This window comes from Homo sapiens, chromosome 19 (genome assembly GCF_000001405.40).
Source record: "Homo sapiens chromosome 19, GRCh38.p14 Primary Assembly".
Taxonomy (NCBI): Eukaryota; Metazoa; Chordata; class Mammalia; order Primates; family Hominidae; genus Homo; species Homo sapiens.
In genome coordinates, this window is record NC_000019.10 from 27,651,499 (window position 1) to 27,723,587 (window position 72,089).

Here is a 72,089-nt window from a genome sequence, read left to right on the forward strand (position 1 = left end):
CTCCATAATTAGACTGCCAGGGATTGGTTAGGAGTCTCTCCCATTAGAATGCCTGTGGTCGCCCAGGTGTCTGTATACTTTGACTGCCTGCTGTTGTCCAGGAGTCTCTCATTAGAATGCTTGAGGTCGTCCCCGAGTTCCTCCCATTAGAATGCCTGGGGTCACCCAGGTGCCTCTACCATTAGACCACCTGGGTTCCATCGGATATCTCTCCCATTACAACTCCTGAAGTTGCCCAAGTGTCTTTATTATTATACTGCCAGGGTTTGGCCAGAAGTCTCCTTCATTAGAATGCCTGGGGATGCCCAGGAGCCTCTAACCTTAAATTGCCAGGGGTTGGCCTAAATCCCTCCCAAGAGAATGCTTGGGGTCGGCCAAAAACCTCTTCAATTAGAATGCTGTTTGTTGCCCAGGTGGCCCATCATTAGAAAGCCTGTGTTCAGCTGAGAGTCTCGCCCATTAGAATGCCTGGGGTAATTTAGATGTCTGTATAATTAGACTGCCTGGAGTCAGCCAGGAATAATACCTGCATTTGACTGGGAGTCTTTCCCATTAGAATGCCTATGGTTGCTCATGTTTCTCTATCATTAGAATGTCTGGGTTCGGCCAGGAGACTCTCCCATTAGAATGTCTGTAGCCACCCAGGTGTCTCTATCATTTAACTGCCTGGCATCAACTGGGAGTCTCTACATTAGAATGCCTTGGGTCGACCAGGTGTCTCTATTGTTTGACTGCCTGGTGTCAGCCAAAAGCCTCTCCATTAGAATGCATGGGTCTGGCCAAGAATCCCTACCATTAGAATTACTGGGATTGTCCGGGTGTCTGTATCATTAGACTGTCTGGGGTCGGCTGGGAATCTCTCCCATTAAAATGCCTAGGGTAGCCCAGGTGTCTCTATCATTGGAATGTCTGGGGCTGGCCGGGTGTATTTCCCATTAGAATGACTGGGATTCTCCAGGTGTCTCTATCATTAGACTGCCTGAGGTCGGCCGGGAGTCTCTCCAATTAGAATGACTGGAGTCGCCCAGGGGTCTCTATCACTGGGCTGCCTGGGGTCGGCCAGGAGTTTCTCCCATTAGAATGCTTTGGGCTGACTGGGAGTCTCTCCCATTAGAACATGTAGGGTTGCCCAGGTGCCTCTAACATTAGACTGCCTGGAGTCGGCTAGGAATCTCTCTCATTAGAATACCTGGGGTCGCCTAGGTGTCTCTTTAATTATTCTACCAGGAATCCACCAGGAGTCTCTCGCATGAGAATCCCTGTTGTTGCCCATTTGCCTCCATCATTGGACAGCCTGGGGTCAGCTGAGAGTCTCTCTCATTAAAATGCCTGGGGTTGCCTAGGTGTCTCTAACATTAGACTGCCTGTGTTCATCCAAAACTTCTCCCGTTAGAATGCCTGAAGATGCCAATGTGTGTCTATAATTACAATACCTTGGGTCTGCCAGGAGCTTCTCCCATTAGAATGCCAGAGGTCGCCCAGGTGTCTATTCTTAGACAGCCTGCATTCAGCCAGGAGTCTCTCATTAGAATGCCTGGTGTTGGCAGAAATTATCTTTCATTAGAATGCCTGGGGTCACCCAGGTGTCTCTATTATTAGGCTGTCTGAGTTTGGCAGTGAGTCTCTTTCATTACAATGCCTGAGGTCGCCCAGGTGTCTCTATCATTAGACTGCTTAGGGTTGGCCAGGAATCTCTCCCATTCGAATTCCTAGTGTTGCCCAGGTGTCTGTAATTAGACTTCCTGGGTTCAACCAGGAGACTCTCCCATTACAATGCCTGGGGTTGCTCAGGTGTGTCTATCATTAGACTGCTTAGGGTTGGCTAGCAATTCTCTCCCATTCGAATTCCTAGTGTTGCCTAGATGTCTCTATAATTAGACTCCCTGGGTTCAACCAGGTGTCTCTCCCATTAGAATGCCTAGGGTCGCTCAGGTGTCTCTATCTTTAAACTGCCTAGGGTCAGCCAGGAGTCTCCCATTAGAATACCTGGGGTCGCCAAGGTGTCTCTATTATTAGAATGACTGGAGTCAGTGGGGACTTTCACCTCCATTAGAATGCCTAAGGTCATCTAGATGTCTCTATAATTAGACTTTCTGTGGTCAGCCAAACCTCTCTTCCAAAAGAATGCCTGCATTCTTCCAGAAGTCTCTCCCATTAGAATGCCTGAAGCTGCTCATGTCTGTCTGTAAGTAGACTGCCTGGGTCAGTCAGGAGTCTCTCCCATTAGAATGCCTGAGGACCCCAAGCTGTCACTATCATGAGACTGCATGGTGTAGCCCAGGTGTCTTTATCATTAAACTTCCTGGGGCCAGCCAGGAGTCTATTTCATTAGAATGCCTGCAGTAGCCCAGGTGTCTCTATTGTGAGACTTCCTAGGGTAGGAAGGGAGTCTCTCCCATTAAAATGCCTGGCGTCTCCCAGGTGTCTCTACAATTAGTCTGCCTGGGGTCAGCCAGTATCCTCTACCATTAGAATGCCTGGTGTCTCCCAGGTGTCTCTATAATTATATTGTCTGAGTAAGCTAAGATTCTCTCCCATTTAAATTCATGGGGTCACCCAGGTTTAATTATTCTTAGACTGCCCAGTGTCAGCCAAGAGTCTCTGGTATTAGGATGACTGATGTCGCCCTGGTGTCTCTATAATTACCTGGGTTTGGCCAAGAGTCTCTCTCATTAAAATGCCTAAAATCGACCAGGTGTTTTTATCATTAGACTGCCTGCGGTCGGCCAGGGGTCTCTCCCATTAGAATGCCTGGCGTCGGCCAGGAGTCTTTTGGATTAGAATTACTGGGGTGGCCCAGGTGTCTTTATTATAATGCCTAGGGTCTTCTGGGAGTCTCTCCCATTAGAATGCATGCTGTCGCCCATGCGTCTCTATCATTAGACTCACTGGGGTCGGCTGGGAGTCTCTTTTATTAGAATGCTTGGAGTGGGCTGGAAGTCTTTCCCATTAGAATTCCTGTGGTTGGCAGGGAGTCTTTCCCATTAGAATTCCTGTGGTTGGCAGGGAGTCTTTCCCATTATAATTCCTGGGATCAACCAGTTGTCTTTATCATTAGAATGCCTGGGATAGGCCAGGAGTCTCTCCCAGTAGAACTCCTACTGTCACCCAGGTGTCTCTACCATTAGAATGCCTAGGGTCAGCCAGGAGTCTTTCCAATTAGAATTACTAAAATCGCCCAGGGGTCTTTATTATTAGACAGCCTGGGTTCGGCTGGGAGTCTCTCCCATTAGAATGACTGGCATTGCCCAAGTGTTTCTATCATTAGACTGTCTAGGTTTGGCCAGGAGTCATTCACATTAGAATACCTGTGGTCGCCCAGTTGTCTCTACAATTAGAATGCCTAGGTTCTTCCAGGAGTCTCTCCCATTTGAATGCCTTGGGTCACCCAAGTGTTTCTATCATTAGACTGCCTTAGTTCTGCCAGAAATCTCTTATTTTAGAATGCCTGTGGTCGACCTCGAGTCTCTCCCATTAGAATGACTTGGGTTGCCTAGGGGTCTCTATCATTGAACTGCCTAGCATCTCCTGTGTGCCTCTTCTATTAGAATGCCTGTGTCACCCTGTTGTTCCTATCTTTAGACTGCCTGGGGTCAGACGGGAATCTCTCCCATTAGAAAGCCAGGAGTTGCCCAGTTGTCTCTATCATTAGACTGCCTTGTGTTATCCAGGAGTCTCTCCTACTAAAATGCCTGGTGTCACCCAGGTGTCTTCATTATTAGACTACAGGGTGTTGGCCAAGAGTTGCTACCATTAGAATGCCTGGGGTGGGCCAGGAGTTTCTCCCATTTGAATGCCTGAGGTCGTTTAGCTGTCTCTGTTATTAGACTGCCTGGAATCGACGGGAATATCTTCTATCAGAATGCCTGGAGATGCCCAGGTGTCTCTCTTGTTAGACTGCCTGTGGTCAGCCAGGTGTCTCTCCCATGAGAATGCCAGGAATCGCCAAGTTGTCTCTATCATTAGACTGCTTGGAGTCAGCCAGGAGTCTCTCCCATTAGAATGCCTTGTGTCACCCAGGTGTCTATCTTTAGAATGCCTGAGGTCAGCCAGGAGTCTCTCCCATTAGAATGCCTGGGGTCACCCAGGTGTTTCCATCATTAGACTGCCTGTGGTTGGCTGTAAATCTCTATCATTAGAATGCCTGGGGTCACCCAGGTGGTTCTATTATACTGCTCTGGGTCCACCAGGAGTCTCTTCCATTATAATGCCTGGGCTTTTTCAGGTGTACCTATAATTAGGCTTCCTGGGCTTGACCAGAAGTCTCTCCATAGAATGCCTGGGGTCGCCCAGTTGTCTCTATCATTAGCCTGCCTGTATTCGGCTGGGAGCCTTTCTAATTAGAATGCCTGGGGTCGCCCAGGTTTCTCTATTATTAGAATGACTGTAATAACCCCGTGTGTCTATAATTAGACCCTCAGGGGTCGGCCAGGAGTCTCTCCCATTAGAATGCCTGTGGCCACTCAGGTGTCTTTATCCTAACATTGTCTGTGGTCAGCCACAAGTCTCCCATTAAAATGCCTGGGGTTCACCGGGAGTCTCTCCGATTAGAATGCCTGGGGTGGATATTGTGTCTCTATCATTAGACTGCCTGGGTTCAACTGGGTGGGTCTCTCTTTAATTTGCCTGAGGTCCTTAAAGTGTCTCTATCATTAGATTGCCTGGGGTCACCTGGGAGTCTCTCCCATTAGAATGCCTGTGGTCGACCAGGTGTCTTTATTCTTAGACGGCCTGGGGTCGACCACGAGTCTTTCCCATTAGAATGACTGGAGTCATCCAGAATTCTCTCCCATTAGAATGACTGTAATCGCCTGGTGTCTCTATAATTAAACTGCCTGGCATTGGCCAGGATTGTCTTCCTTTAAAATGCCTGGTTGTGACCAGGTGTCTCTATCATTAGACTGCTTGGGCTTAACCAGGAGTCTCTCCTATTAGAATGTCTTACATCACCCAGGTGTTTCTATAATTAATTGCCTGGGGTTGGCCAAGTATTTCCTTCATTAGAATGCCTGCTGTCACCCAGATGTCTCTGTCAATTGGCCCTGTGGGGTCAGCCGAGAGTCTTTTTCAGTATAATGCTTTGGGTCACACAGGTGCCTCTCTCATTAGACTGCCTGGGGTTGTCCAGGTGTCTCTCAAATTAGAATGTCTGGGATCTCCCAGGTGTCTCTATCATTAGACTTCCTGAAGTCTGCTGGAAATCTCTACCATTAAAATGACTTGGGTCACCCAGGTGTCTCTATCATTAAGCTGCCTGGATTTGGCAGTGAATCCCTGCCATTAGAATACCCGGGGTCTCCCGGGTGTCTCTATCAATCGACTGCCAGGGTCAGCTAGAAGTCTCTCCCATTGTAATGACTTGGGTACCTCAGAGTCTCTCCCACTAAAATGCTTGGGGTGGTCCAGGTATCTTTAGCATAGAATGCCTGTGGCTGGCTGGGAGTTTCTCTTATTGGAATGCCAAAAGTCGACCAGATGTCTCTATCATTAGGCAGCCTGCGGTCGGCCAGGAGTTTCTTTCATTAGAATGCCTGGGCTCTGCCGTTAGATTGCCTGGCATTGCAAAGGTATCTTTACCATTAGAATGCCTGGTGTCAACCTACAGTCTCTTTCCTTGGAATGCCTGAAGTGGCTCAGTTGTCTCTATCATTAGACAGCCTGTGGTCAGATGGGAATCTCTCCAATTAGAATGCCTGAGGTCGTTCGGGTGTATCTATAATTAGACTGCCTGGAATCAGCCAAAAGTGGGTCCCAAGAAAATGGGGTAGGCTGGGAGTCTCTCCAATCAAAGTGCCTGGGGTGCCTCAGGTGCCTGTATCATTAAAATACTTGGGTTAGTTCGGGAATCTCTCCTATTAGAATGCCTAGGATCACCCAGTTGTCTCTATCATTAGACTGCCTGTGGTCGGCCGGCTGTCTCTCCCACTCAAATGTCTGGGGTCACCCAGTTGTCTCTATCAATAGACTGCCTGTGGTCGGCCGGCTGTTTCTCCCACTCAAATGTCTGGGGTCACCCAGTTGTCTCTATCATTAGACTGCCTGTGGTCGGCTGGCTGTCTCTCCCATTCAAATGTCTGGGCTCACCCAGGTGTCTCTATCATTAGACGGCCTGGGGTCAGCTTGGAGTCTCTTAAATTAGAATGCCTGTGGTAGCCTTGGTGTCTTATAAGGACTTATCATTAGACTGCCTGGGCTCTGTCAGGAGTCTTTCTTGTTAGAATGAATGAGGTTGTCCAGGTGTCTTTATTATTAGACTGGCTGGCGTTGACCAGGAGTCTCTCCCTTTAGAATGCCTGGGATCCCGCAAGTGTATGTAACATTAGACTGCCTGTGGTCAGCTGGGAGTCTCTCCCATTAGAATGCCTGAGATCTCCAAGATGCCTCTATCATTAGACTGTATGCGGCCTTTCAGGAATCTCCCATTACAATGCCTGGGGTCAGCCAGGAGCTCTCCCATTAGAATGACTAGGGTTGTTCAGGTGTCTGTATCATTAGACTGCCTGGGCTTGGCCAGGAGTTTCTCCCATTAGAATGCCTGGGGTTGCCCAATTGTGTCTATTATTAGAGTGTCCAGGGTCAACCAGAAGTTTCTCCCATTACAATGCCTTGGCTTGCCCTGGTTTCTGTTTCATTAGAATGCCTGGGGTCAGCCAGAAGTCTCTCTCTTTAGAATGCCTGACGTGGCCCAGGTGTCTCTATCATTAGTCAGCTTGGTCAGGGCTAGGAGTCTTTCTCATTAGAATGCCTGGGGTCTCACAGGTTTTGCTAATATTAGACTGCATGGTGTCAGGCAAGAATCTTTTCCATTAGAATGCCTGGGGCTGGCCAATAGACTTTCACATTAGAATGCCTGGAGGCACTCAGGTGTCTCTATCATTAGATTGCCTGAGGTTGGATGCAAGTTTCTCCAATTAAAATGCCTGGATTCGCCCAGGTGTCTCTATAATTGGACTGTCTGGGTTTGGCCAGAATTCTTTCCCATTAGAATACCTGGGGTGGGCTGGGCACGGTGGCTCACACCTGTAATCCCAGAACTTTGGGAGGCCAAGAGGGGTGGATCATGAGTTCAGGAGATGGAGACCCTCCTGGCTAACACAGTGAAACTCCGTCTCTACTAAAAACACAGAAACATTAGCTGGGCATGGTGGCAAGCACCTGTAGTCCCAGTTACTCAGGAGGCTGAGGCAGGAGAATGGAGTGAACCCAGGAAGCAGGGCCTGTAGTGAGCCAAGATCACACCACTGCCCTCCAGCCTGGGGAACAGAACGAAACTCAAAAGAAAAAGAAAAAAAGAAAAAGTAAAAGAAAAAGAACACCTGGTGTCACCTAGGTGTCTGTATCCTTAAACTGCCTGGAATAGGCCAGGAGTCTTTCCCATTAAAATGCCTAGGTTCGGCCAGGAGTTTCTCCAATTAAAATGCCTGGAATCAATAATGTATCTCTATCATTAGACTGCCTGAGGTCGGCCAGGAGTTTCTCCTATTAGAATGCCTAGTGTCAGCTGGCAGTCTCTTCCATGACTGGGATAGCCAAGGTGTCTCTATCATTAGAACGTCTGAGTTGGCTCAGCTGTCTCTATCATTAGAATGCCTGAGGTCAGCCTAAGGTCTCTCCCATTATAGTCTCTGGGGTCGCCCATGTGACTGTATCATTAGATTGCCTGCAGTCAGCCAGTGGTCTCTCCCATTAGAATGTCTGGGGTTGCACTTGGGTTCAGCCAGGTGTCTCTACTTTTAGACTGCCTGGGATAGGCCAGGATTTGTTCCCATTAGAATGCTTGAGTATGCCCAAATGTCTCTATCATTAGAATGCCTGGGTGTTAGAAATGCTCATTCCTTTGTGCTGAAAAGAAGAACTAGTGCTCAAAGAATGTTCTCAGCAAAGCAATTTTACTTTCTGCAGAAAGGGTGCTGTCCATCAGCAATCCTGCCACGAGAGCACAATGAACAAAGAAGGACAAGAATATGTATCCCTTATGCATTGGGTCCTTACTACTGTGTCCTATCTCCATTGGTGGGAGCTGGACCTCACAGTCTAAACTAAACCCGATTGACTAACAACTTAAACTTTCCTAAATAGGTAAAGGTAATGGAGAACAAAAGGAAAAGAGGAAGTTGCTTGCAAAAGAACTTAGAAAAGTAATATTTCCAAATAAGGAAGGGGCATAAGCTGTGAGATGGAACATGCTTGAGCGTGTCTAGAACAAATATCTTGGTTAAAGTACGAAGACATAGAATGTACTTATTCCCTCATGTCCAACAGCTACATAGGATAGGGTTTAATAAAGAGTTCTTAGTATTAAAGCAAGGAGGCTTGAAGGAAGTTAGTTTTTAAAAGAAACTATTATTTCTAACATTTGTTATTTAACAAGAAGGGAAACTTTGAAGAGGAACTTTCCACTTTCCACACTGGGGTTGGTGGAAAGTCTCTTCCATTGGAATGCATGGGGTTTCCCAGGTGTATCTATCATTAGACTGCCTTTGGTCTGCCTTGAGTCTCATCTGTTTGAATGCTTGGGGTCACCGAGGTGTCTCCATCATTAGAGTGCCTGGCCTTGGTCAGGAGTCTCTCCCATTAGAACGCCTGGTGTCAGCTGTGAGTCTCCTATTATGATGCCTGCAATTTCCCAGTGTCTCTATCATTAGACTGCCCAGGGTCAAGCAGAAGTTCCTTCCATTAGAATGCCTGGGTTCTCCCAGGTGTCTCTGTCATTAGGCCACTTGGGGTTGGCTAGGAGTCTCTCCTATGAATATGCCTGAAGCTGCCCATGTGTCTCTATCATTAGTCTGCCTGCGGTCAGACAGGAGTCTCCATATTAGAATTACTGGAGTCAGCCATGTGTCTGTATCATTAGAGTGCCTGCATTCGGCAAGAAATCTTTCTATTTAGAATGCCTGGGGTCAGCCTATTTAGAAATCTTTCTATTTAGAATGCCTGGTCTCTGCCATAATGATGCCTTGGGTCACCCAGGTGTCTCTATCATTAAAATGCCTGTGATCAGCTGGGAGTCTCTCCCGTTAGAATGCCTGGGGTTCCCAGGAAGCAGAGCTTGCAGTGAGCCAAGATCACACCACTGCACTCCAGTCTGGGTGACAGAGCAAGGCTCCATCTCAAAAAAAAAAAAAAAAAAAAAAAAAAAAAAAGAATGCCTGGAGTTGCCAAGGCATTTCTATTCTTAGACTGCCCAGGGTCTGCCAGGAGTCTCTTTAATTAGAATGCCTGAAGTCAGCCAGGAGTATTTTCACAGATAGCTTGTTTCTAGTTTTTATTGTTTGATATTCTGTTTTTCACTATAGGCCTCAATTGGCTCACAAATATCCCTTTGTAGATTCTACAAAAAAAGTGTTTTCAACCTGGTGAATTGAAAAATAGGTTACATTCTTTGATATGAATCCATAACTTAGCATTTTCACAGATAACTTTTTCTAGTTACTATCATGAAATATTCGGTTTTTCACTGTAGTCCTCAATGGGAAAGAAATGTTGATTAACAGATTCTTAAAAAAGGGTGTTTCCAACCTGTTGAATCAAAACAAAAGTTGAAGTCTGTGAGATGACTCCACATATCTTCAAAACATCATGACAGATAGCCTGTTTTTCATTCTTATCTCTAGATATGACTCCACACATCACAAAACATCCTCACAGATAGCCTGTTTTTCTTTCTTATCACTAGATATTTTGTCTTTCACCATAGGCCTCAATAACCTCGGAAATGTCCCATTGTAGATTCTACAAAAGATTGTTTGAAACCTGGTGAATCAAAACACAGATGTAATACCATGAGCTGTATCCACATATCACAAACCATTTTCACAGATAGTTTGTTTCTACATTTTACCACAGAATATTCGATTTTTCTCTATAGACCTCATTAGGCTAAGAAATGTCTCCTCATAGATTGTGCAAAAACAGCATTTACAAGCTGAAGAATCAAAACAAAGATTGAACTCTGTGAGATAAATCCACACATCCCAAAGTATTTTCAAAGATAGTTTGTTTTAAATTTTTATTGCAGGATATCTGGTTTTTCACTATAGGCCTCAGTGGGCTCAAAACTGTCCCTTTGCAAATTCTACAAAAAGAGTGTTACCAACCTGGTGAATCAAAACACCGGTTGTTTCAGTGAGATGAATCCACAAATCATTAAGGATTTTCACACATAGCTTGTTTCTAGTTTTTACCTTGGGATATTTGGCTTTTTACTATAGGATTTGCTGGGCTCAGAAATGTACCTTCATAGATTCTACAAAACGATTGTTTCCAACTCGTGAATCAAAACACAGGTTCTGTTCATGAGATAAATTCACAGATCATAAAGCATTTTCACAGATATCTTGTTTCAAATTTTTATGGTGAAATGTTTGTTTATTCACTATAGGACTCAATGGGCTCAGAAATGTTTCCTCGTTGAGTCTACAAAAAGATTGTCTTCAACCTGTTGAATCAAAGCAAAGGTTTAACACTTTGAGATGAATCTGCATGTCAAAAGCTTTTTCAAAGATAGATTTTTTTATAGTTTTTATCCCAGGATATTTGGTTTTCCACAATGGGTCTCAATGGGCTCAGAAATGTCCCTTTGCAGATTCTACAAAAAGAGTGTTTCCAAAGTGGCCAATCAAAACATAGGTTTAAATAAGTTAGATAAATCTATATATCACAAAGCATTCTCATAGATAGCTTGTTTATACTTTTATCATGAAATATTTCTTTTTTTACTGTAGGGCTCAATGGGCTGTTTAACAACAGGTCTCTAAGGCCTCAAAAATTTCCCTTAGTAGATTTCACTAAAATCTACTCCCAGCTGTCCCTTAGTAGATTTTACTAAAAAAGCATTTTCAACCTTTTGAATTATAACAAAGGTTTAATCCTGTGAAATGAATCCACACATCGAAAAGCATTTTCACAGATAGCTAGTTCCTAGTTTCATTGTGGGATAGGTAGTTCCTAGTTTCATTTGTCTTTCAGTATAGGCCTCAATGGGTTCAGAAATTTGCCTTCATAGATTCCACAAAAAGAATGTTTTTAACTTGGTGAATTAAAACACAGGTTATAATTGGTGAGATGAATCCACACATGACTAAGGATTTTTGAAGATGGCTTGTTTCTGGTTTCTACCTTGGGATATTTGGTTTTTCAATATCAGCCTCACCGGGCTCAAAAATATCCATTAATAGATCAAAAAAAAAAAAAGAAATTTCCCTTCGTAGATTCCACAAAAAGAGTGTTTTAACCTGGTGAATTAAAACACATGTTCTAATTTGTAAGATGAATCCACACATGACTAAGGATTTTTGCAGATAGCTTGATAGCTTGTTTGTGGTTTCTACCTTGGGATATTTGATTTTTCAATATCAGCCTCACTGGGCTCAAAGATATACATTCGTAGATCAAAAAAAAAAAAAAAAAAAAAAGAGTGTTTCCAACCTGGTGCCTCAAAACAAAGCTTTATCTTTGTGAGATAAATACACATATCAAAAACATTTTCACAGACAGCTTGCTTCAAGTATTTGTTGCGGGATATATGGTTTTTCAATATAGGCCTCAGTGGGCTCAGAAATGTACCTTTCTAGATTCTACAATAAGAGTATTTAAAACCTGTTGAATCAAAACACAGGTTTAAATTTGTTAGGCAAATGCCCATATTAAAAAGCACTTTCACAGACAGCTTGCTTTAAGTTTTTATCACATGATATTTGGTTTTTTATTATTGGCTTCAATATGCTCAAAAATATTCCTTCATAGATTGTACAAAAAAAGTGTTTCCAACCAGGTGTATCAAAACAGAGGTTCCATTGGGTGATATGAATCCACACTTTGCAAAGTGTTTTTCCTGATAGCTTGTTTCCATGTTCCTTCATAGTTTCCACAAAAAGAGTGATTACAAACTTTTGAATCAAAACAAAGTTTTAGCCCTGTGACATGAATCCACACATGGCAAAGCATTTTCAAAGATAGTTTCTTTCAAATTTTTATTGCAAAATATTCGGTTCTTCACTATTTGACTCAATGGACTGAGAAATGTCCCTTCATAGATTCTACAAAGAGAATGTTTCCAACCTTTTGAATCAAAACAAAAGTTTAACTGTGTGAGATGAATCCACATATTGAAAAGCATTTTCACAGCATGTTTCTAGCTTTTATCACAAAATATTCGTGTTTTTACTATAGGCCTCAATGGGCTCAGAAATCTCCCTTCGTATAGTAAAAAAAAAGTTTTTCCAACCTGGTGATTCAAACACATGTTTCCTTGGGTGAGATGAATCCACACATCACAAAGCACTTTCACAGATAGCTTGTTTCTAGTATTTCTCAGAGTGTATTCAGTTTTACACCACAGACCTCAATAGGCTCAGAAATACCCCTTCAGAGATTCTACAAAAAGAGGGTTTCCAACCTGCTGAATTCAAAGAAAGGTTTCACTCTGTGAGATGAATCCACACATCACAAAGCAGTTTCACAGATAGCTTCTTTCTAGTTTTTAATCACAGGATATTTGGTTTTTCACTATAGGCCTCAATGGGCTCTGAAATGTCCGTTCATAGTTTCTACAAAAACAGTGTTTCAAACCTGTAGAATCAAAACAAAGTTTTGATGATGTGAGATGAATCCACACATCACAAAGCCTTTTCACAGATAGCTTGTTTCTATTTTTTATCACCAGATATTCCCTCTAGGCCTTAATCAGCTCAGAAAGGTTTTCTCAGAGATTCTATAAAAGGAGTGTTTCCTACCTGTTGAATTAAAACAAAGTTTTAACTATGTGAGATAAATCCACATATTGTAAAGCATTATTACAGATAGCTTGTTTCTAGCTTTTATCTCAGGATATTTGGTTTTTCACAATAAGCCTCAGTGGGCTCATAAATCTTCCTTTGTAGATTCTACAAAAAACAGTTTCCAACCTAGTGAACTAAAACAAAGGTTTAACTTTGTGAAATGGATCTATATATCATGAAGCATTTTCATAGATATCTTTCTCCTAGTTTTTATCATGGGATATTTGGTTTTTCACTAAAAGCCTCAATGGGCTCAGAAATGTCCTTTTGTAGATTGTACAAAAAGAGTTTTTCCAACCTGTTGAATCAAAACACAGGTTTAAGTCTGTGAGATAAATCCACACATTGCAAAATATTTTCACAGACAGGTTGTTTGTAGTTTTTATTTGCGGACTTTTTTTTTTAACTGTAGGCCTAAATGGGCTTAGAAATGTTTTTTTTTCATAGATTCTGCAAAAAGAGTTTTTGCAGCCTGTTGAATGAAAAAAGTTTTAAATCTGTGACATAAATCCACACATTTCAAAGCATTTTACAGGTAGCTTGTTACTGGTTTTTATCATGGGAAATTCAGTTTTTCACTACATGCCTTTATGGGCTAAGAAATGTTTCTTCTTCATTTCCACAGAAATAGTGTTAACGACCTGGTGAATCAAAATACAGTTTCCACTCGATGAGATGAATCTACACATAACAAATCATTTTCACAGATAGCTTGTTTCTAGTTTTTTTTTTTTTTTATCAGATATTCGGTTTTTCACTATAAGCCTCAATGGGCTCAGAAATGTCTCTTCATAGATTCTACAAAAAGAGTGTTTCCAACCTGGTGAATCAAAACACAGGTCTCATTCAGTGAGATGAATTCATACATCACAAAGCATTTTCACACATAGCTTATTTTTGGTTTTCATCACAAAATATTTTGTCTTTCACTATATACTTTAAAGTGTTCAGAAATGTCCCATTTTAGATTCTACCAAAGAAGTGTTTCCAACATTTTGAACCAAAACAAACATTTATCTTCCTGAGATGAATCCACATATTGCAAAACATTTTCACAGATAGTTTAATAACAGTTTTCATCTCGGGATATTCTGTTTTTCACTCTAAGCTTCAATGGGTTCAGAAATGTCCCTTTGTAAATTCTACAAAAAGAGTATTTTCAAGGTTTTCAGTAAACACAAAGGTTTAACTCTGTGAGATGAATCCCAACTTTGCATAGCATTTTCACAAATAGCTTATTTCTTGTTTTTATCACAAGACTTTCAGTTTTTTACTATTGGCATCAATGGGCTCAGAAATGTCCCTTTGTAGCTTCTATAAAGAGGGCTTCCAACCTGTTGAAAAAAAAGTTTAACTCTGTGAAATAAATCCACACATCAATAAGCGTTTTCATGGATATTTTGTTTCTAGTTTCTATCATGGGATATTTGATTTATCACAATAGACCTCAATCAGCTGAGAAATGTCCCCGCCTAGTTTCGACAATAAGAGTATTTTTAACAGGTTGAATTAAAACAAAGGTTTAACGCTGTGAGATGAATTTACACATCACAAAGCATTTTCACAGATAGCTTCTTCCTAGTTTCTATTTTGTGATATTCAGTTTCTCACTACAGGCCTCAGTGGGTTAAGGAATGTCACTTTGTTGTTTCCAGAGAAAGAGTGTTTTTAACCCCTTGAATCAAAGCGAAGGTTTAACTCTGTGAGATGAATCTACAAATCAGAAAGGGTTTTCACACGTAGCTTGTTTCTAGTTTTTATCCGGGGATATTTGGTTTTTCACAATAGGCCTCAACGAACTCAGAAATGTCCCTTTGTAGATTCTACAAGAAGAGGACTTCTAATTTGGTAAATCCAAACTCAGGTTCCATTTGGTGAGATGCATTTACACATCACAAAACATTTTCACAGATATCTTGTTTCTAGTTTTTATCATGGCATATTCGGTTTTATATTGTAGGCCTCAATAGACTCAGAAATATTTTTTCACAGATTCTACAGAAAAAGTGTTTACTAACTGTTGAATTAAAACAAAGGTTCAACACTGTGAGATGGATCTGCACATGGCAAAACATTTTTACAGTTAGCTTGTTTCTAATTTTTAATGAGGAATATTCAGTTTTTCACTGTAGGCCTCAAAGGACTCAGAAATATCCCTTCGTGAATTCTACAAAAAAAGGGTTTCCAATCTGGTGAATAAAAATAACAGTGTGACTTGGTGAGGTAAATGCACACATCAAAAAGTATTTTTGCAGATAGCTTGTTCCCACTTTTCATCACAGGATATTTGGATTTTCCTGTAGGCCTCATTGCGCTCAGAAATGTCCCTTTATAGAGTGTACAATAAAAGTGTTTCCAGCCTGATGAATCAAAACACAGGTTCCATTCAGTGACATGAATCTACACATCAGAAAGTATTTTCACCAATAATTTGTTTCTAGTTTTCATTGCAAAATATTCTGTTTTTCAGTACTGGCATCAATGGTCTCAAAAATGTCCCTTCATTGATCCTACAAAAAAAGTGTTTCCAATCTGGTGAATCAAAACCATGGTTTAACTCTTTTAGATAAATCCATGCATCACAAAGCATTTTTACAAATAGCTTGTTTCTCTTTTTTATTGTGTGATATTCAGTTTTTTACTCTTGGCCTCAATCTTCTTAGAAATTCTCCTTTGTGTTTTCTATAAAAAACTGGTTCCAATGTCGTTATTCAAAACACAGGAGCCAATCTGTGAGATGAATGCTCACATCATGAAACATTTTCACAGAGAGAGTTTCTTCCTAGTTTTCCATATGGAGTATTAAGATTTTCACTCTTGTCCTTAGTGGGCTCAGAAATGTCCCTTCCTATATTCTACAAAAAAAAGTGTAGCCAACATGTTGAATCAAAAAAGAGCTTAAGCTCTGTGAGATGAATATGCACACCACAAAGCATATTCAGAGGTAGTATATTTTTAGTTTTTGCCATGGGTATTCAGGTTTTCACTATAGGCCTTCATGGGTTCAGAAATGTCCCTTCATAGATTCTACAAGAAGAGTGTTTCCAACCTAGTGAATCCAAAAGTGGCTTAAATCTGTGAGAATAATATATATATGGAAAAGCATTTTCACAGACAGCTTGTTTCTAGTTTTTATCATGGGATATTCAGTTTTTCTGTATAGGCCTCAATGGGTTCAGAAATATTTCCTCATGGATTCTATAGGAAGAATGTTTCCAAACTGTTGAATTAAAAGAAAGGTTTAAGTCTGTGAGATTAATTGATGCATCAGAATTCATTTTCACAGATAGCTTGTTTCCACTTTTTATCATAAGAAATTCAGTTTTTCAATATTGGCCTCAATTGGCTCAGAAATATTTTCTCTTACATTCCACAGGAAGCATGTTTCCAACCTGATGAATAAAAATACAAGTTCCATTCCTTGAAATAAATCCACACTTCAGAAAGCATTTTCACAGAGGGCTTGTTTCTAGTGTTTATCACAAGACATTCAGTTTTTCACTATAGGCCAAAATGGGCTCAGAAATGTTTCTTCATAGAGTCTACAAAAAGAGTGCTTCTAATCTGTTGAATTAAAACACCGGTTCCATTCGGTGTGATGAACTTGCACATCACAAAGCAGTTTGGCAGATATCTTGTTTCTAGTTTTTATTGCAGGACATTTGGGTTTTTTAATAGGCTTCAATGTGCTTAGAAATGTCCCTTTGTAGATTCTACAAAAAGAGTGTTTCAAGCCTGGTGAATCAAAACATGAGTTCCATTCGGTGAGATGAATGCACATCAGAAAGTATTTTCCCAGATACCTTGTTTTTAGTTTTCATCGTGGTTCCAACTGGTTGAATCAAGAAAGAGGTTTAACTCTGTGAGATTAATCCACACGTCACCAAGCATTTTCACAGATAGCTTGTTTAGAGATTGTGTAGCAGAATATTTGATTTTTTTCCTATAGTCCTCAATGCGGTAAGAAATTGTCCCTTTGTAGATTCTACAAAAAGAGTGTTTCCAACCAGATAAGTCAAAACACAGGTTTTATTCATTGAGATGAATCCACACGTCTGAAAGCATATTCACAGATATTTTGTTTCTAGTTTTTATCACAAAATATTTTGTTTTTTACTATAGGCATTTATGACCTCAATAATGTCCCTTCATGGGTTCTACAAAAAGTGTTTCTAACTTGTTGAATCAAAACGAAGGTTTAACTCTGTGAAATGAATCTACACACAAATCCTTTTCACAGATAGCTTGTTTCTAGTTTATATCATGGGATATTTGGTTTTTCACTATAGCCCTCCACGGGCTCAGGATTGTCCCTTAGTAGAATCCACAAAAAAGTGTTTCCAACTTTTTGAATCAAAAAAAGGTTTGACTCTGTGAGATGATTTCACACATCGTAAAGCATTTTCACAGGTAGCTTATTTCTAGTTTTTATCGCAGGTATTCTGTTTTTCACTATGGGCCTCAATGGGCTCAGAAATATTCCTTCATAGATTCTACAAAAAGAGCATTTCCAACCAGGTGAATCAAAACAATGGTTTAAGTCTTTTAGATGAATCCACATATCCCAAATAATTTTCACTAATAGCTCATTACTGGTTTTTAATCATGAAATATTCATATTCATTTTTTCACTATAGGCCTGAATTTGCTCAGAAATTTTTTTTTGTGGATTTGATTGCAAAGTGTTTCCAACCTCATGAATCAAAACACAAAATCCTATGGGCCTCAATGAGCTCAGAAATGTCCCTTTGTAGATTCTACAAAAAGAGTGTTTCCAACCAGGTGAATCAAAACAATGGTTTAAGACTTTTAGATGAATCCATACATGGCAAAGCATTTTTACAGATAGCTTGTTTCTAGTTTTTATCAGGGGATATTCAGTTTTTTACTAAAGGACTCAATGGGTTCAGAAATGTGCCTTCATAGATCCTACAAGAACAGTATTTCCAATCTGGTGAATTAAAACACACGTTCCCCTCCGTGAGTTGAATCTACGTATCTCAAATCATATTCACTGATAACTTGTCTCTAGTTTTTATCACAGGAGATTTTATTTTTTACTGTAGGCCTCCATGACCTGAGTAATGACCCCTCATAGAGTCTACAGAAGAGTCTTTCCCACCTGTGAATCAAAACGAAGGTTTAACTCTAATTCACACATGGCAAAGCATTTTCACAGATTGCTTGTTTCTAGTTATTAGCACAAGAAATTTTGTTTTTCACTATTGGCCTCCATGCACTCAGAAATGTTTTTTCATAGATTCTTCAAAAAGAGTGTTAACCTTTTAAATTAAAAAAAAAAGTTTTGTCTCTGTGAGATTATTCCACACATCACAAAGCATTTTCACAGTTAGCTTTTTTAACCATAGGCCTCAAAGAACCCAGAAATGTTGCCCAGGTGTCTCTATCATTAGACTGCCTGGGGCCAACCAGGGAGGGGTCTCTCCCATTAGAATGTCTGGGGTTGCACAGGTGTTTCTATCATTAGATTGTCTAGGGTTGCCCAGGAGTCTCTCCAATTAGAATGCATGTGTTTGGCTGGGTGTCTCTCACATTAGCATGCCTGGGGTTTGCTGAGAGTCTCTCTCATTAGAATGCCTGTGGTTGAGTGGAGCCTCTTTCATTAAAATGCCTGAGGTCAGATGGAAGTCTCACTTATTAGAGTGTTTGAGATCACCTGGGTGTCTCTATTATAATGCCTGTGGTTGCCTTGGAGTCTTTCCGATTAAAATGCCTGGGGTCGCCCTGGTGTCTCTACCATTAGACAGCCTGGGTTCAACCAGGAACCTCTCTCATTAGAATGCCTGGTGTCACCAAGATGTCTTTATCATTAGACTGCCTGGGTTCAGCCAGTAGTCTCTCCCTTTAGAATGCCTGGGTTCCGCAATGAGTTTCTTCCATTAAAATGCCTGTAGTTGATAGGTGTCCCGATTATTAGACGGCCTGAATTCGGCCAGGAGTCTCTTCCATTAAAATGTCTGGGGTCACCCAGGTGTCTCCAGAATTAGACTACTTGTGCTTGGCCAGAAATCTCTCCCATTAGAATGCATAGTGTTGCCCTGGTGTCTCTATCAGTAGACTGCCAGGGGTTGGCCAGTTGTCTCTTTAATTAGAACGTCTGATGTTGCCCAGGTGACTCTATTATTAGACTGCCTGTGGTCAGCTGGGAGTCTCTCCCATTAGTACACCTGGGATCTCCCGAGTGTCTCTGTCATTAGACTGCCTGGGTTCAGTGGTTGTCTCTTTCATTAGAATGCCAGGGGTTGCCCAGTTTTCTCTATTATCAGAATACCTGTGATCAGCCAGAAGTCTCTCCCATTAAAACGTCTGAGTTCGCCCAGGTGTCTCTATTATTAGAATGCCTGGAGTCAGCCAGGTGCCTATTCCATTAGAATGCTTGGTGTTGCCCATGGGTTTGTATCTTTAGAAAACCTGGGTTCAGCCAAGTGTTTGCCCCATAAGAATGACTGCAGTTGGCTGGATATGGTGACTCATGCCTGTAATCCCAGCACTTTTGGAGACCAAGCCAGGAGGATCCCGAGGTCAAGAGATGGAGACCATCCTGGCCAACATGGTGAAACCCCATCTCTACTAAAAATACAAAAATTACCTGGGTGTTGTGGTGCATGCCTGTAGTCCCAGCTACTAGGGAGGCTGAGGTAAGAGAATCACTTGAACCTGGGAGGCAGAGGTTGCAATGAGCTGAGATCATGCCACTGCACTCCAGCCTGGTGACAGAGCCAGAATCAAAAAAACGAAAAGACAAAGAAAAAAACAAAACAATGGCTGCAATCACATAGGTGTCACTATCATTAGACTTCCTGGAGACAGTCAAGAGTATCTCCCATTAGAATGCCTGGGGTCAGCAGGGATTGTCTCCTATTAGAATGCCTGTGGTTGCCCAGGTGCCTCTATCATTAGACTGCCTGGGGTCGGCTGGGGCACTCTCTTGTAATAATGTGTGGGGTCGTGCAGTTGTCTCTATCATTAAAATGCCTGGGTCCCCCAGTTGTCTCTATCATTAGAATGCCTGCTGTCTGCCAGGAGTCTCATTCATTAGAATGCCTGGGATCACCCAGGTTTTTCCTTTATTAGACAGAATTGGCCAGGAGTTTCTCCAATTAAAATGTCTGGCATTGCCCATATGTCTCTATCATTATACTACCTGGGGTCATCCAGGATTCTCTGCCATTAGAATGTCTGCGTTTGGCCAGGAGTCTCTCACATTAGAATGCCTTTGGTTGCCCTGGTGTCTCTATCATTAGAATGTCTTTGGAGGGACAGGAGTCTCTGCCATTAGAATGCCTGTGGTTGTTCAGATGACTCTAACTTTAGACAGCCTGCCGTTGGCCAGGAGTCTCTCCCATTAGAATGCCTAGGCTGGATCCAAGTCTTTCCCATTTGAATGTGGGGTTGCCCTGATATTTTTATTATTAGACTGCCTGGTGTCAACCGGGAGTCTCTCCCATCAGAATCCCTAAGGTCTCCCAGATGTCCTTATTATTAGAATGCCTGGAAGTGACAAAAAGTCTCACACATTAGAATGCCTGAAGTCGCCCAGGTGTCTGTATTATAAGACTGCATGAGGTTGACGCAGAGTCTCTCCCATTAGAATGCTTGGGGTGGCCCAGGTGTCTCTATCATTAGTATACCTGGGGTCAGCCAGGAGTCTTTCCCATGAGAATGTCTGGGGTTGCCTAGATGTCGTTATCATAAGACTACAGTGCCTGTGGTTGTTGAGGTGTCTCTATTATTAGAAAGCCTGGCATCAGCCGGGAGTCTCTCCCTGTAGAATGCCTGAGGTTACTCAGGTGTCTCTATTATTAGACTGTCTGGGGTTAGCCAGGAGTCTCTCCCATCAGAATGCCTAGGTCACCCAGATGTCTCTATCATAAGACTCCCTGAGGTCAGCCAAGAGTCTCTTCCATTATAATGCCTGTGGTTGCCCAAGTGTCTCCATCTTTATACTACCTGCAATCAGCTGGGAGTCTCTCCAGTTAAAATGTGTGGGGTCTCCCAGGGTATCCATCATTAGAATGCCTGGGGCTGGCCAGAAGTCTCTCCCATTAAAATGCCTGGGGTCCACCAGGTGTCTCTATTATTTGACTGCCTGTGGTCGGCCCAGAGTCCTCCATGTGCAAAGCCTGGGATCACCCAGGTGTTTCTATCATTACATTACCTGGATTTGGTTGCCAGTCTCTCCCATTAGAATGCTTGTGGTCACCCAGGTGCCTCTAACATTAGACTGCCTGGTGTTGGCTAAGAGTCTGTTCCATTAAAATGCCTTATGTTGCCCATGTGTCTCTATAATTAGATGGCCTGAAAGCAGTGGGAGTCTCTCCCATTAGAATGTCTGGGGTCGCCTAGGAGTCTTTTTCATTAGACTGCCTGGGGTCAACTAGGAGTGTCTCTCATCAAAATGCCTGGGGTGGCCCTGATGTCTCTATAGAGTGCATTTTGTCGGCGAGGAGTCTCTGCCATTAAAATGCCTGTGGTCGGTCAGGTGACTCTAACCTGAGAGTTCCTGCGGTTCACCAAAAGTCTCTATTATTAGAATGCCTGGGGTGGATCAGCAGTCTCGTCCATTAGAACGAGGGGTTGCCCTGGTGTCTCTATTATTAGACTGCCTGGCATCTGACAGGAGTCTCTCTCACTAGAATGCCTGGGGCCGCCTAGGGCTCTCTATAATTAGGCTGCCTGGAGTCGGCAGAAAGTCTCTCTTAGTAGAATGTCTGGAGTAGGCCTAGAGTCTCTCCCATTAGAATGCCTGTGGTCGCTCAGGTGTCTCTATCATTTGAATGCCTAGGGTAGACTGGGATTTTGTCACATTAGAATGCCTACAGTCGCTCAGCTGTCTCTATCATTAGACTGCCTGCAGTCTGCCAGAATTCTCTTGTATTATAAAGCCTGAGGTCACTGAAGTTTGTCTATCATTAGACTGCCTGGTGCAGGCCATGAATCTCTCCCATTAGAATGCCTGGGGTTGCCCTGTTGCCTCTAACCTTGGACTGCCTGGGGTCGGCCATGAGTCTCTCCCATTAAAATTCCTGGAGTCTATTGGAGTTTCTTCCATTAGAATGCCTGGGGTTGCCAAGGTGTCTCTATGATTACACTTTCTGGGATTTGCCTGGTATCTCTCCACTTAGAATGTTTGAGGTCACCCAGGTGTCTCTATAATTATACTGCCTAGAGTCAGCCAAGGGTCTCTCCCAAGAGAATGCCTGGGGTCGCCCGGTAGTCTCTTTCATTAGAATGGCTGTGATCACCAAGGTGCCTTTATTTTTTACAATGCCTGGGGTTGGCCACGAATCTCCCCAATTAGAATGCCTGAGTTTGGCTGAGAGTCTCCCCTATTAGGATGCATCACGTTGCCCAGATGTCTCTATAATTTTATTGCCTGGGGTTGGCCAGGAGTATCTCCCATTAGAATGCCTGGGATCGCCCAGTTGTCTTTATCATTAGACTGACTGAGGTTGGCCGAAAGTCACTCCTGTTAAAATGGCTGGATTCGCCCAGGTGTCTCTATCATTTGACTGCCTGGTGTTGGCCAGGAGCCTCTCCCACTAGAATGCCTTGGGTCACTTAGGTGTTTCTATAATTAGAATGCCATTGGTCTGGCAGAAGTCTCTGCCATTAGAATGCCTGTGGTCGCCCAGGAGAACCTAACCTTTGACTGCCTACATAAACCAGGAGTCTCTTCAATCAAAATGTGTGGGGTAGGTCTGGAGTCTCTTCCATTAGAATGCAGGGACACCCTTGTGTCTCTATCATTGGATTGCCTGTGGTTGGGCGGGAGTCTCTCCCATTAGAATGCCTGGGGTCACCCAGGTGTGTCTATCATTAGACAGCCTTGGGTTGGCAAGAAGTCTCTCTCATTACAATGTCTGGGGTCGCCCCAGTATCTCTATCATTAGACTGCGTGGGGTCAGCAGGGTGTCTCCCCCATTAGAATGCCTGATGTCACCAAGGTGTCTCTATCATTAGACTGCCTGGGGTCAGATGAAGGCTTCACTAGAATGCCTGGGGTTTGGCTGGGAGTATCTCCCATTAGAATGCCTGCTGTCACCCAGGTGTTTCTATGATTAGAATGCCTGGAATCGGTGGGGAGTCTCTTTTATTAGAATGCCTGGGGTCACCTAGGTGTCTCTATCATTAAGCTGCCTGCAGTCGGCAGGCAGTCTCTTTTGTTGGAACACCTGGAATCGCCCTGTTGTCTCCATCATTAGACTGTCTGGGGTTGGCCAGGAGTCTCTCCCATTGGAATGTTTCAGGTCAGCCAGGAGTCTTTTTCATTAGAATGCCTAGGGTGGCCCAGTTGTCTCTATCATTAGACTGCCTGGATTCGGCCGTGAGTCTCTCTCATTAGAATGCCTGGCATCACCCAGGTGCCTCTATCATTAGACTGCCTGCGTTTGGCCAGGATTTGCTCCCGTTAGAATGCCCGGGATATCAAAATTGTCTCTTTCATTAGACTGCCTTGGGTTGGCTGGGAGTTCCTCCCATTAAAATTCCCGGGGTCGCCAAAGTGTCTTTATCATTAGGCTGCCTGGCGTAAGCCAGGAGTCTCTCCCATGAGAATACCTGGTGTCGCCGGGTGTCTCTACCCTTAGACTGCCTGAATTCGGACACTTGTTTCTATCCTTAGACTGCCTGGGGTCTGCAAGGAGTCTCTCCCCTTAGAATGCCTGGGTTCGCCCATGTGTCTCTATAATTAGAATGCCTGGTTCCTGTGGGAGTCTCTCCCATTAGAATGCCTTGGGCCGCCCAGGTGCCTTTATCAGTAGACTGTGTGGGGTTGACCAGGTGTCTCTCCCATTAGATTTCCTAAGGCTGTTCAGTTTTCTCTAACATTAGACATCCTGGAGTCCACCAGGGGTCTCTGCCATTAGAATGCCAGTGGTCGCCCAGGAGACTTTATCCTTTGACTGCCTGTGGTCGGCCAGGGGGTGTCTCTGATTAGAGTGCCTGCTGTGGGTCAGGAATCTCTTATTAGTATGTTCTTTCACCCAGTTGCCTCTGCCATTAGACTGCCTGGGGTCAGTCAGCAGTCTCTCCCATTAGAATGCCTGCAGTTGTCCATAAGTCTCTATCAGTAGAATGTCTGGGGTCAGCCGTGAGTCTCTCCCATTACAATGCTTGTGGTCACCCAGGTACCTCTATCATTAGACTGCCTGTGATCAGCCAGGAGTCTCTCCAATTAAAATGCATGGGGTCTCCTAGGATCTCCATTATTAGAATGCCTGAGGTCGCCCAGGTATTTCTATCATTAGAATACCTCATGTCTGCCAGGAGTCTTTCTGATTAGAATTCCTCGGGTGGCTCAGGTATCTTTCTCATTAAAATGCCTGGGGTCAGCCAAATGTCTCTCACATTAGAATGCCTGGGGTCGATAACGTGTATCTATCATTAGAATGTCTGGGGTCGGCTGGGAGTCTTGCCCAGTAAAAAGCCTGGGGTCACCCAGGTGTTTCTATTATTAGACTGCCTGGGTTCAGCTGCAAGTCTCTCCCATTAAAATGCTTGGGGTCGCTCAGGTGTCTCTTCATTAGACTGCCTGGTGTTGACCAGAAATCTGTATCATTAAAATGTCTCAGGTCGTCCATGTGTCTTTATAATTAGACTGACAGAAGTTGGCAAGAGTTCCTCCCGTTAGAATGCCTGGCATCACCAAGGATTCTCTATTATTAGACTTCCTGGGGTAGGCCAGGACTGTCTCCTAATAGAATGCCTGAGGTTACCCAGGTGTCTTTATAATTAGAGTGCATTTCATCAGCAAGGACTCTCTGCCATTATAATACCTGTGTTTACCCAGGTGACTCTCACTTGAGAGTGCCTGGAGTTGGCCAAAAGTCTGTCTCATTAGAATGCCTAGGGTGGGTCAGTAGTCTCTTTCATTAGAATGTGGGGTCGCCCAGGTATCTCTATCATTAAACTGCCTGGGGTTGGCTGGGAATCTCTTCCATTAGAATGCCTGGGGTCACCCAGGTGTCTCTATAATTAGACTGCCTGGGGTCAGCCAGGAGTCTCTCCCAAAAGAGTGCCTTGGGTCAGCCGAGAGTCTCTCATATTAGAATGCCTGGGTTTGCCAAGATGTCTCTATTATTAGAATGCCTGGGTTTGGCCAGAATTCTCTCCTATTAAGATACCTGGGGTCACCCAGGTGCCTCTATCATCATTAGACTGCCAGGAGTCAGCCAAAAGTCTGTCTTATTAGAGTGCTTGGGGTCACCCAAGTGCCTCTATAATTAGACGACATGGTGTCAGCTAGGTGCCTTTCCCATTAAAATGCCTGGTGTTGCCCGACTGTCTCTATTTTTTGACTGCCTGGGGTAGGCTGGGAGTCTCCACAGTAGAAAGCCTGTGGTTGACAGGGAGTCTTCTTAGAATGCCTGAGTTCCTGTAGGTGTCTTTATCATTAGACTGCCTTGGGTCAGCCGAAATTATCTCCAATTAAAACGCCTGGGTTCGCCCAGGCGTCTCTATAATTAGACTGCCTGGGATCATCCAGGAGTCTCTAAGAGAATGCCTGGAGCGGCCCAGGTGTCTCTATCTTTAAAGTGCCTGGTGTCAGCCAGGAGTGTCTCTCATGAGATTGCCTAGTGTCCATTGGAAGTTTCTCTTATCAAAATGCCTTATGTCGTCCAGGTGTCTCTATCATTAGAATGCCTATGGTTGGCATGGAGTCTCTCCCCTTAAAATGTCTGTGGTTGGCCAGGTTTCTCTATTATTAGTCTGGCTAAAACCGGCCATGTGTATCTTACATTAGCATGCCTGGGTCACCCAGATGTCGCTATTTTTAGACTCCCTCGGTTCAGCTGGGAATGTCTCCCAATACAATGCCTGCAGTCGCCCAGGTTTCTCTATAATTAGAATGACTTTGGTCAGCCAAGAGTCTCTACCATTAGAATGTCTGTGGTCCCCCGGGTGACTCTAACCTTAGACTGCCTGCAGTCAGCCAGGGTCTCTTCCATTAGAATGCCCAAAGTGGGTCAGGAGTCTCTCCTATTAGAATGCGGGGTTGCCCTGGTGTCCCTATCATTAGACTTTATGGAATCGGCTGGAAAGTCTCTCTCTTTAGAATTCCTGGGTTCATCCAGGTGTCTCTATCATTAGATGGCCTGGCATCAGCCGGGAATCTCTCCTATTAGAATGTCTGAAGTTGCCCAAGTATCTATTTTTAGACTGCCTGTGTTCAGCCAGGAGTCTTTCCCATTAAAATGTCTGGAGTCGCCCAGGTGTCTCTATCATTAGACTGTCCGGGTTTGGCCACCAGTCTCTCCCATTAGAATGCTTGGGATCACCCATGTGTCTCTATTATTGAACTATCTGGTGTCAGCTGGAATTCTTTCCATTAAAATGCCTTGGGTCTCCCATGTGTCTCTATAATTAAACTGGCAGAAGTCAGTGGGAGTTTCTCCCGTTAGAATGCCTGGGGTCGCCCAGGAGTCTCTATTATTAGACTGCCTGAGGTAGGCCAGGACTGTCTCCCAGTAGAATGCCTGGGGTCACCCAGGTGTCTTTATAATTAGAGTGTATTTGGTCATCGAGGAGTCTCTGCCAGTAGAATGCTTGTTTGCCCAGGTGACTCTAACCTGAGAGTGCCTGCAGTAGGCAAAAGTTATCTCTCATTAGAATGCTGGGGTGGATCAGGAGTCTCTTCCATTAGAATGTGGGGTTGCCCAAGTGTCTCTATCATTAAACCACCTGGGGTTGGCCAGGAGTCTTTCCCATTAGAATGCCTGGGGTCACCCAGTTGTCTCTATAATTAGACTGCCTGGGATCAGGCAGGATTCTCTCCTGAGAGGATGCCTTGTGTCTGCCGGGAATCTCTCATATTAGAATGTATGGATTCGCCAAAATGTATCTATTGTTAGAATGCCTGGAGTCGTCTGGGATTCTATCCTATTAAGACGTCTGGGTCGCCCAGGTGTCTCTATCATTAGACTGCCATGGTTCAGCTGAGAGTCTCTCTTATTAGAATGTCTGGGGCAACCCAAGAGTCTCTAAAATTAGCCTGCCTGTTGTCGGCCAGATGTCTTTCCCATTAAAATGCCTGGTGTTACCTGAGTGTCTCTATTTTTAGACTGCCTGGGGTCAGCTGGGTCTCTCCCATTAGAATGCCTGGGGTCAACAAGGTGTCTTCATCATTAGACTGCCGGGGGCAAGCTGGGAGTCTCCTTTATTAAAATGCCTGAGTTGCCCAGATGTCTCTACAATTAAACTGCTCAATTTTGTCCCTGGGTGCTCGAGACTGGAGAATGGCGATGACTTTTACCAAGCATACTTCCTGCAAACACATTTTTAACAAAGCACATCCTGCACAGCCCTAAATCCATTAAACCTTGAGTCAACACAGCACATGTTTCTGTGAGCACATGGTTGGGGCTAGGGTTACAGATTAACAGCATCTCAAGAAAGAAGAATTTTTCTTAGTACAGAACAAAATGGAGTTTCTTACGCCTTCTTCTTTCTACATAGACACAGTAACAGTCTGATCTCTCTTTCTTTCCCCCACAGTGTCTTCCATTAGAATGCCTAAAGTCACGCAACTGTCTCTATCCTTAGACTGCCTGGGTTCAGTCAGGAGTCTCTCACATTAAAATGCTTCCCTTTAGAATGCTCAAAATTGGCCAGGAGAATCTCCCATTAAAATGCCTGGAGTCACCCTGGTGTCTCTATCATTAGAATGCCTGGGTTCAGCCAGGAATCTCTCCCATTAGAATTCCTGGGGTCACCCATGTGTCTCTATAATTAGACTGCCTGGGTAGGCAAGGAGTCTCTCCTGTTAGAATGCCTTGGGTCAGCCTAAAGTCTCTTTCATTAGAATGACTGTGATCGTTCAGGTGTCTCTATAATTTGACCACCTGTGGTTGGTCAGGGACTTTCCCTATTAAAATGCCTGAAGTCAACTAGGTGTCTCCATTATTAGACAGCCCGAGGTCGGCCAGGAATCTCTCCCATTAGAATGCCTGAAGTCAGCCAGGAGGTTTTGTTTGTTTTTATTTTTGCTTTTATGGAGTCTCACTGTCTTCAGTCTGGAATGCAATGGCATGATCTCGGCTCACTGCAAACTCCACCTCCAGGGTTCACTCTCCCGAGTAGCTGGGACTACAGGCACAGGCCACCACACCCAGCTAATTTTTGTATTTCTAGTAGAGACAGGTTTTCACCATGTTGGCCAGGATGGTATCAATCTCTTGCACTCGTGATCCACCCCTCTCAGCCTCCAAAAGTGCTGAGATTACAGGCATGGGCCACTGCGCCCAGCCAGGAGTCTGTTTGTTTAGATTGCCTTGGGTTGCCCAGTTGTCTCTGTCACTAGCCTGCTGGTCTCGGCCGAGAGTCTCTCCCATTATAGAGACGTTAATGTGTCTCTATAATTAGACTGCCTTGGGCCCGCTTGGTGTCTCTCACATTAGAATGCCTCGGGTCTCCCAGGTGTCTCTGTCATTAGCCTCCCTGGGGTCGGTGAGGAATCTCTCATATTAGAATGCTTGGGCTCCCAAAGGTGTCTCTGTAAGACTACTGTCAGCCAGGAGTCTCTCCCATTAGAATGCCTGGGGTCACTTGGGATTCTCTCCCATTAAATTACCTGTGGTGGCTCAGGTGTCTCTATCATTAGAATGCCTCGGGTTGGCTGGAAGTCTCTACCATTTTAAGGCCTGGGGTCGCCAAGGTGTCTCCATCATTAGAATACCTGGAGTCGATAAGGAGTCTCTCCCATTAGAATGCCTAGAGTGTGCCAGGAGTCTCTCCCATTAAAATGCCTGAGGTCGCCCAGGTGTCTCTATCATTAGACTGCCTGGGGTCAACCAGGAGTCTCTCCCATTAGAATGCCTGTGGTCCATCAGGTGTCGCTATCATTAGAGTGCCTTTGTTCAGCAGGAAGTCTCTCTCCTTAGAATTCCTGGGGTTGTAATCCAAGCACTTTGGGAGGCCGAGGGCAGTGGATCACCTGACGTCAGGAGATCAAGAGCAGCCTGGCTAACATGGTGAAACCCTGTCTCTACTAAAAATACAAAAATTAGTTGGATGCAGTGGCACACATCATTAATCCCAGCTACTTGGGGGGCTGAGGCAAAAGAATCACTTGAACCCAGAAAATGGAAGTTGCAGTGAGTTGAGATTGTGTCACTCTATTTTAGCTTCTGTGACAAAATGAGACTCTGTCTCAAAAAAAAAAAATGCCTGAGGTCGGCCTGGAGTCTCTCCAATAATGATGCCTGGGGTCGCCCAGGTGTCTCTATCACAATAAAGCCTGGGGTCGACCGGGAGTCTCTCGTGTTAGAATGTCTGGAGTTGCGGAGGTGTCTCTATCATTACAATGCCTGGGCTCAGCCAGGAGTCTCTCCCATTAGAATGCCTGAAGTCACCCAAGTGTCTCTATCCTTAGACTGCCTGAGGTGGGCCAAAGGTCTCTCCCATTAGAATGCCTGGATTGGCCTGGAGTATTTTCACAGATAGATTGTTTCTAGTTTTTCTTGAGGAATATTCAGTTTCTCACAATAGACCTCAATGTGCTCAGAAATGTCCCTTCACAGATTCTACAAAGCAGTGCTTTTAGCCCATTGAATCAAAACACAGGTTCCATTCGGTGAGATGAATCCACACATTACAAAGCATTTTCACGTGTAGCTTGTTTCTAATTTTCATCGTGGGAAATTTGGTTTTTCACTAAAGGCTGCAATGGGCTCAGAAATGTCTTTTCATAGGTTCTACAAAAAGAGTGTTTACAATGTGTTGAATGAAAACATAGGTTTAACTCTATGAGATGAATCCACACATCACAAAGCATTTTCACAGAAAATTTCTTTTTAGTTTTTATCGTGAGATATTTGTTTCTTTACTATAGGATTCAAAGGGCTCAGAAATGTCTTTTTGTATATTCTACAAAAAAAGTGTTTTCAAACTGTTGAATCAAAACAAAGGATTAACTCTGTGACATGAATCCACACATCATAAAACGTTTCCACAGATAGCTTGTTTCCAGTTTGTATTGTGAGATACCCATTTTTCCAAATATGCCTCAGTGAGCTCAGAAATGTTTCTTCATAGATTCTACAAAAAAAGTTTCCAACCTGTTGAATTAAAACAAAGTTTTAAGCCTTTGATATGAATCCACACATTGCAAAACGTTTTCACAGATAGCTGCTTTCTAGTTTTTATCACGGGATATTAGCTTTTTCACAATAGGTTTCAATGGGCTCAGAAATGTCCCTTCGTAGATTCTACAAAAAAAGTTTCCAATCTGTGGAATTAAAACAGTTTTAACTCTGTGCATTAAATCTACACATCGGAAATTATTTTCACAGATATCTTGTTTCTAAATTTTAGGTGGGATATTTTGTTATTCACTATAAGCCTTAATGAGCTCAGAAACGTCCCTTTGTAAATTCTACAAAAAAAAAAGCTTTTCCAAGGTGTTGAATAAAAACAAAAGTTTAATTTTGAGAGCTGAATTAACATATTACAAAACGTTTTCACGGATAGTTTGTTTCTAGTTTATATTGTAGAAAATTTAATTTTTTACTATAAGCATCAACGGGTTCAGAAATATCCATTTCTAGATACTACAAAAAGAGTGATTTCAACGTTTTAAATCAAAACAAAGGTTTTACTCTGTGATATGAAACCACACATCACAAACATTTTCCCAGATAGTTTGTTTCTAGTTTTTATCATGGGATATTCCGTTTTTTACTAAAGACCTCAATGGGCTCAGGACTGTCCCTAAGTAGATTTTACAGGAAGAGTGTTTTGAACCTGTTGAAACAAAACAAAGGTTAACGTCTGTGAGATGAATCCACACATCACAAAGCATTTTCACAGAAACCCTGTTTCTGGTTTTTATCACAGGAAATTTGGTTTTTCATGATAGGTTTAAAAGGACAAAGAAACGTACTGTCATAGATTCTGCTAAAAAAGTCGTTCCAACCTGTTGAATCAAAACATAGGTTAAATGCTGTGAGATAAATCCACATATACCAAAGCATTTTCAAAGATAGCTTGTTTCTAATTTTTATCACAGAATATTTGGTTTTTCACAGTAGGCCTCAATGGGCTCAGAAATGTACCTCTGTAGATTCTACAAAAAGTGTTTCCAACCTTGTGAATCAAAACACAGGTGCCATTCAGTTAGATGAATGCACACATCACAAAACATTTTCACATACAGCTTGTCTCTAGTTTTTATTGTGGGATATTAGTTTCTTACTATAGGTCTCAAAAAGCTAAGAAATTTCTATTTGTAGATTCTAAAAAATAGTGTTTCCAATGTGTTGAATAAAAACAATGGTTTAACTTTGTGAGATGAATCTATACATCACAAAGTATTTTCACAGATAGGTTGTTTCAAGTTTTTACCATGGGATAATTGATTTTTCACAATAGGCCTCAATGGGCTCTGAAATGTCCCTTCGTAGATTCTACAAAAAGTGTGTTTCCAACTGGGTGAATCAAAATACAGGTTCCATTTGGTGAGATGAATCCACACATCACAAACATTCCACACGTATCTTGTTTCTAGTTTCTATTTCAGGATATGTGGTTTTTCACTATACTTCTCAATGAGCTCAGAAATGTTTTTTCATAGATTCTACAGAGAGAGTGTTTCCAACATGTTGAATCAAAACAATGGTTTAACTTTGTGAGATAAACCCACACATCACAAAGCATTTTCACACATAGCTGGTTTCCAGCGTTTGTTCAAGAAATTCAGTTTTTCACTGTAGGCCACAATGGGCTCAGATATGTCTCTTTTTAGACCTTTTATTTTCCACAAAAAGAGAGTTTCCAACCTGATGAATCAATACAAAGATTCATCTCTGTGAGATGAATCACATTTCTCAAAGCATTTCCATATTTAGGTTGTTTCTAGTTTTTACCACAGGATCCTTTGTTTTTCAATACAGGCCTCGATGGGCTCATAAATGTTCCTTCATAGATTCTACAAATAGAAGGTTTCAGTCCTGATGATTTACAATGCAGGTTTAATTCAGTGAGAAGAATCCACACATCATAAAACTTTTTCACAGCGTATTTCTAGTTTTTATCATTGGATAGTCGGTTTGTCACTGTAGACTTCAATGAGTTCAGAAATATCCCTTCATAGATTCTACAAAAATAGTGTTTCCAGCATCTTGAATCAAAATGCATTTTTCATTCAGTGAGATAAATACAGACATCAAAAAACATTTTCACAGAAAGCTTGTTTCTAATTTTTGTCAGGGGATATTCTGTTTTTCACTAAGTCTCAACGGGCTTCGATATGTCCCATCATAGATACTTCAAAAATTGTGTTTTCAACCTGTTGAATCAAAACAAATGTTGAACTCTCTGACATGAAACCTCACATGGCAAAGCATGTTTACACATACCATGTTTCTAGCTTTTATCATACAATTTTTTATTTTTTCACTGTATGCACCATGGGCTCAGAAATGTCTTTTTGTAGTTTCTACAAAAAGAGTGTTTCCAATCTGTTGATAAAAGCAAAAGTTTAACTATGTGAGATGAATCCACACATCACAGAGCATTGTCACAGATAGCTTGTTTCTAGTTATTATGGGTTATCCAGTTTTTCACTCTAGGCTACAATAAGTTAAGAAGTGTTTTTTCATAGATTTTACAAGGAATATGATTCCAACATTTTGAATCAAAACAAAGGTTTCATTCTGTGAGATAAATCCGTATACCACAAAGTATTTTTATAAATAGCTTCTTTCTAGTTTTAGTTGTGTGATATTTGGGTTTTCACACTAGGCCTCAATGGGCTAAGAAATGTTCCTTCATAGATTTTACAAAGAACCTGGTTTTAACCTGTTGAATCAAAATAAAGGTTTAACTCTGTGAGAAATATCCACCCTTCACGAAGCATTTTCATGTATAGTTTCTTTCTAGTTTCATGGTGGAATATTCAGTTTTTCAGTATAGGTTTCAAAGGCTCAGAAATTTCTCTTTGTAGTTCTATAAAAAGAGTATTTTCAATTTGTTGAATCAAAACATAGGTTTAACTCTGTGAGATAAATCCACTCATCACAAAACATTTTCACGTATAGCTTGTTTCTAGTTTATATTGCAGTATATTTGTTTTTTCACTATAGGCCTTAATGGTCTTTGAAATTGTCCCTTCATATATTCTACACTAAGAGTATTTCCAACCTGTTGAATCAAAACAAAGATTTTACTCTGAGATAACTCCACCCATCACAAAGCATTTTCATACATACCTAGTTTCCAGTTTTTATTTCAGGATATTCGGTTTTACTCTATAAACCAGAATAAGCTCAGAAATGTCTTTTCATAGATTCTACAAAAAGAATGCTTTCAACCTGTTGAATAAAACAAAGGTTTAACTTCATGAGATGAATCCACCTAATGCAAAGCATTTTCACAGATAGCTTGTTTCTAGTTCTTACCATGAGATAATCAATTTAATATAGGCCTCAACGGGCTTAGAAATATCCTTTGGTAGATTCCACAAAAAGAGTTTTTCCAACCAGCTGAATCAAAACACAGGTTCCATGTGGTGAGATGAATCCAAAGATCACAAATCGTTTTCACAGGTAGGTTGTTTCTAGTTTTTATCACAGAATATTCTGTTGTTCACTATAGGCCTCGATGGCCTCGGAAATGTCCCTTCATAGATTCTAAAAAAAAGTGTTTCCAACCCAGTGAATCACAACACAAGATCCATTCAGTGAGAAGAATCCCCATATAACAAAGCATTTTCACAGAGAGCTTGTTTGTACTTTGCATAGCGGGATATTCAGTTTCTCACCTTACATCTCGATAAGCTCAAAAACGTCTCTTCATAGATTCTACATAAAGAATGTTTTCAACCAGTTGAATCAAATCAAAAATTTAACACTGTGAGATAAATCCACAAATCAAAAAGCATTTTCATAGGTAGTTTGTTTCTACTACCTATTTATCAGGGGATGCTTGGTTTTTCACTACAAGTCTCAATGGGCTCAGAAATGATGTCCCTTCATAGATTCTAAAAAAAAAAAAAAAAAAAAAAAAAAAAGAGTGTTTACCACCTGTTGAATCAAAATTAAAATTTTACTCTATGAGATAAATCTACACCTTGCAATGCATTTTCATTGATAGATTCTTTTTAGTTTATATCATGAGATATTTGATTTTTTACTACAGGCCTCAATGGTCTCGGAAACATCCCTTTGTAGATTCTACAAAGAAAGGATTTCCAACCTGTTAAGTCAAAACAAAGATTTAACTCTGTGAGATAAAACCATGCATCGCAAAGCATTTCACAGATAGCTTGTTCCTAGTTCTTTTCGTGGAATATTCATTTTTTCACTATAGCCCTCAATAAGCTTAGAAATGTTCCTTTGTAGATTTTACAAAAAAGTGATTTCAGTCTAACGAATTAGAACAAGGCTTTAACTCAGTGAGACAAATCCAGATGTTAAAAAGCATTTTCTCAGATAGCTTGTTTCTAGTTTTATAATGGGATATTTCATTTTTCACTATAGGCCTCAATGGTCTCATAAATATCCCTTTGTAGATTCTACAATAAGAGTGTTTCCAACTTGTTGAACCAAAACACAGGTTTGATTCGGTGAGACAAATTCACAGCTTTCAAAGTATTTTCACAGAAAGCTTGTTTCTAGTTTCTATAGTGCAATATTCGAGTTTTCACAGTAAGCCTCAATGGGCTCAGAAATGACTCTTCATTGATCCTACAAAAAGAGTCTATCCAACTTGAATCAAAACGCAGGTTTCATTCAGTGGGATAAATCCACACATCACAAAACATATTCGCAGATAACTTGTTTCTACTTTTTATCGTGGGATATTCAGATCTTCACTATAGGCCTTCATGCACTCAGTAATGTCTCTTCTAGATTCTAAAAAAGAATGTTTCCAACTTGCTTAATCAAAACCAAGGTTTAACTCTGTGTGATGAATCCACACATCACAAAGCGTTTTAATTGATAACTTGTTTTTAGTTTAAATATTTGAATTTTCACTATAGGCCTCAATAGACTCAGAAATGTCTCTTTGTAGATTCTATATAGAGTGTTTTCAACCTGTTGAATAAAAAAAAAGTTTAACTCTGTGAGATAAATCCACACATTGCAAAGCATTTTCACAGAGAGCTTGTTTTTAGTTTGTGTCACAGAATATTCACTTTTTCACTATAGACCTCAAAGGGCTCAAAAATGTTTCTTCATAGATTGTAAATAAAAGTGTTTCAAACCTAGTGAATCAAAACACAGGTTTTATTTAGTCAAATGAATTAATACATTACAAAGCATTTTCACAGATAGCTTCTTTCTTGTTTTTAACATGGGATATTTTGTTTTTCACTAAAGGCCTCAATGGTCTCAGAAATGTCCCTTTCTAGATTCTACAAAAGGAGTGTTTCCAACCTCTTGAATGAAAATAAAGGTTTCACTCTGTGAGATAAATCCACACATTGCAAAGCATTTTCACGTATACCTAGTTTCTAGTTTTTATCACAAAATATTTGGTTATTCTCTATAAACATGAATAAGCTCAGAAATGTCTTTTTGTAGATTCTACAAAAAGAACGTTTTCAATCTGTTGAATTAAAACAATGGCTTACCTCTGTAAGATGAATCCACACAAGGCAAAGCATTTTCACAGATAGCTTACTTCTAGTGTTTATCACAGGATAATAGATTTTTTTACTATAGATCCTCAATGGGCTCAGAAATATCCTTTCATAGATTCTACAAAAAGAGTGTTTTCCACACTAAATCAAAACTCATCTTTAATTTGGTGAGGTGAATCCAAATAACACAATGCATTTTCACAGATGGCTTGTTTCTAGTTTTTATCATGGAATACTCAGTTTTTCACTATAGGCTTCAGTGGCCTCAGACATGTCCCTTTATAGGTTCTAGAAAAAGAGTGTTTCCAGTCTGGTGTATCACAACTCAGGTGCCACTCAGTGAGAAGAGTCCACATATCACAAAGCATTTTCACAGATAGCCTGTTTCTACTTTTCAGAGCAGGATATTCAGCTGCTTACTATAGGCCTGAAGAACTGCAGAAATGTCCCTCTGTAGATTTTACTAAAAGAGTGTTTCCAACCAGCTTAATGCAAACAAAAATTTAACACTGTAATATAAATCCTCAAATTACCGAGCATCTTCTCTGATAGCTCGTTTCTAGTATTTATCGTGGAATATTTGGTTTTTTACTATAGGGCTTAATTGGCTCGGAAAAGTTCCTTCATAGATTCTGAAAGAAGTGTATTTCTAACTGTTGAATCAAAACCAAGGTTTAACTCTATGAGATGAATCAACACATCACAAAGCATTTTCACATAGTTTGCTTCTAGTTTTTATCAAGGGATATTCATTTTTTTGCTATAAGCCTAGATAGCATCAGAAATGTTCCTTTGTAGATTCTACAAAAAGCCTGTTTCAAACTGTTGAATCAAAATAAAAGTTTAACTCTGTGAGATGTATCCACAGGTTGCAAAGCATGTTAACAGATGCTTCTTTCTATTTTTTATCACAGGATATTCAGTTTATTACTATAGGCCTCAATGGGCTCAAAAATGTCACTTCGTAGATTCTACAAAATAAGTGTTTCCAATCTGTTATATCAAAACAAAGTTTTATCTCTATGAGATGAATCCACACTTAGCAATGCATTTTCATAGATAGCTTCTTTTTAGTTTATATCGTGAGATATTCAATTTTTTAATATAGTCCTCAATGGGCTCAGATACATCCCTTTGTAGATTCTACAAAAAAGTGTTTTCAACCTGTTGAATCAAAACAAAGCTTTAACCCTGTAAGATGAATCCACACATCACAAATAGCTCAGATCACATCACAGATAGCTTGTTTCTAGTTTTTATTGCAGAATATTTGTTATTTTACTATAGGCCTCAACAGGCTCAGAAATGGTTTTTTGTAGATTCTACAAAAATCCTGTTTCCAACCTGATGATTGAAAAGAAAGGTTTACTTCTGTGAGATAAATCCAGACATTGGAAAGTATTTTCACAGGTAGCTTGTTTCTTGTTTTTATTGTGGGATATTCAGGTTTTCACTATAGACCTCATTGGGCTCAGAAATGTCCCTTCATAGATTCTACAAAAAGAGTGTTTCTAACTTTTTGAGTCAAAACACAGGTTTGATTTGGTGAGATGAATCCACAAATAGCAAAGTATTTTCATATAAAACTTGTTTCTAGTTTTTATCGCAGGATTTTTTTATTACAGGCCTTAATGGGCTCAGAAATGTCTCTTTGTAGATTCTATAAAAAAGTGTTTCCCATCTGTTGAATCAAAACAGAGGTTTAACACTGTGAGGTTAATCCACACATCACAAAGCATTTTCACAGATAGCTTGTTTCTAGTTTTTATAGGGCAATGTTCAATTTTTTACTGTAGTCCTCAATGGGCTCAGAAATGTCCCTTTGTAGATTTTACAAAAAGAGTGTTTCTAACTTGGTGAGTCAAAACACAGTTTCCATTCTGTGAGATAAATCCACACATCACAAAGCATATTCCCAGATTTTTTTCCTTCTTTTTATCACAGGATATTAGGTTTTTCACTATATGGGCTCAGTGATGTCCCTTCTCAATTATACAAAATTGAGTGTTTCCAATCAGTTGAATAAAAACAAAGGTTTAAACCTGTGAGATGAATCCTCACATCTCAAAGCATTTTAACTGAGAGGCTGTTTTTAGTTTTTATCGTGGCATACTCTGTTTTTCACTATGCACCTCAATGGGCTCAGAAATCCCTTTATAGATTTTATAAAAAGTATATTACCAATCTTTTGAATCAAAATAGAGGTTCTACTCTGTGAGATGAATCCACACATGGCAAAAAATTTTCACAGATTGCTTGTTTCTAGTTTTTGTCATGGGATATTCCATTTTTCAGTATAGGTCTTAATGAGTTTAGAAATGTAACCTTGTAGATTCTACAAAAAAAGTGTTTCCATAATGTTAAATGAACAAGGAAGTTTAACTTTGTCAGATAAATCTACACATCTCAAACCATTTTCACAGATAGTTTGTTTGTAGTTTTTATCATAAGATATTTGTTTTTTTACTATAGGCCTCAATAGGTTCCAAAATGTCCATTTGTAGGTTCTACAAAACTAGTGTGTCCTGTTGAATCAAAACAGAGGTTTAACTCTGTGATATGAATCTACATATCACAAAGCATTTTCTCAGTTAGCTTTTTTTCTAGTTTTTATAACACGTCTATTTCATTAGAATTCCTGGGATCACCCAGGTGTTTCTTTCATTAGACATGCTGGGGTGGGCCAGGGGTCTCTCTCATTAGAATGTCTGGGGTGGCCCTGGTTTCTCTATCATTAGAGTGCCTGGGGTCAGCCAAGTATCTCTCCCATTAGAATGCCTAGGCTTAACAAAATGTTTTTATCATTAGACTGCCTGCAGTTGGGTGAGAGTCTCTCCCATTAAAATACCTGTGTTTGATCAAGTGTCTCTATCATTAGAATTCCTGTGTTCGGCTGGAAATCTCTCTTAATAGAATGCCTGGGGTCAGCCAGTTGTCTCCATCATTAGACTGCCTGGGTTTGGCTAAGAGTGCCTCTCATTGGAATGCCTGGGATTGCCCAAGTGGCTCTACGATTAGACTGCCTGTGGTCCCCCAGATGTCTCTTTCATTTGAATGCCTGGGGTCGTACAGGTGTCTCTATAATTAGACTGCCAGTAGTCAGCAAGTAGTCTTTTCCATTAGAATACCTGTGGTTGCCAAGTAGTCTCTATTTTTAGACTGCCTGCAGTCACCCAATAGTCTCCCATTAGAATGTGTGTTGTCAACTGGAAGTCTCTTGCATTAGAATGCCTGTGTTGCTCAGGAGTCTCTTCCAGTAGAATGCCTGGGGTTGGCTAGTTGCCTCTATAATTAGAAAGCCTGGGGTCTTCCTTGAGCCTCTCCCATTACATGTCTTTCAGTCGACCAGGTAGGTGTTTCTATCATTAGACTGCCTGGGGACGGCCAGGAATCTCTTTCATTGGAATGCCCACTTTTGCCCAGATGTCTTTATCATTAGACTCCTGGTGTCAGCCGGGAGCCTCTCCCATTAAAATGCCTAAGGCAGCTCAGTTGTCTTTATCATTGGACTGCCTGGGGTTGGCCAGGAGTCTTTCCAACTAGACTGCCTGGGGTCTGCCGGGAGTCTCTCAGATTAAAATGTTTTTGATCACCCAGGTGTCTCTATTATTAGACTGCCTGGGGTCGGCAGAAAATCCCTGCCATTAGAATGCCTTTGGTCGCCCAGGTGTCTCCATCATTCAACTTCTGGAGTCAGCTAGGAGTCCCTCCCATTACAATGCCTAGAATCGCTGGGAGTCTCTCCCATTATAATGCCTGGGGATGCTTAGGTATCTTTAGCATTAGAATGCCTGTGGTCAGCCAGGAGTCTTTCCCAATAAAATGCAAAGTGTTGCCCCATGTCAATATTATTAGAAGGCCTGGGGTCAGCTGGGAGTCTCTCCCATTAGAAAACCTGGGGTCTGCCAAAAGTATTTTTCATTAGAATGCCTGGCATCTCACAGATTTCTCTATTATTAGAATACCTGGAGTTGGCATGGAGCCTCTCCAATTAAAATGCCCGTGTCACCCAGATGTCTCTATAATTTGACTGCTTCGGGTCAGCCAAGAGACTCTTTCAAGAGAATGCCTGGGGTTCTCTAGAAATCTCTCTTATTAGAATGCCAGGTGTCTGTATTATTAAAATACCTGGGGTAGTTCTGGAGTTTCACCCATTCAAATGCCTGTGGTTGCCCAGGTGTCTCTATCATTAGACTGCCTGTGGTTGGCTGGGTGTCTCTCCCATTAGAATGTGTGGGGTCGATTTGGTGTCGCTATTATTAGGTTGCCTTGGGTCAACCAGGAGTCTCTTTCATTAGAATGCCTGGGGTTGGCCATGAGTCTCTCCCATTAGAATGTCTGGGGTCGCCCAGGTGTCTCTATCATTAGACTTGCCTGGGGTCAGCTTGGAGTCGCTTACATTAGAATGCCTGGGGTCACCCTGGTGTCTTTATAGTTAGACTGTCTGGGCTCAGTGTGAGGTTTCTCTCATTAGAATGCCTGAGTTTGCCCAGTTGTCTCTTTCATTAGACTGCCTGGGATCGGCCAGGAGTCTCTCCCATTAGAATCCCTGAGGCAGCCCAGCTGTCTCTATCATTAGATTGCCTGAGTTTGGTGAAAGTTTCTCCCATTAGAATGCCTCAGGTTGCCCAGGTGTCTCTATTATTAGACTGCCCATGGTTGGCCAGGTGTATCTCCCATTAGAATGCCTCAGGTCCCTCAGGTGTCTCTACTATTAGACTGCCCATGGTTGGCCAGGTGCCTTTCCCGTTCGAATGCCTGGGATTGCCCAGGTGTCTCTATAATTAGACTACTTGGGATCGGTCAGAAGTGTCTCCCATTCGAATGCCTGTTTTTACCCAGGTGTCTGTATCATTATACTACCTGTCATCAGCCAGTCATTTCCCGTTAGAGTGCCTAGGTTGCACCAAAAATCCCTTGCATTAGAATGTTTGGGGTCTCCCAGGTGTCTCTATTGTTAGACTGCTTGGGTTCAGTCAGTAGTCTTTCCCATTACAATGCATGAGGTCGCCCAGGTGTCTTTATCACTAGACAGCCTGGGGTTGGCTGGGAGTCTCTCCCATTAGAATGCCTGGGGTCATTCAGATGTCTTCATAATTAGACTGCCTTGGGTCACCCAGGAGTCTCTCCAGTTAGAATGCTTGCTGTTGCCCAAGTGTCCTTATCCTTAAACTGTCTGGTGTCTGCCAGGGGTCTGTCCAATTAGAATGCCTGGGGTTGGACGGGAGAAAGCCTGTGGTTGCTCAGCTGTCTCTATCATTAGAATGCCTGGGGTCAGCCGAAAGTCTCTCCCATTCGAATGCCTGGAGTCACCCATGTGTCTCTCTTATTAGCCTTCCTGGCATCAGCCAGGAGTTTCTTCCATTAAAATGCCTGAGATCACCAAGATATCTCTTTCGTTAGACTTCCTGGGGTCAGCCAGGAAGCTCTCTCATTACAATGCCTTGTGTGAGGTGAAAGTCTTTCCCAGAAGTATGCCTGGTTTCTCTATCATTAGACTTCCTGGGGTCAACCAGGAATCTCACACACAAGAATGCCTGTGGTTGCCCACGTTTCTTTATAATTAGACTGTTTGGCCAGAACTCTCTTCCATTAGAATGTCTGGTGTTGCCCAGGTGACTCTACCATTAGAATGCCTAGAATTGGCCAGAAGTCTCTCCCATGAAAATGCCTGGGTCACCCAGGTGACTCTATCACTAGACTGCCTGGGATTGGGTGGGAGTCTCTCCCATTATAATCTCTGTGGTCAATCAGGTGTCTCTATCATTAGAATCCCTGAGGTCTGCTGGCAATCTTTTCTATTAGAATTTCTGTTTGCCCAGGTTTCTCTATCATTAGACTGCCTGAGGTCAGCCGGCACGTTTTCCCATTATTATACCTGGGATAATAATTTCCCATTATTATACCTGGGATAATATTGCTCATGCACCTCTATCATTAAACAACCTAAGTTTGGAAGGGGTCTCTCTCATTAGAATGATTGGGGTTGCCCAGGTATCTCTTTCATTACACTACCTGGGGTCAGCTGGGAATCTCTCCCATTAGGATTCACACCAAGTGTCTGTATAATTAAACTGCCTGGGGTTGCCCAGTTATCTCTTTCATTACACCACCTGGGGTCAGCTGGGAATCTCTCCCATTAGGATTCACACCAAGTGTCTCTATAATTAAACTGGCTGGGCTCAGCCAGGAGTCTTTCCCATTAGAATGGTTATGGTCACTCAGGTGTCTTTACCTTAGACTGCTTGAGGTAAGCCAAGAGTCTCTCCCATTAGAATTCCTGGCATCGTCTGAGAGTCTTTAACATTAGAATGCCTGGGGTCATGCAGGTGTCTCTATAATTAGACTGCTTGAGGTCAGCAAAGAGTCTCTCCCAAGAGAATACCTGGGGTTGGCTGAAAGTTTTGCCCATTACAACGCCTGGGGTTGCCGAGGTGTCTCTATCATTAGAATGCCTGGGGTTGTCCAGGAGTCTCTCCCATTAGAATGCCTAGGGTTGCCTAGGTGTCTCCATCATTAGACTGACTGCAGTCAGCTGTAAATCTCTCCCATTAGAATGCATGGGATCACCCAGGTGTCTCTATCACTAGACTGCCTTGGGTCCGCCGGGAGTCTTTTCCATTTCAATGTTTCAGATTGCCCCCATGTCTCTACAATTAGGCTGCCTAAGCTCGTCCAGGAGTCTCTCCTAATAAAATGCCTGTGGTTGGCCAGGTGTCTCTATCATTAGTCTGTCTAAGTTCAGCTGGGAGTATCTCCCATTAGAATGCCTGGGGTCATTCAGGTGTCTGTATCATCACATTGCCTGGGGTCGCCAAGGAATCTCTTTTGTTAGAATGTCTGGGGTAGCCCAGGTGTCTCTATAATTAGACTGCTGGGGGTCAGCCAGGAGTCTCTCCCATTAGAATACCTGTGGTCTCCCAGGTGTCTTCTTTCTAAGACTGCCTGTGATCGACCTCAAGTCTTCCATTAAAATTCCTGGGATCTGCTGGGAGTCTTTTTCCTTAGAATGCCTGGGGTCACCAAAATGTCTTTATCATTAGACTGCTGGGGTTTGACCAGGAGTCTCTCCCATTAAAATGTCTGAGGTCTCCAAAGTGTCTCTATCATTAGACTGCCTGGGATCAGCTGGGAGTCTCTCCCATTAGAATGCCTGGGGTCGACCAGGTGTTGTTATCTTTAGTCTACCTGGGTTGGCCAGGAGTTTCTTCCATTAGAATGCCTGATGTCAGATGGAAATATCTCCTATTAGAATGACTGAGGTAGCCCAGTTTTCTCTGTCACTAGAATGCCTGGGATCACCCAGGTTTCCCTATCATTATAATGCCAGAGATTGGCCTAAATTCTCCTTCATTAGTGTTCCTTGCATCACCAAGGTGACTCTCTCCTTAGACTGACTTGGTTTGGTGGGTAGTCTCTCTCATTAGAATGCCTGGGGTTGCCCTGTTGTCTGTAACATTAGACTGCCTGAAATTGGCCGGAAGTCTCTTCCACTGGAAGGTCTGGGTTCGCCAAAATGACTCTATCATTAGACTGTCTGGTGTCAGTTGGAAGCCTCTCCCATTAGAATGCCTGGGGTAAGATGGAATTCTCTACCATTAGAATGCCTAGGGTTGGCTGGGAGTCTCTCCCATTAGAGTGCCTGTGGTGTCCCAAATGTCTCTATCATTAGAATGCCTGGGGTTGACCAAGAACCTCTTTCATTAGAATGTGTGGGTTTGCCCAAGTGTATCTATCATTAGACTGCCTGTGGTCAATGGAGTCTCTCTGGATTGAATGCCTGGGGTCGCTCTGGTGTCTCCAACATTAGACTGCTTGGGGTTGCTCAGAAGTCACCCCCAATGCCTGGAGTCAGCATGGAATCTCTCCTTTTAAAATGCCTTGTGTCTCCCAGATGTCTCTATCATTAGACTACTTGGAGTCATCCGGGAGTCTCTCCAATGAGAAGACCTGGGGCTGCCCATGTGTCTCTATTATTAGACTGCCTTGTGGTCAGCCTTACATTAGAATGCATGGGGTAGCCCAGGTGTCTCTATCATTAAATTGCCTGAATTTGGCTAGAAGTCTATCTGTTTAGAGTGACTAGAGTGAACCTGGAGTGTCTCCCATAACAATGCCTGGTGTTGCCCAGGTGTCTTCACCATTGGAATGCCTGGTATCAGCCAGGAGTCTGTCTCATTAGAATGCCTGGAGTGACGCAGGTGTCTCTATCATTAGACTGGCTGGGGTCGGCTAGGAATGTCTCCCATTAGAATGCATGGGGTAACCCAGATGACTATCCTTTGACTGCCTGGGGTTGGTGAGGAGTCTCTCCCATTATAATGCTTGAAATCAACCAGTATTTTCACAAATAGCTTGTTTCGAGTTTTTATTGAGGGATATTCATTTTTTCACTACAGGCCTCAATGGGCTCAGAAATGTCCCTTTTGTAAACTCTACAAAAAGAGTGTTTCCAACATGGTGAATCAACAGGTTAGATTCGTCTAGATTAATCCACACATTAGAAAGAATTTTCACAGATAGCTCTGGTTATTATTACAAGATATTTGGTTTTTCTTTTTTCTATTTTTTATTATACTTTAAGTTTTAGGGTACATGTGCACAATGTGCAGGTTAGTTACATATGTATACATGTGCCATGTTGGTGTGCTGCACCCATTAACTCGTCATTTAACATTAGGTATATCTCCTAATGCTATCCCTCCCCCCTCCCCCTACCCCACAACAGGCCCCGGTGTGTGATGCTCCCCCTCCTGTGTCCATCTGTTCTCATTGTTCAATTCCCACCTATGAGTGAGAACATACAGTGTTTGGTTTTTTGTCCTTGCGATAGTTTGCTGAGAATGATGGCTTCCAGCTTCATCCATGTCCCTACAAAGGACATGAACTCATCATTTTTTATGGCTGTATAGTATTCCATGGTGTATATGTGCCACGTTTTCTTAATCCGGTCTATCATTGTTGGACATTTGGCTTGGTTGCAAGTCTTTGCTATTGTGAATAGTGCTGCAATAAACATACCTATGCAAGTGTCTTTATAGCAGCATGATTTATAATCCTTCAGGTATATACCCAGTAATGGGATGGCTGGGTCAAATGGTATTTCTAGCTCTACATCCCTGAGGAATCACCACACTGACTTCCACAAGGGTTGGACTGGTTTACAGTCCCACCAACAGTGTAAAAGTGTTTGTCTTTCTCCACATCCTCTCCAGCACCTATGGTTTCCTGAATTTTTAATGATTGCCATTCTAACTGGTGTGAGATGGTATCTCATTGTGGTTTTGATTTGCATTTCTCTGATGGCAAGTGATGATGAGTGTTTTTTCATGTGTGTTTTGGCTGCATAAATGTCTTCTTTTGAGAAGCGTCTGTTCATATCCTTTGCCCACTTGTTGATGGGGTTGTTTGTTTTTTTCTTGTAAATTTGTTTGAGTTCATTGAAGATTCTGGATATTAGCCCTTTGTCAGATGAGTAGATTGTAAAAATTTTCTCCCATTTTGTAGTTTGTCTGTTCACTCTGATGGTAGTTTCTTGTGCTGTGCAGAAGCTCTTTAGTTTAATTAGATCTTATTTGTCAATTTTGGCTTTTGTTTCCATTGCTTTTGGTGTTTTAGACATGAAGTCCTCGCCTATGCCTATGTCCTGAATGGTATTGCTTAGGTTTTCTTCCTGGGTTTTTATGGTTTTAGGTCTAACATGTAAGTCTTTAATCCATCTTGAGTTAATTTTTGTATAAAGTGTAAGGAAGGGATCTCATTTCAGCTTTCTACATATGGCTAGCCAGTTTTTCAAGCACCATTTATTAAATAGGGAATCCTTTCCCCATTTCTTGTTTTTGTCAGGTTTGTCAAAGATCAGATGGTTGTAGATGTGCAGCATTATTTCTGAGGGCTCTGTTCTGTTCTATTGGTCTAAATCTCTGTTTTGATACCAGTACTATGCTGTTTTGGTTACTGTAGCCTTGTAGTATAGTTTGAAGTCGGGTAGCGTGATGCCTCCAGCTTTGTTCTTTTGGCTTAGGATTGACTTGGCGATGTGGGCTCTTTTTTGGTTCCATATGAACTTTAAAGTAGTTTTTTCCAATTCTTTGAAGAAAGTCATTGGTAGCTTGATGGGGATGGCATTGAATCTATAAATTACCTTGGGCAGTATGGCCATTTTCACGATATTGATTTTTCCTATCCATGAGCATGGAATATTCTTCCATTTGTTTGTGTCCTCTTTTATTTCATTGAGCATTGGTTTGTAGTTCTCATTGAAGAAGTCCTTCATATCCCTTGTAAGTTGGATTCCTAGGTATTTTATTCTCTTTGAAGCAATTGTGAATGGGAGTTCACTCATGATTTGGCTCTCCGTTTGTCTGTTACTGGTGTATAAGAATGCTTCTGATTTTTGCACATTTATTTTGTATCCTGAGACTTTTCTGAAGTTGCCTATCAGCTTAAGGAGATTTTGGGTTGAGACAATGGGGTTTTCTAGATATACAATCATCTCATTGGCAAACAGGGAAAATTTGACTTCCTCTTTTCCTAATTGAATACACTTTCTTTCTCCTGCCTGATTGCCCTGGCCAGAACTTCCAACACTATGTTGAATAGGAGTGGTGAGAGAGGACATCCCTGTCTTGTGCCAGTTTTCAAAGGGAATGCTTCCAGTTTTCGCACATTCAATATGATATTGGCTGTGGGTTTGTCATAGATAGCTCTTATTATTTTGAGGTACATCCCATCAATACCTACTTTATTGAGAGTTTTTAGCATGAAGGGCTGTTGAATTTTGTCGAAGGCTTTTTCTGCATCTATTGAGATAATCATATGGTTTTGTCATTGGTTCTGTTTATATGCTGGATTACGTTTATTGATTTGCCTATGTTGAACCAGCGTTGCATCCCTGGGATGAAGCCCACTTGATCATGGTGGATAAGCTTTTTGATGTGCTGCTGGATTCGGTTTGCCAGTATTTATTGAGGATTTTTATATCAATGTTCATCAGGGATATTGTTCTAAAATTCTCTTTTTTTTTGTTGTGTCTCTGCCAGGCTTTGGTAACAGGATGATGCTGGCCTCATAAAATGAGTTAGGGAGGACTCCCTCTTTTTCTATTGATTGGAGTAGTTTCAGAAGGAATGGTACCAGCTCCTCCTTTTTCCTCTGGTAGAATTCAGCTATGAATCCATGTGGTCCTTGACTTTTTTTGCTTGGCAAGCTATTAATTATTGCCTCAATTTCAGAGCCTGTTATTAGTCTATTCAAAGATTCAACTTCTTCCTGGTTTAGTCTTGGGAGGTGTATGTGTCGAGGAATTTATCCATTTCTTCTATATTGTCTAGTTTATTTGTGTAGAGGTGTTTATAGTATTCTCTGATGGTAGTTTGTATTTCTATGGGATCGGTGGTGATATCCCCTTTATCATTTTTTATTGAGTCTATTTGATTCCTCTCTCTTTTCTTCTTTATTAGTCTTGCTAGTGGTCTATCAATTTTGTTGATCTTTTAAAAAAACCAGCTCCTGGATTCATTGATTTTTTGAAGGGTTTTTTGCGTGTCTATTTCCTTCAGCTCTACTCTGATCTTAGTTGTTCTTGCCTTCTGCTAGATTTTGAATGTGTTTGCTCTTGCTTCTCTAGTTCTTTTAATTGTGATGTTAGGGTGTCAATTTTAGATCTTTCCTACTTTCTCTTGTGGGCGTTTAGTGCTATAAATTTCCCTCTACACACTGCTTTGAATGCGTCCCAGAGATTCTGGTATGTTGTGTCTTTGTTCTCCTTGGTTTCAAAGAACATCTTTATTTCTGCCTCCATTTCGTTATGTACCCAGTAGTCACTCAGGAGCAGGTTGTTCAGTTTCCATGTCATTGAGCGGTTTTCAGTGAGTTTCTTAATCCTGCGTTCTAGTTTGATTGCACTGTGGTCTGAGAGACATTTTGTTATAATTTCTGTCCTTTTACATTTGCGGAAGAGTGCTTTACTTCCAACTATGTGGTCAATTTTGGAATAAGTGTGGTGTGGTGCTGAAAAGAATTTATATTCTGTTGATTTGGGGTGGAGAGTTCTGTAGATATCTATTAGGTCCACTTGGTGCAGAGCTGAGTTCAGTTCCTGGATATCCTTGCTAACTTTCTGTCTCGTTGATCTGTCTAATGTTGACAGTGGGGTGTTAAAGTCTCCCATTATTACTGTGTGGGAGTCTAAGTCTCTTTGTAGGTCTCTAAGGACTTGCTTTATGAATCTGGGTGCTCCTGTATTGGGTGCATATATATTTAGGATAGTTAGCTCTTCTTGTTGAATTGATCCCTTTACCATTATATAATGGCCTTCTTTGTCTCTTTTGATCTTTGTTGGTTTAAATTCTGTTTTATCAGAGACTAGGATTGCAATTCCTGCCTTTTTATGTTTTCCATTTTCTTGGTAGATCTTCCTCCATCCCTTTATTTTAAGCCTATGTGTGTCTCTGTATGTGAGATGTGTTTCCTGAATACAGCATACTGATAGCTCCTGACCTTTTATCCAATTTGCCAGTCTGTGTCTTTTAATTGGAGCATTTAGCCCATTTGCATTTAAGGTTAATATTGTTACGTGTGAGTTTGATCCTGTCATTATGATGTTAGCTGGCTATTTTGCTCATTAGGTGATGCAGTTTCTTCCTAGCCTCAATGGTCTTTACAATTTGGCCTGTTTTTGCAGTGGCTGGTATCAGTTGTTCCTTTCCATGTTTAGTGCTTCCTTCAGGAGCTCTTTTAGGGAAGGCCTGGTGGTGACGAAATCTCTCAGCATTTGCTTGTCTGTAAAGCATTTTATTTCTCCTTCACTTATGAAGCTTAGTTTGACTGTATATGAAATTCTGCGTTGAAAATTCTGTTCTTTAAGAATGTTGAATATTGGCCCCCACTCTCTTCCGGCTTGTAGAGTTTCTACTGACATATCTGCTGTTTGTCCGATGGGCTTCCCTTTGTGGGTAACCCGACCTTTCTCTCTGGCTATCCTTAACATTTTTTCCTTCATTTGAAATTTGGCGAATCTGACAATTATGTGTCTTGGAGTTGCTCTTCTCGAGGAGTATCTTTGTAGCATTCTCTGTTATTTCCTGAATTTGAATGTTGGCCTGCCTTGCTAGATTGGGGAAATTCTCCTGGATATTATCCCGCAGAGTGTTTTCCAACTTGGTTCCATTCTCCCTGTCACTTTCGGATACAACAATCCGATGTAGATTTGGGGTTTTTACATAGTCCCATATTTCTTGAAGGCTTTGTTCATTTCTTTTTATTCTTTTTTCTATAAGCTTCTCTTCTCACTTCATTTCATTCATTTGATCTTCCATCACTGATACCCTTTCTTCCAGTTGATCGAATTGGTTACTGAGGCTTGTGCATTCATCATGTATTTCTCGTGCCTTGGTTTTCAGCTCCATCAAGTCCTTTAAGGACTTCTCTGCATTGGCTATTCTAGTTAGCTATTCATCTAACTTTTTTTCAAGGTTTTTAACTTCTTTGCCATGGGTTCGAACTTTCTCTTTTAGCTCAGAATAGTTTGATCATCTGAAGCCTTCTTCTCTCAAGTCGTCAAAGTCATTCTCCATCCAGCTTTGTTTCATTGCTGGTGAGGAGCTGCATTCCTTTGGAGGAGGAGAGGCACTCTAATTTTTAGAGTTTCCAGTTTTTCTTTTCTGTTTTATTCCCCATTTTTGTGGTTTTTTCTACCTTTGGTCTTCAATGATGGTGACGTACAGATGGGGTTTTTGTGTGGATGTCCTTTCTGTTTGTTAGTTTTCCTTCTAACAGTCAGGACCCTCAGCTGCAGGTCTGTTGGAGTTTGCTGGAGGTCCACTCCAGACCCTATTTGCCTAGGTATCAGCAGCAAAGGCTGCAGAACAGCGGATATTGGTGAACAGCAAATGTTGATGCCTGATTGTTCCTCTGGAAGTTTTGTCTCAGAGGAGTACCCGGCCTTGTGAGGTGTCAGTCTGCCCCTACTGGGGGGTGCTTCCCAGTTATGCTACTTGGGGTTCAGGGACCCACTTGAGGAGGCAATCTCTCCATTCTCAGATCTCCAGCTGCGTGCTGGGAGAACCACTACTCTCTTCAAAGCTGTCAGACAGGGACAATTAAATCTGCAAAGGTTTCTGTTGCCTTTTGTTTGGCTATGTCCTGCCCCCGGAGGTGGAGTCTACAGAGGCAGGCAGGCCTCCTTGAGCTGTGGTGGGCTCCACCAAGTTCGAGCTTCCTAGCCACTTTGTTTACCTATTCAAGCCTCGGCAATGGTGGGTGCCCCTCCCCAAGCCTCTCTGCCACCTTGCAGTTTGATCTTATACTGCTGTGCTAGCAATAAGCAAGGCTCCATGGGTGTAGAACCCTCCAAGCCATGCAAGGGATATAATCTCCTGGTGTGCCATTTGCTAAGACCATTGGAAAAGTGCAGTATTATGGTGGGAGTGACCTGATTTTCCAGGTGCCATCTGTCACCACTTTCTTTGACTAGGAAAGTGAATTCCCTGACCCCTTGTGCTTCCCAGGTGAGGTGATGCCTCACCCTCTTTTGGCTCATGCTCGGTGTCCTGCACCCACTGTCCTGAACCCACTTTCCAACACTCCCCAGTGAGATGAACCTGGTACCTCAGTTGGAAATGCAGAAATCATCCATCTTCTGTGTGGCTCATGCTGGGAGCTGTAGACTGGAGCTGTTCCTATTTGGCTTTTTTGGCTCCACCCCTGATGTTTGGTTTTTCACAGTAGGCCTCAATGAGCACAAAAATGTCCCTGCATAGATTCTACAAAAGAAAAAGAAAGGTTTTTTAACCTGTTGAATCAAAAGAAAGGTTTAACTCTGTGAGATGAATCCACTTGTCACAAAGCATCTTCACAGATAGCTTGTTTTTAGTTCTTATCGCATGATATATCATTTCTCACTATAGGCCTCAAGAGGCTCAGAAATTTTCCTTTGTAGATTCTACAAACACAGTGTTCCCAACCTGGTGAATAAAAACACATGGTTTAGTCAATGAGATGAATCACCGACTAAACTGAAGATCTTCACAGGTAGCCTGTTTACAGTTTTTGCCTTGGGACATTCGGTTTTTCACTATAGGCCTCATGGAACTCAGGCCTAATTTTGAACAATGCCTTCGTAGATTCTACAAATAGAGTGTTCCCAAACTGGTAAGTCAAAATGCAGGTTCTATTCAGTGAGATAAATCTATATATCACAAAGCATTTTCACAGATTTCTTGTTTCAAATTTTTATGGCAGGATATTTGTTTTTTCACTATAGGCCCCAATGGGCTCAGAAATGTCCCTTCATAGATTCTAGAATAAGAGTGTTTCCAGCCTCTTAAATCAAAAGAAAGTTTCCATTTCGTGAGATAAATCCACACATCATAAATTATTTTTACAGATGGCTTGTTTCTATTTTTTATCTTGTGATATTCTGTTTTTCACTGTAGGCCTCAAGTGGCTCATAATGTATTGTTGTAAATTGTAAAAAAAAAAAAAAAAAAAAAAAAAAAAAAAGAGTGTTTTTAACTCTTGGGATGAATCCACACATTGAGAAGCATTTTCACAGAGAGCTTGTGTCTAGTGTTTATCATGGGATATTTGGTTTTTGACTATCAGCCTCAATGTGTGCTAAAATGTCCCTTCACATATTCTAAAAAAAAGGGTATTTCCAACCTGGTCAATCAAAACGCAGGTTACATTACAGAAGATGAATCCACACATCACAAAGCATTTTTACAGAGAGGTTGTTTCTAGTTTTTAATCATGGGATATTCAGTTTTTCACTATTGGCTTCAATGGGCTCAGAAATGTTCCTTTGTAGATCCTACAAAAATAAAGTTTCCCATTTGGTGAGTTAAAAAGCAGGTTCCATTAGGTGAGATGAATTCACATATTGTAATGCATTTTCACAGAGAGCTTATTTCTCATAAAAAATTGCAGGATAGTCAGTTTTTCACAATGGGCCACAATAATGTCATAAATATCCCTTCGTAGATACTACAAAAGGAGTGTTTACAACCTGCTGAATCAAAACACAACTTTTATTAAGTACAATAAATTCACACACTACAAAGCCATTTTCAACAGATAGCTTGTTTCTCGTTTTTAAGGTGGGATATTCAGTTTTTCACTATAGGTCCCAGTGGGCTCAGAAATGTCACTTCATAGATTCTACAAAAACAGTGTTTCCAATCTGGTGACTCAAAACACTGGTTCCATTCAGTAAGATTAATCCATATATCACAAAAGATTTTAACAGAGAGCTTGTTTCTAGTTGTTATCACAAAATATTCGGTTTTTCAATATAGGCTTCAAAGAGTTCAAAAATGTACGTTCTTAGATTCTACAAGAAGAGGGTTTCCTACCTGGTGAATCATTACATAGACTCAATTCAGTGAGATGAATCCACATATCACAAATCATTTTCACAGATAGATTGTTTCTAGTTTGTATCCAGGGTTTTTTGTTTTTTGTTTTTTTTTTACTGTAGGCCCCAATAGACTCAGAAATGTCTCTTCATAGGTTCTGCAGATGTTCCCAACCTATTCAATCAAAATGAAGCTTTAACTCTGTGAGGTGAATCTATTGGGGAACCTGCCCTGATAGGCACATAGGTTCTTTTCTATTTTCCCTAAGCTTCAGCCAGCTTGAGAAATAAAGGGACAAAGTACAAAAGAGAGAAACTTTAAACCTGGGCATCCAGGGGAGACAACACATGTGGGTAGGTTCCAGGATGCCCCACAAGCCGTAAAACCAGCAAATTTTTGTTAGGGAGTTTCAAAACGGGAGGGAGTATATGAATAGGTGTGGGTCACAGACACCAAGTACTTCACAAGGTAATAGAATATTACAAGGCAAATAAAGGCAGGGTGAGATCACAGGACCACAGGACCAGGGTGAAATTAAAATTGCTGATGAAGTTTCTGGCACCACTGTCATTGATAAGATCTTGTCAGGAGACAGGTTTTGAGAGCAACCGTTCTGACTAAAATTTATTAGGCAGGAATTTCCTCTTCCTAATAAGCCTGGGAGTGCTATGGGAGACTGGGTCTATTTCACCCCTGCAGTCTACAGACCATAAAAGACAGGCATTCCTGGGGGTCCGTCTATAGACCTATACCACCAGGCATGTATTCTCTTTCCCAGGGATGTTCTTTGCTGAGAAAAAGAATTCAGCAATATTTCTCCCATTTGCTTTTGAAAGAAGAGAAATGTGGCTCTGTTCCACCTGGCTCACCAGTGGTCAGATTTTAAGGTTATCTCTCTTATTCTCTGAACAATTGCTGTTATCCTGTTCTTTTTTCAAGGTGCCCAGATTTCATATTTGTTCAAACACACATGCTCTACAATTTGTGCAGTTAACGCAATTATCACATTGTTCTGAGGCAACATACATCTTCCTCAGCTGACAGGATTAAGAGATTAAAGTAAAGACAGGCATAGGAAATCACAAGGGTATTGATTGGGGAAATGATAAGTGTCCATGAAATCTTCACAATTTATGTTTAGAGATTGCAGTAAAGACAGGCATAAGAAATTTTAAAAGTATTAATTAGGTGAAATAATAAATGTCCATGAAATCTTCACAATCCACATTCTTCAGCCATGGCTTCAGCTGGTTCCTCCATTTGGGGTCCCTGACTTCCCACAACATCTCTCCCTTTCTTTTTATATAAATGTGCCATGGTGATGAAGGCTTGTTCGTTCTCTCAATTTTGATGCAGGATTCTTTGACTGGTCTGGCACACTAAAAACAAGCCGATTAAACAGAGAAACATAATTCCAAAATTTACTACAGTGGAGCCCCCAATAAACTTAATCCAAGTTGTGGGCTTTAATCCATAAAGATTTTCTGCCACCTGATCTAACACCTCAGCTCCAGGCAGAATGGATAAGTGAGCTTGAGAGGATTCAAAAATTTGTTTCTTTAATTTAGTTGTGTCCAATGATAAATTATCTTCCCTACCTAGAAGGTGTCCTTTGACCGTTTCCCATGAATGATCAGTCTCATTATAGGAATATGGGGTGATGCAGAAATCCAAAGTATTCCACTGGCACTGCATTTGCATGCAATGTTCGAAACTCACTACCCAATCTCCAAGCCAAATAACAGACTGTTTTAAATCATTAATTTGATTTGCCAATTTTTGATCAATGCCTTGTTAAGAATTCCACATTTGGGTGGAATTGGCTTGCCAATCATTAACAAAATAAGCCGTTTGAATGGATTGGTGTAATGCCATTCCGGCAGTGGTGGTCATTGCAGTGACTGTAATTAGGCCCATGATAACAGTGATCAAAGTGAAAACAAATCTCTTGGACCTTTTTAGAATTCGCTGTCGCACTTCATTAATTAAATGTATTGAGGGGGAGGATTCCCAAGGTCTAGGTAAAGTTACTGGAATCCAGATTCCTTCTTAAGATCGAACCAATATTATGCTTCTCTTGGAGTCAAAATGGGAGTTAATACAAAGGTATAGATGACAATTAATGCATTGGACAGTTTGATTATTCGTCCAAATTTTGATATTTCCTACTAACAGCATGTAAGGGGGCTTAACACAACTCTGTATGGGAATAGTCAGGTTGGAGGTAAGTAAAGCAGAATGTCTCGTTCTACGTTGATAAGGAGAGAGTGGGACAGTAGTGGGAAAAACAGTCAGAAGAGTTTTCCTTTCCCATACTTGCAGTCCAGACATGGCAATAGCCAATTTCCAAAGTTCTGGGTGTTCAGGCTCAGAATGGGGAGTATCATACGAGGCCTGGGTGGGGGATAATGCCTTTATCTTCCCATTTTAAGGGAAAGCATAAGCTGATCCTCCTATGCAAAGTAGAATGATGATTCTTGTTCTCCCAATAAGAAAAAAAATAAGTAGCCTCCAGGCATTCCCTTCCACCAGAGGAGCAATTGTTTTTTAAATAGCCCTTTGGTGCCCAGCCTATTATTAAACCATATGAGTCATTTTTTAATATTACTGCATGTGAGTTAACACAATCTTCCCAAATTAAAGTTTTAGATGGGCCCTCAAAATTTTTAGGGCACGATTTTCCTGCAGGTTTATATTGAAAGTATGGGGTATCTCCCATTATTCTTCCTTTCATTTGTTTTAAAGGAGAAAGAGAGAGGCCAGAGACCAAATGTCCTGTTTTATCTGTAGTTGATCTTTCCGGAAGATAAGCAGCCTAGACTTGAGTTTCCAGATGGATGCAACCAGGTGCATGTCTGAGGCACAGAGACGGGTATTTACAACCCATGGTAACATTAAATGCAGTGCCTTCTTCTCCTGGTTGAGCAGGGCAACGGTCATCTGTGGCTCCAGGCAGTCACACACTATCGTTAGTGTAGATTTGTGCAGGAGCATCTACCCTGGTGAGAGGTCGAATAAGTGGAGGAAGAGGCACATAAGCCCAATAAGAATAATTATGTGTAGCAGGTAAATCAGTGTGAGAGGAAACTGGTGAGACAGAAAGTATAAGGAGGAGAATCATTAAATAAAACCTAGTGTAAATGAGATTGAAGGCTGAAGGAGGAAGAGAAGAACAGAGGGATGTTATTTTCAGGCTAATAGAAATGGTGAGATTTTTAGGTTTGTAAGGAGAAAAAGAAAGGTAATCAGGAGAAGTGGGATTAGTTAGATGGGTCTCCATTGCCATCAGGGAGGATTGATTTAAATCCATTGTGATTTGGTGTGCCTTTTTCTGAGCAGTTGGCACAGATCTTACCACTTCTGAAGGTAGTCTCTGACACAGACGTCTTTTCTCTGTGGTTTTCATTGTCAGTGTTCACCCGAAGCTTGAATCTTCTGGTGGGTTCCCAGACAGGGGATTGATGATCTCCTGGTGAAACCAGGCATATCCTCTTCCCTACGTTATAATTGTGCCAGATTCCCAGGTATTGGCTTGGGAGTTTTTCCATAACACTGGTTTGCCTTCGTTTAAGGAAAATTTTTTGCCTGTATAATGGCGTTCAGCTGCAGTTAGAGTATTATCTTTAGAAACATTTAAAAAAATTAAAGTAAACAATGCCAAATGTAATTGGGAGTGGGGAGTAGTTAAATCATGTTTAGGTTGTTCAGACTGTTTGGACAATTGGGTTTTTAAAGTGTGATTGGCCCGTTCCACCACAGCCTGTCCCTGAGGATTGTAAGGGATTCCAGTAATATGGGAAATTCCCCACTGTTGCATAAATGAATCAAAAGCCTTACTAACATATCCAGGGACATTGTGTCTTTATTTGATATGGAAGCCCCATAACTGCAAAGCAAGAATACAGATTTTTTTTAACATAGGCCCTGCCTTCCCCTGTTTGGCAAGTAGCCCAGATAAAACCTGAGAAGGTATCTGCAGAGACATGCACATATGACAGTATGCCAAAGGAGCTAACATGAGTCACATCCATTTTCCATAAAGCATTAGGAGTTAGGCCTCTAGGATTAACACAAGGTTCCTGATTTGGAAGTACGAAGACCTGGCACTGAGAGCAGCCGTGAACAATAAACTTAGCCTGTTTCCAGGTAAGAGCAAATTTATCTTTTAATCCAGCGGCATTGACATGAGTGAGATTATGGAACTCCTGAGCTTCTTGGGTTGTAAAAGAGACCAAACAGTTGACTTTATGGTTACCAGCAGACATGGGTCCTGGTAAAGTGGTATGAGACCCAATATGTGTAATATAGAAAGGGTGTCTACGTTGGTGAACCACCTGTTGTAACCTTGAAAATAAAGAAGCCAATTCAGAATTATCAATGTGTTTGATAGCAGCAGTTTCTATATTTTTAGTGGCATGTACAACATAAGCAGAATCTGAGACAATATTTAAAGGTTTGAGGAAATCCTGTAAGGCAGTAATCACAGCAATTAACTCCACCTTTTGAGCAGAAGCATAAGAGGTAGAAATAAGTTTGTCTGTAGGACCTATGTAACCAGCATTGCCATTACTGGAGCCATCAGTGAACACTGTAATGGCCTCAGGAATGGGTTGATCTTTGGTTAATTGAGGAACCACCCAAGACGTCATTTATATAAAAATCAAACAATTTGTTTTTTGAATAATGATTGTCAATAACGCCAATAAAATCAGCCAAGTGAATTTGCCACAGTACAGAATGTTGAAAGGCAGATTGAACTTCAAGCCAATTTAAAGGAAGTACAATTACATTTGGATCAAATCTAGAAATTTGAAGTATTCTACACTGAGCCTGCCCAATTAATATGGCTATTTGGTCTACATAAACAAAGTTTTGGACATAGAATGAGGAAGGAAACGCCACTCCATTAAATCATTATGTTGAACTATTAGTCCAGTAGGGGAGTGTGATGAAGCAAAAAACAGAAACTGAAAAGGCTGAAACGGCTGTACTCTAGATAACTGGGAGGTCTGAATTCTTTCCTCTATGAATTCCAGTTCTAGTAAAGCCTCAGGGGTCAAAGTCCCGGGGCTGTGGAGATCGGAATCTCCCCACAGCATAGAGAACAAGTTACACAGCGCATAAGTTGGAATGCCTAAAGTAGGTTTTAAATAATTTACGTTACCCAAAAGGTTTTGAAAGTCATTTAAAGTGTTTAAAGAATCTCTCCTAATTTGAAATTTTTGAGGTTGAATACATTGTTTATCGATCACCATTCCTAAATATTGAACAGGAGTGATCTGTTGAATTTTATCCTGAGCGACGTGTAATCTAGCCTCTGTAACACAGTGGCTTAAAATGTGGTAACAGTCAATTAATTCTTTATCATTGGGGGCAGCAATTAAAATGTCATCAATATAATGAAGAATATACACCTCAGGAAATTGGGCTTGAACTGGTGAAAGCTCTTGTCCAACATAAAGCTGGCAGATTGTAGGGCTATTTAGCATTCCCTGAAGAAGTACTTTCCAACAATTATGAGCTGCAGGCTCCTGATTATTGATAGATGGTACAGTAAAAGCAAATTTTTCACAATCCGATTTATGTAAAGCAATATGAAAAAAAGCAATCTTTAAGATCAATAACTATGAGAGGCCAATTTTTAGGTATTAGAGCAGGGGCAGGCAAGCCAGGTTGGACGGCCCCCATAGGTTTAATTACAGTGTTAATGGCCCTTAAATCAGTTACCATCCGCCATTTGCCTGATTTCTTTTTTACTAGAAACACAGGAGAATTCCAAGGGGAAAGAGAAGGTTCCACATTTCCAAGTTGCAACTGCTCAGAAACCAATTGATTTAAATCTCCCAGTTTTTCTTTAGAAAGCGGCCACTGCTGAACCCAAACAGGTGTGTCAGATTTCCATTGCAAAGGAATAGGATCAGGAGGCGTGGCAGCAGCTGCCACTAAAAAGGATAACCTAAACCAGCCCTGTTTTCTTTTATAGTAACTGGGAGGGGTTTACTAATCCCCTCGTGCTGTGGTCTGAGACCGAGTCCAGGAACAAACCCCATATTTTCCATCATATGCTGACTGGGAGCATTATAAGAGTTACGTGGAATATTAATTTCAGCCCGCCATTGTGCCAGTAAATCTCTACCCCAAAGATCAATGGGAATTGGCATGATATAGGGCTGAATTTTACCCTTTTGACCATCAGGGCCAGTGCAAGGCAAAATAAATGTGCTCTCATAAACTTCCTTGGCCTTTCCAACACCTACTAGTCCCATGTTAGTGGGATGTTTAAGCCAAGAGGAAGGCCATAAACTAGAGGAAATAAGAGAAACATCACCACCAGTATCTACTAAGCCCTCAAACTTTCTTCCTTCAATGTGTATGGTGCAGGTGGGCTGTTGTTTAGCAATTACATTAATCCAATAAGCGGCCTTTTCACTGCCAGAGCCCATCCCAGGGCCATGTGTCTTATCTCTTTTGTTTAAAATGATATTAGGTAGTAAAAGCAATTGAGCAATTGACTCACCAGCCAGAATGGAAACAGGAACCTTGGCAGACACAATTAATTTAATCTCGTCAACGGAATCAGATTTAATGAGACCAGTTTGAATGGTGACTCCCTTAGCAGAGGTGGATGCTCTACCTAACACCCGGCCCACCGAACCTTGAGATAAAGGGCCAGTGACCCCCGTGGGGACAATCAAGGGCAAAGAATCAAGAAGTAAATTCAGAGGAATAGTACTACAGATATCAACCATCCCACCTCCTACTGTGGAGGTTGACAAGCATTGTAGTGAGACAGAAGAAGCTGGGACCCATTTGGTTTTGCTGTAGGTAGATTTGTTTGTGCTAGGGGTTGCATTGGGACTGCCTGAAGTGGAAACACAATGTTGGTCTTAGTTGGAAGTGTCCCGTTTGATGCTGGGACCTGGGACTAGCCCCACTCCCTATTTCCCTGTCACTGTGGTAGGGGGTTTCCATCTATATCATACTTAGAGTGGCAAATATTTGCCCAAAGTTTACCTTTGCGACAACGTGGGCAAACAGTAGGAGCAACATTTGGCCATGTTTGTTGAACTGGCTTGGCCTCTTGTAAGTTTTTAACAGTGCAATTTTTTCAAATATGACCAAGTTGGCCACAATTATAGCAGGCTCCAAGAGAAGAATTAATGGGACCAGTTTGGTTGGTGTCCTTCATGGCCCGTGCCCACAGAATAGCTTTGTGGGTGTCTGATCCAATGCCTTCACAAACTTTAATATATGCAGGCAACACGTGATCAGGTAAATTTTGTTGTTGGACAGAACGCATGGCCAATTTACATTCAGGGATTGCATTTTCAAAAGCTAATATACGAAGGAGAATGCCTTGAGCGTGCTTCATCAGAGACAGATTTTTTCAACAGCATCTTGTAATTTAGCTAAAAAATCAGGGAATAATTCAGAGTGACCTTGTTTAACTATGGTAAAAGAAACAGGAGCTTGGCCTGGAGTGCGTAATTTATTCCAAGCTCTCATACACACCTTTGTTACTTGTTCTGTGGTAAAGGCATCAAAGTTTAATTGGGCATAAGCATCAGAGAAATTATCGGAGCCTGTGAGCTGAGCCTGAGTAATTAGAATGCCATTACTCATATTTAGCTGAGCCTGCAAACAGGCCTCCTCTGACCACCAGGTACAGAATTGTAAATGCTGACATGGGGTTAGAACAGCTTTTGCCAAAAGGTCCCAATCTAAAGGAAGTAAAGTGACCTCAGTACAAAAAGTTTGTAAAACTATCTTAACGTAAGGAGAAGTAGGACCATACTGAGTACAAGCATCCTTAAATTCTTTTAAAAAGGTAAGATTAAGAGGTACATAAAGATGCATTTGTAACCCTTGGAAGTTAGGTGGATCTAGCACAACCAGAGAAGTCCATTCATCTAATCCACTTATTTCTTTGTTTTGGCATAATAAGCATTGCATTGAAGTTTCAAGAGTAGGCATCTGAGATGGAGTCGGCATGGAAGTGACAGGAAAAGCATGTGCAGTTAAGGGAAACTGAGGGTGAGAGGGTCGGACCAGGATGAGAATGTGAGAAAGAGGCATTGGGGGAGCAGAACGAGCAGAAGTATACTGGTGATTACTGTTGTTCAAGTGTGAAGAAGGGTATAGAGAAGCAATCTGAGTGGATGGTAAAGTGACTGGTTGAGGAAACGAAACGACAGGAGGGTGAGGGGCTGAAGTGTATGGTGGGAGGGCCTGGAGAATGATAGGTAAATTGTAGTTTGGTCCTGGAGCCATTAGCTGACTTCAGAGATTTGAAGAGAGAAGAATTAGCATACCTGTGGTACTGGGCTGTGTGCTTTGCAGCCGTGGGAGTTTCAAGTACTGGCTCTTCATGAAATTCGTGAAAAGAAGATAAGTAGGGGGTAACTTTAAACCAAAGTCACCATAGTTAGACATAGAATTTTCAGCATCATTAGGTGGGGGAGGAGTAGCCAAAGGGAGAGTCTGATCAGATGGGGGCCCTGTGGGAGAGGAAGGCTGAGGGAAAGGTGGAGGATCTGAGGAAAAGGCAGAAAACTGTGGCAACTGCAGGGGGTCACGAGATCCACACACCACTAAGACAGCAGGTACCAACCACCCCAAACAGTGACAGGAACATAATACCCTGCTGAGACCAGCTACCAGAATGCTGTACCAACACAATCCCACACTTTTACATCTATGGTTCCTTTTTCAGGAAACCAAGGACAGAACCACTGCCCTGAATAGAGTGACCATATTTTCCATGGTTACTCGGACACTGCCCTGTTTTAACAGGAGTTTAATATAGCAGATATAAGTATGATGCTTAGACTCTGCATGACCCATAGTTAACCCAGACCATACATAGACTACTCATCACTCATCAGGGATTCTAACAAGTGTATCTGTGGACCAAGCCGATGACGTTTCACCACACCTACCAAAGGGAATCGGGTTCCCTCATGCACTTAGGAAAAAAGAAAGACAATGTGTGTGCTAGATATTGGGGAACCTGCCCCAATAGTCACGTATGTTCTTTCCTATATTCCCTAAGCATTGGCCAGTTTGAGAAATAAAGTGACAGAGTACAAAAGAGAGAAATTTTAAAGCTGGGCGTCCGGGGTAGACATCACGTATTGGTAGGTTCCATGATGCCCCACAAGCTGTAAAACCAGCAAGGTTTTATTAAGGCGTTTCAAAAGGAGAGGGAGTATACGAATAGGTGTGGGTCACGAACATCAAGTACTTCACAAGGTAATAGAATATCACAAGGCAAATGGAGGCAGGGCGAGATCACAGGACCACAGGACCGTGGTGAAATTAAAATTGCTAATGAAGTTTTGGGCACCATTGTCATTGATAACATCTTATTAGGAGAAAGGGTTTTGAGAGCAACCGGTCTGACTAAAATTTATTAGACAGGAATTTCCTCTTCCCAATAAGCCTGGGAGCACTATGGGAGACTGGGGTCTATTTCACCCCTGTAGTCTACAGACCATAAAAGAGGGGCACGCACAGGGGGGCCATCTATAGACTTATACCCCTGGGTGCATATTCTCTTTCCCAGGGATGTTCCTTGCTGAGAAAAAGAATTCAGCAATATTTCTCCTATTTGCTTTTGAAAGAAGAGAAATATGGCTCTGTTCCATCTGGCTCACCAGCAGTCAGAGTTTAAGGTTATCTCTCTTATTCTCTGAACAATTGCTCTTATCGTGTTCTTTTTTCAAGGTGCCCAGATTTCATATTTGTTCAAACACACATGCTCTACAGTTTGTGCAGGTAACACAATTATCACATTGTCCTGAGGCAACATACATCTGCCTCAGCTGACAGGACTAAGAGATTAAAGTAAAGACAGGCATAGGAAATCACAAGGGTATTGATTGGGGAAATGATAAGCGTCCATGAAATCTTCACAATTTATGTTTAGAGATTGCAGTAAAGACACGCATAAGAAATTATAAAAGTATTAATTTGGTGAACTAATAAATGTCCATGAAATCTTCACAATCCACATTCTTCTGCCATGGCTTCAGCCAGTCCCTCCATTTGGGGTCCCTGACTTCCCACAACATGAATCCACACATTGCAAAACATTTTTACTAATAGCGTGTTTCTCATTTTTAAGGTGGGATATTCAGTTTTTCACTATAGGTTTCAAAGGGCTCAGAAATGTGCCTTCATTAATTTTACAAAAACAGAGTTTCCAACCTGTTGAATCAAAGAAAAAGTTTTGCACTGTGAGATGAATGCACATATCACAAAGAATTTTCATAGATGCCTTGTTTCTGGTTTTTATTGCGGGATATTTGGTTTTTCACTATAGGTCTCAATGAGCTCAGAAATTACAATTTCTAGATTCTACAAGGAGAGTGTTTCCAAGCTGTTCAATCAAAATAATAATTTAACTCTGAGATGAATCAACATATCACAAGCATTTTTCACAGATAGCTTCTTTCTAGTTTTTATCACAAGATAGTCTGTTTTATATTATAGGCCTCAATGGGCTCAGAAATGTCCCTTTGGAGATTTTACAAAAAGAGTATTTCCAATCAGGTGATTCAAAACACAAGTTATATTTGGTGAGATGAATGTACACATTGCAAAGCATTTTTTCAAATAGCTTGCTTCTAATTTTTATCACGAAATATTTGGTTTCTTACTGTAGGTCTCAATTGACTCATAAATGTCCCTTCATAGATTCTACAACAACAGTGTTTTTAACCTAGTGAATCAAACAAAGGGTTTCATTCAGTGAGATAAGTCCACGCATTACAAAGCACTTTCAGAGCAAGCTTGTTTCTAGTTTTTATCATGGGCTATTCAGTGTGTAACAATAGGAGTCGAAGGCCTCAGAAATGTCCCTTCGTAGATTCTACAACAACAGTGTTTCCAACCTATTTAATTAAAGCAAAGGTTTAACTTTCTAAGATGAATCCAGACACCACAAAGCATTTTTATACTTGCCTTGTTTCTAGTTTTTATTGTGGGATATTCGATTTTTCAACATAGGCCTGAGTGGGCTCAGAAATGTCTTTTCATTGATTCTACAAAAAGAGTGTTTCCAACCCGTTTAATTAAAACAAAGATTTAACTCTGTGAGATGAATCCAAACATCACAAAGCATTTCCACAGATAGCTTGCTTCTGGTTTTTATCACTGGATATTCCGTTTTTCACTATAGGCCTCAATGAGCTCAGAAATGTTCCTTCATAGATTCTACAAAAAGCAAGTTTCCAAGGTGATGAATCAAAACAAAAGTTTAAATCTGTGATGTAAATCCAGAAAACCCAAAGCATTTTAACTTATAGCTTGTTTCTACTTTTTAACATGGAATATTCAGTTTTTCATTATAGGCCTCAGTGAGCTCTGAAATGTTCCTTAGTAGATGCTACAAAAAGAGTGTTTCAACCTATTGAATCAAAACAAATGTGTAACTTTGTAAGAGGAATTCCCACATGGCAAAGCATTTGCACAGATAGGTTGTTTGTACTTTTCATTGCGGGATACTCTGTATTTTATTATAAGCATCAATGCTCCCAGAAATCTCCCTTCATAGATTCTACAACAAGAGTGTTTCCAACCTGTTGAATCAAAACAAAGGTTTAACTCTGTTAGATGAATCCACATATTACAATCCATTTTCAGAGATAACTTTTCTCTGGTTTTATTTTGGGATATTCTATTTTTCAGTATAGGTTTCAATTGGGTCAGAAATGTTTCTTCATAGATTCTAAGAAAAGCGTGTTTCCAAATTGATGAATTAAAAGAGAGGTTTAACTCTGTCAGATGAATTCAGACCTTGCAAAGCATTTCAACGGATAGCTTGTTTCTACTTTTTATCACAGGATATTCTGTTTTTCACTATAAACTTCAATGGGATCAGAGATGTTTTTTGTAGATTCTGTAAAAAAGGGTTTTTCACCTGTTGAATCCAAACAAAGCTTTAACTCTGTGAGATGAATCCATGCATCACAAAGCATTTTTACAGATAGCATTTTTCTACTTCTTATAGCAGGATATTGGGTTTCTCAGTATAGGCCTAAATGGACTCAGAAATGTCTCATTGTACATTCTACAAAAACATTGTTTCCAACCTGGTGAATCAAAACAGAGATTCCATTCGGGGAGACGAATCCACACATCACAAAGCAACTTCACATATTGCGTTTTTCTAGTTTTTATCACAGGATCCTCGGTTTTTCACTATGTGCCTCAATGGGCTCAGAAATTTCCCTTCCTAGATTTTACAAAAAAAGTGTTTCCAACCTGGTGACTCAAAACCCAGGTTTGATTCAGTGAGAAGAATCCAGATATCACAAAGCATTTTCACATACAGCTTGTTTCTATATGTTTCTTGTTTTATTGTGGGATATTTGTTTCTTTATTATAGGCCTCAATGGCCTCTGAAAGGTCCCTTCATAGATTCTACAAAGAAACTGTTTCCAAACTGATGAATCAAAACAATGGTTTAACTCTGTGAGATAAATACACACATTGCAAAGCATTTTCACAGTTAGCTTCTTTAGAATGTTTAATGCAGTATATTCAGTTTTTCAGTGTAGGACTTAATGGCCTCAAAAACGTTTCTTCATAGATAATACAGTAAAAGTGTTTCCAACCTGTTGAATCAAAACAAAGTTTTAACTGTTGGAGATGAACTCACATATGGCAAAGCATTTTCACACATAGCGTTTTTATACTTTTTATCACAGGATATTAGATTTTTCACTACCAGTCTCAATGAGCTCAGAAATTTCTTTTCGTAGATACTACAAAACGAGGCTTTCCAGCCTATTGAATCAAAACAAAGTTTTAACTCATTGAAATAAATCCACATTTCATGAAGCATTTTCACAGATAGCTTGTTTCTATTTTTTATTGCAAAATATACGGTCTGTCACTATAGGCCTACATTGTCTTAGAAATATCCCTTTATAGATTCTACAGCAAGAGTGTTTTCAACCTGGTGAATCAATACACAGGTTCCATTTGGTGAGACTAATCCACACATCCTAAAGCATTTTCACAGATAGCATGCCCAGGGGTCTCTATCATTATACTGCCTTGGGTCAGCCAGCAGTCTCTCCCATTATTATGCCTGGAGTCGCCCAGGTTTCTCTATCATTAGACTGCCTGGGGTCAGCCTGAAGTCTCTCCCGTTAGAATGCCTGGGGTTGCCCAGGTGTCTCTATAATTAGACTTCCTGGTCTCAGCCAGGAGTCTCTCACATTAAAATGCTTAGTGTGACATTGGTGTCTCTATCATTAGACTGCCTGAATTGGGCCAGGAGTCTCTTTCATTGGAATGTCTGGGGTTGACCAGGTGTCTCTAACCTTAGGCAGTCTAGGGTTGGACCAGAGTCTCTCCCATTAGAACGTCTAAGGTCATCCAGGTGTCTTTTTCATTAGACTGCATGAGGTCTCCCAGAGCCCCTCCCATTAGAATGCCTGGGTTCGTGGATGCATTTTCATCATTAGTCTGGTGCAGGTCGGTCGCTGATATCTCCAATGAGAATGCCTGGCATCTCCCAAATTCTCTCAAATTAGAATGTCTGGAATCGACTGGGAGTCTCTCCCATTAGAATGCCTGTGGTGCCCAGTTGTCTATCATTAGACTGCTTCATGTCAGTTGGGATTCTTTTTTTTTAGAATGCCTGGGGTGGCCCAGGTGTCTCTGCCATTAGACTGCTTGGTGTCAGCCAGGAGTCTCTCTTATTCGACTGCCTGGTGTCGCCCAGGTGTCTATTTTAAGACTGCATGGGGTTGGCCAGGAGATCTTTCATTAGAATGCATGGAATTGGCTGGGAATCTCTCCCATTAGAATGTTTGGGTTTGCTCATGTGTCTCTATCATTAGACTGCTGGGTTCAGCCAGCAGTCTCTCCCATAAGAATGTCTGGGATTGCCCAGGTTTCTCTATTATTAGACTGCCTGGTGTCAGTCAGGAGTCTCTTCCATTAGAATTGCCTGTGGTTGGCCAGGAGTCTTACCCATTAGAATTACCAAGGTAGCCCAGATGTCTTTATAATTAGACAGCCTGGGGTCAGCTCGAAGTCTCTTCTATTAGAATGCTTGGGGTCCATCAGGTGTCTCTATTATTAGACTGCCTGGGGTCAGCCAGAAGTGTCTCCCATTAAAATACTTGCAGTCGTTCAGATTTCTCTGTCATTATACTGCCTGCGATTGGCCGGGAGTCTCTTTCATTAGATTGCCTGTGGTTACACAGATGTCTCTATCATTAGACTGCCTGGGCTGGCTTGGTGTCTTTCCCATTAGAATGCCAGGGTTCAGATGGAAGTCTCTCCCATTAGAATGCCTTAGGTCACCCAGGTTTCTGTATTATTAGAATGCCTGGGGTCAGATGATAGTCTTTTCCATTAGAATGTCTAGGATCACCTAAGTGTCTCTACTATTAGACTGCCTGTGTTCGACCATTAGTCTCTCCCATTACAATCACTGGGCTCAATCAGTGTCTCTAGCATTAGACTGCCTGGGGTTGACCACGAGTATCTCCCATTAGAATGCTTTCTGTCATCTGTGAGTCTCTCCCATTGGAGTGACTGGGGTCACCCACGTGTCTCTAACATTAGACTGTTTGTGGTTGCACAGCTCTCTCTAACATTAGATTGCTTGGGGTCATCTGAGAGTTTCCCCCATTAGAATGCCTGGAGTGGAGTCCCCCAGGTGTCTCTATTATGAGAATGCCTGGTGTCAGCCAGCAGTCTCTCCCATTAGAATGCCTGTGGTATCCCAGGTGTCACTATTATTAGAATTCCTGGGGTCAGTGGAGGGTATCTCCCATAAGAATGCCTGGTGTCACCCAGGTGTCTCTAACATTAGATTGGCTGGGGTCCTTTGGAAGTCTCCACTATTAGGATGCCTGGGGTCACCCAAGTGCCTCTACCATTAGACTGCCTGTGGTCAGTTGGGAATCTCCCCCATTAGAATGGCTGGGGTCACCTAGGTGTCTCTATGCATGGATTGCCTGGGTTTGTACAGAAGTCTCTCTAATTAGAATGCCTGAGGTCATCCAGGTGTCTGTATTATTAGACTGCCTGGGGTCAGGCAGGAGTCTCTCCCATTAGAATATCTGGTGTCAGTTGGAATTCTCTCTCATTAGAATGCTTGGGGTCGCATACGTGTATCTATTATTTGCATGCCTGGGCTTGTCCTGTAGTCTCTCCCATTAGGATGCCTGTGGTTGCCCAGTTGTGAACATTAGACTGCCTGGGGTCCGCCAAGATTGTCTCTTATTAAAATGCCTTGAGTTATCTGGGAGTTTCTCCCATTAGTATGCCTGGGTTCGCCCAGGTGTCTCTATCATTAGACTGCCTGGGGTCAGCTGGTAGGCTCTCCTATTAAAATGCCTTGGGTGGCTTAGATTCCTCTACAGTTTGACTGCCTGTGTTCAGCCAGCAATCTCTCCCATTAGAATACCTGGGCTCTCCCAGGTGTCTCTATTGTTAGACTGCCTGAAGTCAGCCAGGAGTGTCTCTCATTAGAATACCTGTATTCATCCCTATTTCTTTATTAAACTGCCTGCGGTTTGGCGGGAGTCTCTCCCATTAAAATGCCTGTCCTCGATAAGGTGTCTATCATTTGAATGCCTGGGTTCAACCAGGAATCTCTCTTATTAGAACGTCTCCGGTCATCGAAGTGTCTCTATCATAAGACTGCCTGCATCAGCTAGGTGTCTCTACCATTAGGGTCCCTGAGGTCAGCCGGGAGTCTCTATTATTAGAATGCCAAGGGTCGTTCAGATGTCTCTATCATTAGAGAGTCTATGGTCAGCCAGGAGTCTTTTTTATTAGAATGCCTGGTGTCGGCCCAGAGTCTCTCCCGTTAGAATGCCTGGAGTCACAGAGGTGTCTCTATTATTAGAATGTCTGATGTCGGTCTGGAGTCTCTCCCATTAGAATGTCTTAAGTCACATAGATGACTTTATCATTAGACTGCCTGTGATCAGCCGGGAATCTCTCCAATTAAAATTCCTGAGGTCACCCAGGTGTCTCTATAATCAGACTGCCTGGGGTCAGCCAGACATCTCTTTCAAAAGAATGCCTGGGTTTGGCTGGAAGTCTCTCCTATTAGAATGCCTCGGGATGCCCAGGTGTCTCTATCATTAAAACGTCAAGTCATCTGAGAGTCTCTTCCATTAAAATGCCTGCAGTCACCCAGTTGTCTCTATCATTAGATTTCCTGCAGTTGGTCGGGTGTCTCTCCCACTAGAATTCCTGGGGTTTTTCAGGTGTCTCTATCATTAGACTGCCTGGGGTAGGCCACGAGTCTCTCCCATTAGAATGCCCAGGGTCGGCGGTGAGTCCCTCCCATTAGAATGCCTAGGGTCACCCAGGTGTCTCTATCATTAGACGGCCTGGAGTCGGCTGGGAGTCACTCCCCTTAAAATGCCTGGGGTCGATTTGGCATATATAATTATACTGCCTAGGTTTGGCCAGAAGTTTCTCCCATTAGAATGCCTGGGTTTGCCCAGGAGTTCTATCATTAGACTGCCTGGGGTCAGCTGGGAGTCTCTTCCGTTAGAATGCCTGGGGTTGCTCAGGTGTCTTTATTATTAGACTGCCTGGGATCCACCAGGAGTCTCTTTCCTTAGAATGCCTTGGGTCACCGAAATGTCTTTATAATTAGACTGCTTGGGTTCGGCAGGAGTCTATCTCATTAGAATGACTGAGGTTCCCCAGGTGACTCTATCGTTAGACTAACAGGGGTCAGCAATGAATCTCTCCCATTAGAATGCCTGAGGTTGCCTAGGTGTCTCTAACCTAAGACTGCCTTTTGTCGGCTAGAAGTCTCTTACTAGAATGCCTGGGGTTGGCTAGGAGTCTCTTCTATTAGAATATTTGGGGTCGCCCAGGTGTATCATTTGATTGCCTGGGCTCTGCTGGGAGTCTCTCCCATTAGAATGCCTGTGGTTGCCCAGGTGTCTCTATCATTAGACTGCCTGGGGTCCACCGGGAGTCTCTTCCATTAGAATACCTGGGGTCACCCGGTGTTTCTGTAATTAGGCTGCCTTGGGTCAGCATGGAGTCTTTCCATTAAAATGCCTGTGGTCGCCCAGGTGTTTCTATCCTTAAACTGCCTGTAGTCGGCCAAGAGTCTCTCCCATTAGAATGCCTGGAATTTCCCGGGAGCCTGTACCATTAGAATGCCTGGGGTCACCCAGATGTCTCTGTTATTAGCCTGCCTAAGTTCAGCCAGGAATCACTTTCATTAGAATGCCTGGGGTTGCCCAGGGGTTTCTATCAGACTGCCTGGTGTCAGCCAGCAGTCTCTCCCATTAGAATCACTGGGGTTGGCAGGGAGTCTCTCCCAGTAGATTACCTTGGGTCGCCACAGTGTCTCTATCATTGGAATGCCTGGGGTCGACCAGGAGTCTTTTGTATTAAAATGCCTGGGGTTGGCTGGGTATCTCCAACATTAGACTGCCTGCGTTTGGCATTCAGTTTCTCCCATTATAATGCCTGTGATCATCCAGGCGTCTCTAACATTAGACTGCCTGTGGTTGGCTGGGTGTCTCTCCAGTTTGAATGCCTGGTTTTGGCTGGCAGTCTCTCCTATTAAAATGCTAGGGGTCGAAAAACTGTCTTTATCATTGAAGTGCCCGTGGTAGACCAGAAGTCCCTCTCATTAGAATGTTGGAGGTTGCCCCAGTGTCTCTATCGTTACAGTATCTGAATTCTGCAAGAAGTCTCTCTCCTTAGAATGCCTGGGGTCAGCCTGGAGTCTCTCTCATAAAAATGTCTTAAGACGCACAGTTGCCCCTATCACAAGAATGCCTAAGGTCGGCATAAAGTCTCTTTCATTAAGATGCCTGGAGTTGCACAGGTGTCTCTGTCATTAGAATGCCTGCAGTCTGCCAGGAGTCTCTATCCTTAGACTGCCTGGGGTCAGCCAGGAGTCTCTCATATTAGAATACCCAGGGTCAGTTGGGAGTATGTTCACAGACAGAATGTTTGTAGTTTTTACAGTGGGATATTCGGTTTTTCACTACACTCCTCAATTTGTTCAGAAATGTCCCTCATAGATTCTAAAAAAAAGTGTTTCAAACCTGTTGAATCAAAAAAATGGTGTAACTCTTTGACATGAATCTAAACATCAGAAAGCATTTTCACAAATAGCTTCTTTCTAGTTTTCATCATGAGATATTTGGTTTTTCACTATATGCCTCATACAGTGAAATGTCCCTTCGTGGATTCTATCAAAAGAGTGTTTCAAACGTGGTGAATCAAAACACAGGTTTCATTCAATGAGATGAATCCACATACCATAAAGCATTTTCGCAAATAGCTTGTTTCTAGCTTTTAACATGGGAAGTTTGGTTTTTCTTTATAGGCCTCAATGGGCTCAGAAATGTCCCCTCATAGATTCTACAAAAAGTGTGCATTTATAGTGTTGCATGGAAACAATAGTTTGACACTGTGAGATAAGTCCACACAACACAAAGCATTTTCCCAGATAACTTCTTTCTAATTTTTATTGCAGGATATTCTGTTCATTACTATAGGCCTCAAGGGACTCAAAAATGTCCCTTCGTTCAACTACAAAAAGAGTGTTTCCAACCTGTTGAAACAAAACAAAGGTTTAAATCTGTGAGGTGAATCCACACATTGCAAAGCATTTTCACACATAGCTTGTTTCTAGTTTTTATAGCAGGATATTCGTTTTTTCACTATAGGCCTCAATGTGCTCAGAAATGTCCCTTCACAGATTTTACCAACAGAGCATCTTTAACCTGGTGAAGTAAAACACAGGTTGCATTCAGTGAGATTAATATACATTTTCGTAGATAACTTGTTTCTCATTTATATCACAGGATATTCAATTTTTTACTATAGGCTTCAATGGTCTCAGAAATGTTTCTTCATAGATTCTACAAAAAAAGTGTTTCCAACCCGTTGAATCAAACACAGGTTTAACTTTGTGAGACAAATCCACACATTGCAAAGCATTTTCACAGATAGCTTGTATCTAGTTTTTATCATGGGATATTCAGTTTTTCACTAGAGACCTCAATGGTCTCAGAAATTTTTTTTTGTAGATTCTACAATAAGAGTGTTTCCAATGTAGTGGATCAAAACCAGGTTTAACTCTATGAGATGAACCACACGTCACAAAGCATTTTCACATATCGCTTGTTTTGAGTTTTTATCATGGGATATTCGGTTTTTCACTACAGGCCTCAATGGGCTCAGAAATATGTCATTGTAGATTCTACAAAGTATGTTTCCAAACTGTTGAATCAAAACAAAAGTTTAACTCTGTGAGGCCAATACCCACACATCTCAAAGCATTTTCACAGATACCTCCTGCCTAGTTTTTATCACGAGATATTCGATTTTTCAACATATGACTCAATGCACTCAGAAATGTTTCTTTATAGACTGTACAAAAAGAGTGTTCCCAACCAGGCAAATCAAAATACACGCTTATATCTGTTAGATGAATGCACATATTACAAAGCTTCTTCACAGATAGCTTGTTTATAGTTTTAATTCTGGGATATTCAGTTTTTTCACTAGAGGCCTCAATGGGCTCAGAAATGTTCCTACGTAGATTCTACAAAAAGGGTTTTCCAACCTGTTGAATCAAAGCACAAGTTTCATTCTTTGAGATGAATAGACGAATCACAAAGCATTTTCACAGAAGGTTGTTTCCAGTTTCTATTGCAGGACATTCGGTTTTTCACTAGAGGCCTCAAAATGCTAAAAAGTATCTCTGTAGATTCTACAAAAAGAGTGTTCTGAACAATGTTGAATCAGAACAAAGGTTTAACTCTGTGAGAAGAATCCACACATTACAAAGCATTTTCACAGATAGCTGCTTTCCATTTCTTATCACAGGAATTTCGGGGGTTTTTTTCCCCCATAGGTTTCAATGGTTTCAGAAATGTTTCTTCGTAGAGTCTACAAAAATAGTGTTTTTAACCTGTTGAATTAAAACAAAGGCTTAATTCTGTGAGATGAATCTACAATTCACAAAGCATTTTTGCAGATAGCTTGTTTCTACTATGTATCACGGGATATTCGGTTTACCTTTATAGGCCTAACTGGGCTAAGAAATGTCCCTTTGTCTGTTCAACAAAAAGAGTGTTTCGAACCTGGTGAATAAAAACAAATGTTTAACCCTGAGACACTCATCCACACTACACAAAGTATTTTCGCAGATAGATTTTTTCTAGGTTTATTGCAGGATATTTAGTTTTTCACTATTGGCCTCAATGGGTTCAGAAATGACCCTTCGTAGCTTCTATAACAAGAGTGTTTCCAGCCTGTTGAATCAAAATAAAGTTTGAAATCTGTGAGATGGATCCATGCATCACACAGCATTTTCAC

General features: G+C 41.5%; 1 long non-coding RNA gene across 2 annotated transcripts; it reads right to left on the minus strand.

Moving 5' to 3' along the window:
* Window positions 1–29,573: 29,573 nt before the first annotated feature.
* LOC105372345 (uncharacterized) lies at window positions 29,574–36,472 on the minus strand. Of its 2 annotated transcripts, XR_935879.3 has the most exons (3): window positions 33,197–33,777; window positions 33,008–33,109; window positions 30,203–32,085 (listed from the first exon to the last, which is right to left on the minus strand). It is a non-coding gene; the product is annotated as an uncharacterized LOC105372345 (long non-coding RNA). The 2 variants fall into 2 exon arrangements; XR_007067370.1 differs by lacking the exon at window positions 30,203–32,085 and adding an exon at window positions 29,574–29,857 and having other exon boundaries at window positions 33,008–36,472.
* Between the last annotated feature and the right edge of the window lie 35,617 nt (window positions 36,473–72,089).